Genomic DNA, 72,089 nt, shown 5'->3' with positions numbered 1-72,089 from the left:
AGATCTGTGATTCAACAGTCTTGCACAATTCACAGAGCTCACCATAGCACATACCCTCCCCAGTGTCTATCACCCAGCCACCCCATCCCTCCCACCCCCCACCACTCCAGCAACCCTCAGTTTTTTTCCTGAGATTAAGAATTCCTCATATCAGTGAGGTCATATGATACATGTCTTTCTCTGATTGACTTATTTCACTCAGCATAGCACTCTCCAGTTCCATCCACGTCGTTGCAAATGGCAAGATCTCATTCCTTTTGATGGCTGCATAATATTCCATTGTATATATACACCACATCTTCTTTATCCATTCATCTGTCGATGGACATCTTGGCTCTTTCCATAGTTTGGTTATTGTGGACATTGCTGCTATAAACATTGGGGTGCATGTACCCCTTCGTATCACTACATTTGTATCTTTGTCACCCAGTACTTCTCATCACCACTCCATCTAAACAGAAGACTGGGGAGGGAATAGGAAAAAGGGAACCATCAGGATCAAAGTTGTTACAGTTGGGAGAGACCTGTGGCTTTTCCTTCTCCTCCTCATGAATGAGGTGCCCTTCTCATTATGCCCATTGAAAGGGGCCTCTGCAAGCCCCTCTTGAGAGATTCGAGGTATGGAAAAGAAGTGGATACTAATGTCTCACTTCCTGGTCAAGCAGTGATCTATTGATATTCCCTAAGGTAGAAGTGTGACATTGGGGGCGCCTGAGTGGCTCAGTCATTAGGCGTCTGCCTTCGGCTCAGGTCATGATCCCAGGGTCCTGGGATCGAGCCCCTCATCAGGCTCCCTGCTCGGCCGGAAGCCTGCTTCTCCCTCTCCCGCTCCCCCTGCTTGTGTTCCTTCTCTCGCTGTGTCTCTCTCTGTCAAATAAATAAATAAAATCTTTAAAAAAAAAAAGATGTGTGGCATTGGATGGGAGCCGGCCTGCACACACACTGCTTGGAATGGCAGGGGTGTAGTGTCCCCAGAGGATGCCACAGACAGTAACCAGGCTTCACAAGGTGGGCGGATCCCAGTGGCAAGAGGTTGCTGCACCATCAGTGGGAGCTGAGTGGGAGGAGAGACGGCCAGAAGAGGCCAAGTCAGAGAACCTCTCCCACACAGCACAGTCTTCAGTGAAGAGCTCCCCACCCCCACAAACCTTGCTGAGGCCCCTAAAGCATTTGCATGGTGCTTCCCAAAAAAGCCAATATTCAAGTGTCTGTTATAGAGGCATCTGCAGTGGGTGAGTAGTAGCCAGAGAAAGAGATGATCAACAGCAGCAGGACAACTAAGAAACAGTTTGGCTCTCTCCTCCTTGCCCTGAGCCATTTGAGAAGCTGGAACTGGATGAGGTAAAATGGGAGGGTGGGGAGTTTAGATCATACTTCCCTCCCCATTACAGAGTTTCTGGACCATGAGATAAGCCTGTGCTGGAATGACAGGAAGAGGTTAAAAGGGAATTTTACATCGAACTGTACTATTAAATTACTAGAAGTGATGAAAATGAAACTGAGGGATTTTCCCAAAACATCCTTAAGTGACAGAAGGCAGATTTGACATAGACTTGATGTGAAAGAGGGAAAGATCATTCTTTGACATTAGCTCCCAACCAGCTGAGTTCAGAATATTTTTAAAAAATATGGTTATATGTGTTTATAAAACAGCTGCTATGAATCAAACACAATCCTAGATTTAGCACTCAGAAAGACAGACATCGTTCTTGCCTTCATGCACATGATATTCTAGTCTGAAAGACAGCCCTAAGGAAAATTAGTAATTTAATTTCAGTTAAGACAGTGCTACAGATACTAGATACGACAACTTCTAGACAGAAGAATAGTGAGGACTGAGCTAAATCAGGAAGATGGGATCTAGTTTTGAGGGTCAGAGAGAAATTTCTTTTGGAATCAGAGACTGAGAAAATGAGCAGGCGTTAGATTGGTCAGGGGAGTGTGTGTGGAGGAAGAGCCCTTGAGATGGAAGAAAGGAGCATGAGACAGGGATGCTCCGGAAGAAAAAAAAAACCTGGTTGCTGGAGAGATTTGAGTAAAAAAGTATCTAAAGAAAGCTGCGGGCATATTTCTAGATGGCAAATAGAGAGCCATCTTGGGTGGTGGTCCTTGAAAAATAAACCAGTTCTCAAAGAATTGGATGTTCCTTAGCATAATAATTCTGGGGCTTTAATTTCATAAGAGTCAGAGTCATATCAAAGAAAAATTTCATTTTCCTGATGGGACTGAGCCTGTTTATTTCCTAGGAAAACTAGTGAGAAAATTAGCTGCAAAATTTCACTGGCATGGAGACTTGATTAGAATGGAGAGGACCCATTTTCTTTCTCATCCTTTAGACTACAGTTTACCTTTCCCCACTCCAAAACCAACTTTGATTGAGCAAAGGAGAATTTCAATCGCATCAGGCCAAAGCCAGGGCATTTGTACTTGCAAAAGGCAAGGGAGGGTTGCAAAGGCAGGAACTGTGCCTTCTGTATCAGCTAGTTGTATGCAAGATACCCAAACAAAGGAGAATTTTACTGAAGGGTTTGGGAGTAACTAGAAGAATCAAGGGGAAAGCTAAACCCTGGTGTCTAGGTAGCAAGATTTAGTGGGCAAATTTTTAGGGTTCCCCATCAAGATGAATCAGTTCTAATTATTTTCCAGACTTGTGACACTGCTTTGTGTGCAAATTCCTGTAACTAACCACTGTTTCTTCTGAAGTTCCCTGGGCTTTTGAGGTCCACTGGGCAATTCAGTAAAGAACTTTATTTGCATCCATGGTAGAGTGGGTATTATTTTTCTGAGAAAAACAGGAAATATAAGAGTTATTCTGGAAAGGGCCAGTAATCACTTTCCAATCTCTTGTGAGGGGACTGGGAGAGGTAAGTTTGGAGGAGACTCGGCCACACCTTCTTGTGATTCTCCAAGTAGTCAACAAAGATAGTTATTGATAGCATCGAGCAGATCCATAAGCCAGGACCTACAGAGACACTGCCCTAATTCCCACTTCCTACCTCTCCTGCTTTGCACCAGCAGATACAAAACTGAATTCGGGAAACCCTAACTCAGGAAAAGGAGGGAAGCTTTGCCACTCCTGAGATACAGGCTGAGATCAGTGGGTCTGGGAAGGCTGGAGAAAGCATGGCAGGAGATGAGACTGCTGGGGCAGCAGGGCCCATTTCATACAGGGTCTTGGGAATTTTATCTTAAGAACATTGGCAGGTGAATAGTGGGCTTTCAGCAGGGAGATGCATGGCCAGATTTGTGTTTTGAAGATTGCTTTCATTGATGTATGGAATCTTTCCAAAATGTTACAGATTCTATTGATTCTGTAACTAATTCTAAGTGATTCTATATGAACTTTCTGTAGAATGAAGAGGCAAATTTTTTGAAATATTTCATTGAAAAATTCCAGATATCAGTTTGGTTTTATGTATTTATTTATAAGATTTATTTATTTATTTTCATGGGGAGGGGCAGAGAAAGAGGGAGAGAGAGAGAATATTAAGCAGGTTCCACGTTAAGTGTGGAGCCCGACATGGGGCTTGAGCTCACGACCCTGAGATCATGACCTGAGCCAAAACCAAGAGTCAGATGCTCAACCAATTGAGCCACTCAGATAGCCCTCAATTTGGTTTTAGTTTATGAAAATTTTTTCTACTAGATATGGGATGATTAATATAATGCAATACGGAAGCTTTAGAGGTAGATCCATGGGCCTCAGAAATGACTGTGGTAAATATATATACTTCTATAAATATTATCACATATTTACATATGATAATAAATAAATATAAATCTATTTACATATTAAATAATTGTATATTCCTACATAAAGGAGAGACAAAATAGGTTCAAAATGTTGTGGCTACATGGACAAAACTGGGGAAGGACTTGAAATAAAACCTTGAAAACAAGTATTTTCTCAGAGCCAGGTGCCCCAAGATGTCCCCCTCTTACATGGTCAAACCATTCTCTGGGTGGCAGAGACTCCCAATTGCTTACTAAATAAATATTTAGGGGCGCCTGGGTGGCTCAGTCAGTTAAGCGTCTGCCTTCAGCTCAGTTCATGATCCTGGAGTCCTGAGGGAGTCCTGGGATCTAGACGCATCTGGCTTCCTGCTTCGTGGGGAGCCTGCTTCTCTCTCTCCCTCTGCAGCTCCCCCTTGCTTGTGCTCTCTCACTCAAATAAATAAATAAAATCTTTAAAAAATATATTTGTCTTTTCTTTTTTCTCAAATCAACGAACCTGATATTTAGTTGCACACGTTGCCATTCCTGTAAAGTTTGCATTTCTCAATTCCTTTACATGTAGATAAATTTTAGCTATTGCTATATAAGCAGAAATTGTGTGGGATTTCTGGGAATGGATAGGAAGGTATTTTCCATTTCTTCTTTCATCCTGCTTTCTAGGACAAAAATGCATGGATGGAGTTTCAATAGTCATTTTGAACCATGAGGATAAAGGCCATGATAGAACCACCATATCCTAGAGATATCCCAGATATCCTAGAAATATACCAAAATCAGTATACCTAACTCAACTGCCTACCTCTTTTTTTTAGTGAGAATAATAAAGATGTATCTTGTTTAAGGCACTCTTTTTCATTTCTCTTTAACTCATCTAATCTTAATCCTAACTGATTTTCATGTGTAGCTTCGAATACATTTACCTACTCCCCAAAAGGAAACAACTAAAAGTTATAGCTAACTCTTTTTTTTTTATTTAAAAAAAATTATTTATTTGACAGAAGAAGACACAGCAAGAGAGGGAACACAAGCAGGGGGAGTGGGAGAGGGAGAAGCAGGCTTCCTGCCTAGCAGGGACCCCGATGTAGGGCTTGATCCCAGGACCCTGGGATCATGACCTGACCCGAAAGCAGACACTTAAAGACTGAGCCACCCAGGCACCCCAAATTATAGCTAACTCTTGTACCTAGAAGTCATGCCATGGATACAGTCTTCTCTGAGTTCAGTCAACTAAATGATGGCTATTTTCCCTTTAGTTCTCTTTATTACAGGCCAACCTTACTTGTGAATAGAAATTCTAAATAAAATATTACTAAATTGAATTCATCAACATAATAAGATATGCTATAGGACTTATCCCAGGAAAGCTAAGATATCTTAACTTTCAAAAAATCTGTTTATGTAATTAACTACATTGGCTAATTAAAGGGGGGAAAGCATAAATCACTTCAATAAATGAAGAAAAAAGGTAAAATTTTTATGACAATTTAAAAATCAACATAGTAGCTGAGAATTCTCTTAACCTGATAGAATTTCATACATGCACACATAGACACATGGCACACACACACAGTACGTTAGCAAAAATGGCAGAATAAGGGCCTCCAAAAGCTCTCTCATCAATAAAGTCAATGAGAATATAGGGAAAAAATAATCAAAATCATCTTTTTCAGAATTCTAGAAATGAACCAAAGGCTTACAGCAATTCAGAGAGCATTTATTCAAGAAGAATGGCTGAATCCCAGTAAGAATAGTGAGTTCTGTGGTATTTTAACTTGCCCTACACACATCCTACTCTGTCTAGCCTCTCTCTTGCCTTTAAAACCAACAGCCCACAATCGTGGTGAAAGCCAACAGTGTGACAGCCACTGGTGGGGCAGATAGGGGTTGGAACTCCTTTGAAACTTCACTCTCAGAGAATTGTCGTTATTTGATCTAACTGGTGGTTCCTTGAAAGACCCCACTTGCAAGGTTGTCTTTATTGGACCTGACTGGGAAATCACAGTGTGAAAGCCTTTATCCTGGGGGTGTTTGTCAAACACAATTAGAGGCAACTGATGAACTTTGCAGCTCTCTGAGGTGTTGGCTAACAGTTCTCTTATTCTTATTTTTCTGTTGAATCCAAAAGAAGAGAAGAAAGCTTCCATGAATAACATAGGTAGGGGTTATAGGTTGGTTGTAGTTCAGCAGGGCTCTGCCCCACAATGTCTTTCCATTTCAGTTCCCAGGCACAGGAGCAGCTTCTTTCTCTGTTAGGCTATTCTCTGGGAGAGGGTGTGAATACAGAGTAGAAGGGTCTTTTTTTTTTTTTTTTAAAGATTTTATTTATTTATTTGACACAGAGAGAGAGATCACAAGTAGGCAGAGAGGCAGGCAGAGAGAGAGGGGGAAGCAGGCTCCCTGCTGAGCAGAGAGCCCGATGCAAGGCTTGATCCCAGGACCCTGGGATCATGACCTGAGCCGAAGGCAGACGCTTAACTGACTGAGCCACCCAGGCGCCCCTAGAAGGGTTTTTTTAAATTTTTTATTTTATTTTATTTTTATTTTATTTTTATTTATTTATTTATTTTTTAAGATTTTATTTATTTTTTGACAGAGAGAGAGACAGCGAGAGAGGGAACACAAGCAGGGGGAGTGGGAGAGGGAGAAGCAGGCTTCCCGCAGACCAGGGAGCCCGATGCGGGGCTCGATCCCAGGACCCTGGGATCATGACCTGAGCCGAAGGCAGACGCTTAACGACTGAGCCACCCAGGTGCCCCGAAGGGTTTTTTTTTAAAACACAGGTTTGACTGTGACATTTCCATGCTTAAAATCTTCAAGGATAGGTGCTTTAGAGGGCCTGAAGGTGACTACTAATCCCTACATGACTTGGCTTCTGTGAATTTCTTCTGTCTAATTTCTAGCCTGGCCCCTCCCTAGCATCAATGCTGCAAGCTTCCTGAACTACTTGTAGTTCCCCAAATTCACCCAGCCTTTGCTCAAGCTTTTGTATTTCCTGGAATCTCCCCTCCCCCTCCCCTCCTTGCTTGCCCAAAAACTCCTACTCATTTTTCAAGATTCAAACCAACTGTTGCTTCTCCAAAGCCCCCAAAACACTTCTTAGGGATGAGACTCTCTCCTCCCCCATACATTACTTCTTTATATCCCCTGTGAGATGGAGAAGATTATTGCAGAGAAGACTCAGAAATCATCAGTAGGGAGGCCCAACGAATTTGTATTTCCCCATATTTTCTTCAATCTTGGAAGACCAAGAGAGGGAAGTGGCGTGCCCGAGGCCATGTAACAAGTTACCAGCAGAGTTGAAGCTGGAAGTCAAAGATGTTTTCACTTTCCTTTGGAGTTTGCTGATGCCCACTTGGGCACTCTTTGGGACTTGACCTATTTTCTCTCCTATGTTTATAAAGGTCTCCTGGATTCTCTCAAACCCCAGACCACTGAATTTTGCAAGGCTTGCTATGATGGCAACGTTGGTAGACTTGTTGGTACCTCAAGAAAGCCCTGGAATGAGTTCCACTTCTAGGCTTATACCTAACATCTAGAACCACAGTGGAAGCCTCTGGAAGGCTGCATGATGTAAGGGAAAGAGCATAAACTCTGGAGCCAGACATCTTAGGTTTGAATTCCAACACCCACCAATTACCAGTTTTAGAACCCCAGGAAAAGTAAACTTTCTAGTCTCAATTTCCTCATGTGAAAAATTGGATGCTCTTTTCATCAGGATTAAATGAGTTAACCTTAGTAGATCATTCAGCACAAGGTCTGGCATACAGTAAGTACTCAATAAGTATTAGTTGCCTTCTTTTGTCTCATACTGCTCCCTCCTCTTTCCCAGGCACAGGAGTTTAATTTGACTGAATCAAGACAAGATCTCTTGGCCTAACTTTTTCCAGGTGTAAAATAAGAAGGAATTGATTATGTGGTCTCTGTACCCCAAATAATACCTTCTTTCTATTCTTCTTCCTTTTAGCAATCTTCCCTTCAGGTCTGTGGACAGAGCACAAAACCTGCCCAAGGGTGTGACTCGCACAACAGAGTTTTTGCTCTCAGAGGAAGTAGAGGGGAGTTGGGAGGTACCTGGGGAAATGCAAATTTGTGGCTAAGTAGGACTTCCCTCGGTCTGATGATTTCCAAGATGCTGCTGAGATATAATTCCAGTGACGACGTGGAGAGGAGAGGCCAGTCCTACCTCAAAGAATGGTTGTAATTAGCATGTCTATTCCACAAATATTTTTAACACCTACTGTATGTCAGGTATTGTTAGATTGGGGAAATATGAATATAAATAGAGCAAAATGAAACTCAGTGAGGGGGTGAGTAGATTGACCTAAACTGAAGAGACCTGGTTTCTGGTCATTGCTTTATAAAAACTGGCCATGTTGCCTCTGGCAAGTCCCTCAGTAGTAAGTGTTAACCTCTAAATCTCTGCTTTCTGATAGTGAGATGAGGGACATGGGAGAATAGCTACTAAGGTTTTTGTGTGTGTGTGTGTGTGTCCCCAGATTTATATCTTCTCTGAAACTGAGTTCTGTGTATTCAAGTATTCTCTGGAAATTTCTATCTGGATGAACCATAAACACTTCAACTGAACATATCCCAAGTGAACAAACTAATCTTATACTCTTGCTCCCAATTTTGACCCAAAGTTATCTTTACCTCCTATACTTCCTATCTCAGACACTGGCATTGTTATACACTTGAAGACTACACCATAAATCTAAAGGCCATTGTATACAGGTTCTTCTCTGTCACACCCCACATCCAATCAGTCACCAAACTTTACCAAATCCACCTATGAAATGAGTCTCCAATGGACCTCCTTCTCTCCTACCTCATTGCCACTTCTTTAGTGGAGATTATTAGTTCTTCTAATCATCTCCCTGTCTGTAGTTTTACCTAAATCTCTTCCATACTGTGCCTCAAGTAACCTTTCTGAAGCAGAAATATGGTTACTCACCTGCTTAAAACTTTTGGTGGCTCCCATCAAGAGGATGAACAACTTTCTAAGAGCGTGTTTAATTATTTATGTGTGAAAAAGAGTTTTGATCAGGTGGAAGGAGGGACATTATCTCTTGTTGGAAGGCCTCAGTTCCCTTGGTAGAGTATCCTTAGGAATGAGTGAAAGACAAAACAATGAGGAAGAGAAGGGAACTAGCAAACATTGAGTGTCCATGCTATATCAAATACAGTACTTTATAGACACTATGTTGTTTTACCTCTTGGAAGATATATGAGATATTTAAGGTCAGGTTCCCCCCAAAGTAGACTCTGAGATGGAGATTTGTGAGCAGGAAATGTACCGAGGAGTGCTTGTGAAATCAACACCTGTGGGAAGTGAAAGACAAAGGACTGAGCAGAGGGAGAAGTGGAACTCCGGAAGCAGTTGGAACAAAGGCCTCAGCTGACCATCCGAGGACCTGGGGAGCTGGGATGCCCCCTAAGGGCTGCTCCAAATTGAGGCAAGGGGACTAGACTTGTATACCCTTTCAGTGACCAGCTGACCATTTGTTAGATGTAGGTGGTGCTCATGGAAGGAACTGCCTGAGGGTGGCTCCCAAGGAGAGACTTGACTGCAAGCTGTCAAGCACCAGTGCTTCTGGCAACTGGGGAATGGTTGCTTTGGTTCTCAGACCCGAGCAGCACATCATAGCACCCATTACATGAGTAAACTTGTAGTGCACTATTTTATAGATGAGAAAACTGAGTGTCACCAACAATGTGATTTATCCCAGGTCATACACGTAGTGAATGAAATCCCTGTAGTTACAATTCATATTTTTCGGACTCCATGCTCCTTTGACTACAAATACTTCTGCAATTAGAAAAACTTTCATTGGCGTCAGGTCAAACCTGAACCCTCAGGGACTTTGGGTGGCAGCATAAGCTATCACACATGTTAATCATTAGAGGAAGAATTAGAGCCAACCCATAGTGGGGCCAAGTATTTAAGGTCTTAGAGATTTCCAAGAACAGACAGTGTAAGTTTCAAGATCTGTGGGGCCTCCGGGTGAAAGCCAGGACAAGCAGAGCGGGACCATGCTTATGGCAGGCCCAACGTGGGTCTCTGTAGAGGACTGGTAGCTGGAAAAGCCAACAAGGCAATAATCACAGACCTGGCAGCCAGTGGCCAGAAGTGGCCAGCAAGTTAGAGAGCTCAAAGGGCTGATGGTAGAGGGACCAAAGGGAGGGGGAAAGAGAGGGCCTTAAGGTCAAACGGAGGCAGTTTCTTTTTTTATTTTTAAGATTTTGTTTATTTATTTGACAGAGAGAGACACAGTGAGAGAGGGAACGCAAGCGGGGGGAGTGGGAGAGGGAGAAGCAGGCTTCCCACGGAGCAGGGAGCCCGATGCGGGGCTCGATGCCAGGACCCTGGGATCATGACCTGAGCCGAAGGCAGACACTTAACTGACTGAGCAATCCAGGCGCCCCAAACGGAGGCAGTTTCTAAGAAGAGGACAGGAAATACCAAAGAAGTCAAGGGTCATAGGTACTTAATGATAAATACATTAGGATATGCTGTGCAGAACTCAGAAAGAATGATGAAGGCTTTGCTAAGCAGCATGTCTCCTAGGCCAGTGTGGCAGGAGGTAGTGGAGCTCATGTTCAAGTGCTGGCCCTGTTCCTTATTTACTATGTGACCTCAGACAAGTTATTAGCTCTCTAAGACTCCGTTTCCTCATCTGTGAAGTGGGGTAGTAATAGTAAGGTCTAGATCCGATGCAGGGGTCGTGGGAAAGAGAAGCTGTTTCTGTTGTGGGATTCTCATATTCTTCCATGCCCATGACCTAGCATACCTCTGTCAACATGCCAAATTTAGAACCCAGGATCTTAAAGCAAATTCTTGTATTTTGAAAAGTTCAGTAAGCAACATAGGAAGCACCCTGATTGCCCCTCTTGCTCCCAGCTTTCTATCTCAGTGTGGAATGGTGGACACTCTGGGATGTGGGTACACGTCTGCAGAAGGAAGCCCCCATGGGAGATGCTAGCTGGAAGGAAAGCTGAGAAGGACAACTAGGTCTTGGGGTGCCTTCTGAGCACACAGTTTAATATCCTGGCCACTTGGGGTCCAGACAAGACCAGGGTTTAGTATTTTAATGGCCTTTACCCTGGTTCTATCATCAGGGAGCCACCTTCTTGAAGACTGTACAACAGAAATAGAAGCCTGCTCTTAACTGACTTACTCACTCCTAGAAAAATATCTCAGGATGGAACCCAGGGCTTGTCGTTTTAACTCTGTTATCTTGCTTAACAAAGCAAACAGTTAAACTAAGGAAGGAAGCCTCTGTGTCCAGGTATGGTCTATACTTTCACCCCATGGAATGCCATCTGTAGTTTAACATTTTAAACAATTTCATGATCTTCTTTTGCTCTCTTTTCAAGGCAAGATAATTACTAATACAACATTCTTTAATAAATCCCTGTTCAGGGGCGCCGGGGTGGCTCAGTTGGTTAAGCGACTGCCTTCAGCTCAGGTCATGATCCTGGAGTCCCAGGATCAAGTCCCACATAGGGCTCCCTGCTCACCTGGGAGTCTGCTTCTCCCTCTGACCCTCCCCCCTCTCATGCTCTCTCTCTCTCAAATAAATTAATTAATTAATTAAAAAAAAAGAGAAATCCCTGCTCATTAAACTAGGCAGCAGCATATAATCATACATTTTAATGTATTATGTTAAATAAAAAAGAACACAAAAGTGTGTGCAGAGCCGTCATTTTAGTTACAAATGTGCTCATGGAAGGGGTGACCTACTGAGGCAAGAGGAAACTTCACTTAAGCTACTGCCCAGGAAGGAGTGTAGCTTCCATGCTGGGCTCCAGCATCTTGACTACAATTGTTATTTAGAACTAGCCCAACTCTCAGCTGTTTACTTGGGATGACACCCAGAGGCATTTTTTACTTGAAACTTCGTAATACAGCAAAAGAATAAATTGAGGTGACCAGACCCATCTTAGAGAGAACTCTGTAAGTATTTTTACAGTCACAGTTAAATTAAAAAATAACTCATTACTATGCTGTGTGATTTTGATCTTGACTTCAAATCCCTCTACATGTAGATTTTGCGAAACCGAATCAGGCTTGGCTAACGGCTCAGTTCACATTTTCATTCTGTTTCACATTTTCTGTTCTGATTTATATGTAATTGTATGGTTCCTGTTATGTTTTCTATGCTGATATTTTTATTTATGAAGTGTGATCTTCTCTACTGAGGTGTTCAATTCCTTTATAACAGAGCTTTTAAATACTTATTGCAGAAAATTCACCTGTCTTTTTTTTTTTTAAGATTATTTGTTTATTTATTTGACACAGAGAGAACGAGAGAGAGAGAGACAGAGAGCAAGCACAAGCAGGGGGAACGGCAGGCAGGGGAGAAGCAGGCTCCCCGCTGAGCAAGGAGCCCAATGTGGGGCTCGATCCCAGGACCCTGGGATCATGACCTGAGCAGATGCTTAACTGACTGAGCAACCCAGGCACCCCACTCACCTCTCTGTCTTAAATTGCTGAGAGTTCTTAATGGCCTTGAACGTGCTTCATCTCTAATTTGTGCTGCAAAGTTACTGTTGCCTCTCATGGGGAAGCCCAGGAATGACATTCATTGCCAGGGTTCCTATAGCATTCTGGTCCAGTCTCTGAGGATTGTCCCTGATCTTGACCACAAGGTAGTACTTCCTGTGCATCACCTGCTGCAGCTACATGTGGTTCACCATCTAATCACTCATGCCCACTTTCAGGAAACGATGAAACCAAGAGATACCAAGTACAAAATGGCTACCACATGCTGGGCTTTGCGCTGAGTGCCTTACTTGCATTGATGTCATTTAGTTTCCCGCAACCCTGTGAGATGTTTCCTTATCTTCATGTTACTGATGAGGAAAGAAAAGTTCAGAGAGATTATGGAACTTGCCCAAGATCACACGACTTATAAATAACAGACTGAGGACTTGAACCCAAGTCTCTCTGACACCAGAGCCAGAGTTCTGAGCCAGCCTAATCTAGGGCCTCCTAAACAAAGAGTTGGAGATCTGCAAACTTGAAAGCAGTTGTGACAAGGCTAGAAGACTATGGAAGATTTTCTTTTCTTTCTTTCTTCTTCTATTTCTTTAAAAAGATTTATTTATTGGGGTGCCTGGATGGCTCAGTTGGTTAAGTGGCTGCCTTCGGCTCAGGTCATGATCCCAGGGTCCTGGCATTGAGCCCCATGTCGGGCTCCCTGCTTGGTGGGAAGCCTGCTTCTCCCTCTCCCACCCCCCCTGCTTGTGTTCCCTTTCTTGCTGTCTCTCTCTCTGTCAAATAAATAAATAAAATCTTAAAAAAGAAAAAAAAGATTTATTTATTTATTCTAGAGAGAGAGAGTGGGGGGAGGGGCAGAAGGAGAGGGAGAGACAGAATCTCCCGCAGACTCCCCGATGAGCGCAGAGCCTGACCAAGGGCTCCATCCTAGGACCCTGAGATGATGACCTGTGTGGAAATCAAGAGTCAGACGCTTAACCGACTGAGCCACCCAGGTGCCCTTCTTTCTTCCTTTAAAATGTTCTTCAATACTGTATTACATTTGCAATTTTAAAAAGAGGAGACAGAACCCTAATATTTAAAAATCCCGCTTCTTACAATCCTTCTCTTAACTAGAAATGTTATTTGATAAAGTCATTCAAGTGGTTGATAATTAAATGTGTAAGTCCTTGTATGATTCCATCATTAAGGGATGTTGAAAGTCATTATATTTAAATCTGATAGAATGTTTTCCTCATGGTTAGCGTGGGGTCAGGCGAGTGCATGGAGAAGAGGAAGCTATTGGACTTCCTTGCTGTGCATCATCCGAGGGTATCCCCACACTCTATCCCTCTCTCTAGTGATCCCAGCTAGAGTTCTTCACTCGAGTCCCCCAGTCTATAGCTCCATTTTCCAAGCTGCTCAAGTGTCCTAGCTTTTCCTTCTTCCCTGGACTCACTTCAGGTCAGCCTACATCATTGGCATGTCATGCAGAAATCCCATTACATACCTGTGGCCTGTGAGCATCTCAGAAGGTCATTCAATGACCTCATGGAGCATGCAATCCCTCCTCCCCAGCTGTCTTCATCTCTCAGGAAAGTGATCACTGGTTAGGGACTGGGACTATTCAGAAAGGAATGAATTCTGTTCCTTGCCAGGCTTTGCAAGAAGAGTGCTCAGTGGACTTGCCAAAGAGGCTTCTAGAACTGCTAAAGAGGAGCCCTTAGTTTGAGCTTTGTGTGAAGGGAAGAAGAAGGCTGACCACGGTCATCCAGGGTTTGTAGCGTACTTTGCGAATTATTGTTATATTTATAACTCTATCTAAGAAGGTAGATCAGAGCTATGGGAGGCAAATTTTGGTGCGCAGAAAAAGTCTGAGGTTGGTGACTCAGCAGCACTGTTACTGGTTCCTAAACTCAGTTCCTTCCTAGAAGGAGTGGAATGGCGTGGGCATTTCCCTCTCTCTAGCAGCTTATGCCGGTAGAAAGCAGGCCAGCAAACTACATGGCTGCCACGTAGGGTAATTTGGGGGATACTAGGAAGCACCCCCAACCCTACCAAGAATACTTCTCAAAGAGCTGTGGAGACCGCAGGGACAAGAGAAATTTAGAGTCAGTCCAGGGAAGCCCCAGAAGGGAGACATCCCCACATATTGGCTCTGGGGTCTGGAAGGAGGGCAGGAGCATCAGTGGAAGTGACTAGAGTTTGGGGAGGTAACCCTCAGATTACGGATGCGCATGGATATCTCTCCTCAACCTCTAGATTCCAGTGTTCTGACCTGGATCTGAACATTGGAGGAGGCGCTGATGTGGGAAACCTGCGGAAGGCCTCGGAGCGAGTAATTTCAGCCTCCCAGGCTCGGTAAAGGCCAGAAGGCACTGCAGGTGGCATCTTCACGAGCCACTCTGGGCCATGTCTCAAGCTTCTCTTCCTGAGCCTGGGTCACTCAGCACATCCATTTGCTCAGGAGGATGGCTACTGGCATGAACACAGAGGATAAAGATATTGGGCAAAACCTGGGCCTTGGTCTGTGATAGAGCCACCTCAGAGCCTGGTTTCTGCCCCCCTCCACCCCCCCATGCCCCTCAGCCCCCACAGCCCCAACCCACTGGAGGGCTATCTGCTCCACTGGTCTGCTCAGTCTCTGTATCAGACACCTGTCCCGTGGGCTTCCTCATCTCACCCAACAGGGCTGAGCCAGGGTGTTTTTTCCAGTGATTTCCCCGGGGCTGATTTTAGACTTTGCAATCAGGTCTCCTAGGAGGTGTTTCAGAATTTGGGGGAATTTTGTATTTTCATTTTGTTTTTGTGGGGTTTTTTTTATTGTTGTTGTTTTAATTTTTTTTTTTTAATTTTTCTTATTCCAATGGATGTGCTTATCATGGGCTCCAAGCAGCCAGGTAGTCTGGTCTGCCCCTCCGTGATCCCTCCCTCTGGTGGTGGCTCATGTTATAGGGACCTCTCTGGTCAGAGGCCATGATGAGCACAGTCTTAAGCTGGGAAGCAAGGATGCTCAGGGGCAGGCCAGCTCCAGGCAAATTCAGGCAGGTCACTTTGCCACCCTAGCCATAAAGTGTCAGGAGAGAGAGTAGCAAATCTTAGGGGGATGTTATACCCTCCTGTTTAGGAGATAACCTCATTGTGCAGCCCACCTGAGATTTGGGAGAGCTCTTTTCCATAGACATATGGTCCCCCTCAATCTCAGAGTGGGGTTCCATATAGCCAAAGGGAAGGAAATGCTGCTTTGTCACAGGTGATGGAAGTAAGGGCAGGAAACGCTGCTCACTCAGGATTCTCCTGTTGCCCATACCTTCAGGTGATTGACCAACATGAGCCTTAGGATTGGTTAAAGTTCTTGCCAAGTGTAATGGAAGTGGTATGGTGAGGGGAGAAAACACAGACTCTGGAGTTAGGTAATGCAGGATTTGAATCCAATTCTTCCATTTTGGGCACTCTGAACCATTAGACAAGTTATTTAGCAGCTCTGTACCTCAAGCTGTAAAATAGTGATAATTATACCTGCTTTTTCCTATTACAGAAATTAATGAAATAACGTATGTGGAAGCCCCAGGCATCCAGGGAGTTCAATTAGTAGGATTTCCTTCATCCTTATCTTCTTGAGTATTCATGGGGATAATGAGTACACTCCAGGGAAAGAGAAAGAGGTTTTGACCTGGAGTCGGGGTTCCCAAGTTTGGTCCAGTTCCTGCCTTCCATCACCACCAGCTCTGCTTCCTTCATAGGGCTGTTGTAAAGATCAAATAAGGTAGTGAATATGAAGGCTTTTGAAAATGGACTTATAAATATGAGGCTTTATCACTTGTATATCTTTGGTTGTGGGTCTGTCCAAATCTGCTCTTTACAGCTGATGGAAACAGCTTGGTGTACTAGATAACAGTAACTACAAACCTCGTGGTGGTCACCTTGCCCCTCAGGTGCTATCTTGGTTTCCTGTGGCTGCCAGAACAAATACCACAAACTTGATGTGGCTTTACTGTAAGTCTTTGTAAATACTCTTTATCAGGTGGAGGAAGTCTTTCTCTATTTCTGGTTGGCCAAAAGCTCTTATTATCAATTTTGTTAATTTTTTTTCACACCTGTTAATATGATCTTGTGATTCTCCTTCTTTATCCTGTTGATAGGATAGATTGATTTTTGAATGTTGAACCAGCCTTGCATGCCTGGGACAAATTCCACTTGGTTGAAAACATCCCACTTTTTATACATTGTTGGATTTGATTGGGTAATATTTTGTTGAGGATTTGTGTACTTACGTTCATGAGAGATACTGGCCTGTGGCCTTTTTTTTCTTGTGATGTTTTTGTATGATTTTGATATTAGAATGAGTTAGAATATTGAATAGAATGAGTTAGGAAGACAGTATAGAATGAGTGAGTTAGTATGCTTTCTGATTTGGAAGGTTATTTAATTGTTGATTCAATTTGTTAATAGAAATAAACCTATTTAGATTGTCTATTTCAACTGTGAGTTCTGGCAAATTATGTCTTGCAAGGATTGGTCCATTTCATCGATGTTATCAAATTCGTAGGCATGAAGTTGTTCATAATATTCCTTTATTGTCCTTTTTATGTCCATGGATTTGGTAGTGATGTCCCCTCTTACATTTCTGATATTAGTAATCTGTGTCCTCTTTTTTTTTTTTTTTAATTTATTTAGCTTGGCTAGAGGTTTACCAGTTTTGTTGATCTTTGCAAAGAACCAGCTTTTGCTTTCATTGATTTTCTCTATTAATTTCCTGTTTTCAATTTCATTGCTTTCTACTCTAGTTTTTATTATTTCTTTTCTTCTGCTTACTCTGGACTTAATTTGCTCTTCTTTTTCTAGTTTCCTAAAGTGAATGCTTATGTTACTGATTTTAGGTCTTTTTTCTTTTCTATTATGTGCATTCATTGCTATCAATTTTCCTCTAAGCACCACTTTTTTTTTTTTGTGGCTGAATCCCACAAATTTTGATAAGTTGTGTTTTCATTTTCATTTTGTTCAAAATATTTAAAATTTTCTCTTGAGATTTCTTCTTTGATGTATTATTTAGAAGTGTATTATTTAATCTCCACATATTTTGGGATTTTCCAGTTGTTTTTTTGTTACAGATTTCTAGTTTAATCTCTCTGTGATCTGAGAGCAGACAATGTATGATTTCTATTCTTCTAAATTTGTTAAGATGTGTTTTATGGCCCAGAAGGTGGACTATTTTGGTGAATGTTCCATGTGAGCTTGAGAAAAATGTATATTCTGCTGTTATGAGGTGAAGTAGTCTATAGGTGTCAGCTGATTGGTGGTGGTGTTGAATTCAATGGTGTACTTACTGATTTTCTGCCTACTGGATCTGTCCATTTCTGATAGAGGGGTGTTGAAGTCTCCAGTGATGATAGCAGATTCATCTATTTCTCATTGCAGTTCTATCAGTCTTTGCCTTATGTATTTGAAGCTCTGTTGTTAGGCACATATACATTAAGGATTGTTATGTCTTCTTGGAGAATTGACCACTTTGTCATTATATAATACCCTTCTATTTCTGATAACAACATTCCTTTCTTTGAGGTCTATTCTGTCTGAAATTAATATAGCAACTTATGCTTTCTTTTGATTAGTGTTAGCATGTTTTCTCTTTCTCTACCCATTTACTTTCAATCTTTATATGTCTTTATACTTAAAGTGGGTTTTGTTTTTGTTTTGCTTTGTTTTTTTGAACCGTACTTCAATTTATTGGCATTGTCAGGCTGTGAACAAGACAGGTATTTTTTTTCCCATGAAGGGAGATCTTTTTCAATCTGCCCTAACATGTGCCCACACATCGTCACCTGGAAAATGCAGCATTTCAAGCTTCAGTCAGAGTAGATTATTCCTTTTTCACTTTCACAATTTTTTTGCTGCTGCCGGAAGTCTTCTTGGCATTTGTTTCGAATTCTATCGTCAGTGCATCTCTCACTGCTTTTGCACAGATCTGGGAGTATCAGATGTAGCTGAGTCCAATCTGTCACCAGTACACCACCATGATGTCTCAAGAGTGAGTGCCTCTGGCCAACTAGCAAGGACATGTCAATGCTGGCTTAGTGGGCAGCCTAGCTACAGGAAGATCAGGTCTGAGAAGCAGAACAGGCAGGACTCTGGACCTGCCAAACCTGCCACCTCTTGCCCTGATCCACCTCCCTAATGGTCCCTGTTGTCCACCAGGAGCCAATAGGGTCTCGTTTTTTTTTATCCATTCTGACAATCTCTGTCTTTTAATTGGTTCATTTAGATCACTGGCATTCAAAATGTTTCTTGATATCATTAGAATATTATTTACCATATTTGTTACTGTTTTCTATTTGTTGTCCTTGTTCTTTGTTGTTATTATTGCCTTGCACTCTTTTTCTGCCTTTTGTGGTTTAATTGAGCATTTTATTTTCTCTCTTTTCTTAGTATGTATGGTATACTATTTTTTTAAACTTTTTTTTTGTGGTTGCTCTAGATTTTGCAATATACATTTACAACTAATCCAAGCACATTTTCAAATAACACTATACTGCTTCATGTGTAGTGTGAGTACCTTATATAACAAAATAATCCTAATTCCTCTCTCCTATCCTTTGTATCATTGTCCTTCATTTCACTTATATATAAGCATTCAGAAGCATATATATACATAAGAAATATACATAAGCACACATAAGTGAATACATTGTTGTTATTATTATTTTGAACAATGTGTTATCTATTAAATCAATTAAGAGTAAAAAAATAAGTTTTTATTTTACCTTCACTTATTCCTTGTCTGATGCTCTTCCTTTCCTTATGTAGATCTGAGTTTCTGACCTATATTATTTTCTTTCTCCCTAAAGAACTTTTGTGAATATTTCTCGCAAGGCAGAACTACTGGCAACACATTCCCTCAACTTGTGTTTGTCCAAGAAAGTCTTTGTTTCTCCTTCACTTTTGAAGGATAATTTATCAGGATTCAGAATTTTAGGTTGGTGTATCAGATTCTCTCAACTCTTTAAATATCTCACTCTATTCTCTTCTTGCTTCCAGTCACTTTTTTTTTTTTAGGTTAAAGAAATGAGCAACATCAAAGATATATATTGCAACTTCATTTGCTGGTCAGTGACATTAGTGACCTTTTGCTGAATAAGATGGTAGTTATTAAATACTGGAATAGTACTTCCTCAAATTTGGCATGCTATTTACAACATCAAGGCTACAGTCATGATATACTTTTAAGTGTAATCTGAATCTTTACCTTTTCTTTATCACTTTCTTACATCTATAAAATCAACAAAATATTAAAACCAAAGCTCTGGTTCTGTCACTTGCCAATAGGCTCCCACCCCGGCTGATTTCAAGCTACCAACATGGTGTCATTGAAGGTAGTACAGCAGCCCATATGATATCTGGTATTTTATTTCCACCATAGAGATACAATAGTGTAAATGTCCTCAAGAGCGTAGATAATAGTAAAATGTTGTGAACTAATTAGGAAGTAATGAGTTTTGAGTTTTTATTCCCTTAGTTTTAATATAATTTATTTAATTGTAAATTCATACAATTTGAATTCTTAATAATGATAATATTTATCAATCACCCAGCTCGCAAGATTCCTGAAAATTTAACATTCGGCTCTCACTAGTTGGTACATGCTGGCTCCCACACACCACCAGGTAGTATTGTGGGGAGGATGCTTGGGTGTCACATGAGAGAGGGAGAAAAGCAGTGAAGATAAAGAGTAAGTTCACATATATCACCAGCTCTTGTTACCCTAATTTCCTCAGGAAGGCCCATTGGGGAGTGCCTCTGATCTGTTAAAATGTTGTTGTTGTTTTTTTTAATTTTTAATTTATTCATTTGAGAGAGGGAGAGACAGAGAGCCCATGCAGGGGGAGAGGGAGAGGGAGAAGCAGACTCCCTGCTGAGCCAGGAGCCTGACATGGGACTTGATCCCATGACCTGGGATCATGACCTGAGCTGAAGGCAGATGCTCAACCATCTGAGCCACCTAGGCGTCCCTAAAATGGACTTTAAAAATAAGAGTCTAGCCTCTCAAAGTAAAAGATGGTAAAAGCATCTTTCCAGTGTTTTCATTTTTATGGCTTAGCTCATGGAAAAGTATGTCTTTCTTCTGCCAGTTTTAGTCCCTTCTCCTCCACAAAAAGTGACACACAAGCTCTGAAATAAAGGTACACAACCAGAGCTCATTAAATTCTACCACACTGCACCTAGCTGGGAAACTGGGTTTCTGCCAACTGATCTGTCCTTGTCTTCCCCACGTCTCTGTGGCTTTGGCATCAGTACTGCATGTGGAGGTGTGGAACAAATCAGACGTGAGACGTAAGAACTCTTTAACGTTTAGTCATCCAAGTTCAGCCTTGAACTAACTGACCCAGATTTCGGGACCGTCTGACAAGACTCCATCTCTTCTTTGCACTCTAAGAAGAGTTACCAGACGGAACTACCAGGGAAGGAAGGGGTGGGGAGGAGGGGGGTAAATTTCTGCTCAAGCCTGGGTTTGCTGAACTACTTTCCCGTCTTTAGCAGTCTGAGCATTTGACACGGACTTCTTGGGAACAGCAAAGTGATTTAAAGCCTGAAAGGAGATGAGCAATCCTCGAGACTCAGGCAGAAAAAGTCCCAGTGATACAGGAAGCCATCTGGTTCCTGATGCATAACTAGGCGGCAGAGGCACCTCTGCCTGACACGGACCTCACTTACTCTGTCGTGGCGTCTGCAAGCAGCTGCTGGGTTCCTCAAGGGGCTCCCTTCCCTCTCTACACCGGCTGATGGATCCTAAGGGGCTCCTCTCCTTGAACTTCCTGCTGTTTCTTTCCCTGGCTTTTGAGCTGAGCTGTGGAACAGGTGAGTGTTCATCTGTTTGAGGATGTGAGTCCCGCCATTACCTGCCGGGAGTTAGCCAGCCCATGGATGGAGAGAAGTCTCAGGGACGGGGGCTGTGGTTTGTCTGCCTCTCTCTCAGGGTTTGGCTCTGAGTTCCTTCTGACTCTTTGAAAGAGGAAGGAATGTTGTGGGTTGGCTCAGCCCCACCAATCCTAGTTTCCAAGGAAAGCAGGAGCCCTCAGCCAAAGGCACTGGTCACATTCCAGACCAGGCTCTCAGGGTGGGAGGTTCTAGTCAAGGTTCTGGTTGAGTGGTTGTTTTCGCATCTGGCAAAGACCCAGACTAAGGGGCTGAGAAGGACGGATGGAGCTTGGGGACAAGATGACTCCTAAATCCCTGCCCTTGAAGGGGAATCCTCACACATGTGAGCAAACCAGAGCTATGGTCCAACAACAAGGAAGGGCTGTAGGGGGAAGAGAGGGTAGAAGTGAAGTGAAAACCTCAGGCATCAGCTGAGAACAGACAGTGGCCACAGTGTGGTCATCCTGGTGGCTACTTTCCTGGAAGAGAACCTCCCAAGGCAGTGAGACAGGGAGAGGCCAGGATTTCTGGAAATGTAAGTTGGGAACTCTCAAGGGTCAGGGCAGCTCCAACAGTAGGGCCAGACACACAACAAAGGGTTTGCGGCTGGGCTCTGCTCTTGTCTTTCTGGCTTGTGTTCCTCCCAGAGGCGAGATGGGGTTCTCTGTTAGTAGTATCAGGGCTATGAGAAACAGTATTTGAGAAAGAAAAAGCCATACAAGGAGTGGACTTTGGGCTCGGCGAGGAGTGTTGAAGTGCTTGGAGGCCGGTTACACTAGGGGAGGCAGCCTGGAGTGGAAGCAGCATTAGGGAAGGGGGGAAATCCTGAGGCTCTGGGTGTTTTGCACTTGGGGTTTTCAAGACCGCAAATCCATTAAGGACTTTTCCAGGAAAAGTCCAGAGATACGCTAGGGATGTCGGAGAGGCTGTGCATGGGATCTATCTTTTGCTAGACTCCCAGATAAAGAGGACATTTATTGACCCCCTGTTTCCCTCAGAATCAGGCAGACCCATAGCAATTGCTTTCTGAGGTCTAGGGAAGGGGTGATCGAGCTCAGGGTTCAGAAAGCCAAACTGAACCACTTTAAGCCACCAAAGAGAGAGCCAAGACTTCCCAGTGCACCTCATTTGTGACTCTACCATTTGGGGATATTTTTCAGTGACTATCAGGAGTGTTCACTATCAAGTGAACAGTGAGCTGGACTTTTTAAATCTCTGTGCTTGCTTGCCTGCTGGCCAGCCTGGCCCATGGTGTCCCCACGGCACCAGGTGCTGACAGCGCTCCACTGGAGGTTTGGAGGTCCCTTGTTAGTGAGAAGCAATACCGCCCCGTGGGGCGTGATTACCCAACCTGTAACGTCTGTCTTCCTTGCATTCCGTTTTCTCTGAAATATGCACATTTTTAGTGTTTTTATTTTTAAATACACACCCTTTTGTGAAACCCCAATTAAACACAGATGGAAAAGCTTTGCAAGTGGGACAGGTCAACCACGACAGTTACTCAACCAAGAAGTGCGATTCTTGTAAAATCAGGACCCACCCTCCTTCCCATCCCTACTCAGCTTGCCTCCCAATTCCCTGTCAGAATTGTAAAATCAAAAATCCACATGTCCCTTCCGCCAATAAAGCGAATTTTCCATTCCCTCAACGGTATATTTTGAAAATAGACTTTATTTTTGGAGAAATTTTGGGTTCACAGCAAAAGTGAGCAGAAGGTATCAAGATTTCCCCCTACTCCCACACATACATGGCCTCCCTATTATAAGCATCCCCCACCAGAGGGTTGCATCTCTTACAACTGATGAGTTGCCCCAGGGGGACTTTGTATTCCTCCATGTGGGTCTGCCCCATCTCCTTCACACACATGAAGGACAAGTGTGTGGGTTCCAGACTTGGCCCATCTTTGTTCACCGGGCCATTCTATCCCAAGATGTAGATCTAAGCACTTCTCAAAAGATTTAATACTGGGATACTTTTTTCTCAGGAGATTTAATACTGGGATACAATGCCATCACCTTCACATCTCCAGCACCAGACTGGAAATCAGAACATCAGGGCTGATTGGTTTTATCCATAGACTGACTTTGGACAATCCCACTGAGTAACTATCTGTTAAGGACACGCGATGTGGCAGGCATTGTGCGAGGCGTGCGGGAAGCAAAATGAACATCCACAGCCTTTGCCCAGCACCTGACATATCAGGGCATATCAGAGCCCTGCCACAAATGATTGTTGAATGAATAATAATAGTATGTACAGCCTGCTTGCAGTATACCAGGCACTGTCCTAAGTGCTATGTGTATTATTCACTTAATTCTCACACCAACTCTATGAGATATGTTATTATTGTTACAATTACAATTTTATAGAAGAAGGAATGAGAGGCACAGAGAAGTTTAGCCCTTTCTCCGTAGTCACACAGCTTGACTTCAGAGACCTCAATAAATGAACCTGGATAAACTTATGTTTGGTGGGAGTGGGAGGCATGTTAAAATTTGTATCCAGGTCCATGGTAAAAATTAGAATATGCTATCTATAATTGGAACATATAAGTTGATTTTAATTGAATTGAAATGAAGTGTAGGAATATTCAGAAGGTGAGAGAAGTTGATAAAATTATAGAAGGAAGTAGAGGGCATATGGAAGTGTTTGATCTGGCATTGGGAAAGTGGATAGGAGCTTCTTTCATCATGTAAGTTTTCATTTAATTTTTTTATTAGCTAGTTTGTTTATTGGAAGAGTATCATACATATGTCTATTTAAAACTCAAAAGTACAAAAGGGTATATACAATGGAGACAAATTCCCCTCCTATCCCCCCTGCTGGAGGCAACTGCTATCACCAGTTCCTTGTGTATCTTCCCAAATATATACGCTGGATTTTTGTAAAACTCGAAGAGCGTATTCCAGATGAAGGCACCAATGCAGAGGTGAGGTGTTGCGAGTGTTCAGGGGGATGGCAAGTGGTCTGCTGAGCTTGAGGCCTAGGGTCCATAGCCAAGGCTTTTCCATCTGCTCAGCTGGTAAGCAGGGAGAAGGGTTCCCATCATTTCCTCCCACACTGTACTTCTCAGGGATGTTTTACAGATGAAACAGAGTACATTCTGCTTTCAGAGAAGGGGGCAACTTAGACTCTGTTGCCATTTGCTCACTCATTCAGTTTTTCATTCTCTTGAGCAATAAGGATTTACTGAGTTTCCTCTATGTCCCCGGTGGGTGTTAGGACTATAAGTGGACAAAACAGACATAGTCACTACTCTCAGAAGCTTATTCCCGAGTAAGGATGACAGGCATAGAATCAGAGTTAAAAGCGTGATGAGTGATGTGAAGGGGACATCAAAAGGCACTGGAGGGAGGCCTGGATGAGGCTAGGGGTCAGAGGCAGAGACGGGAAGCACGGAAGGAGTTAGTCAGGAAAAAAGAGGGCAGTAACTGGTGTTCAGGCTGGGGCATGGAAATGCCAGTACTCTGAGTCAGAAAGACCCAGCAGCATCAAGGAACGGGGGGCGGGGGGCGGTGGTGGTGAAGAGGATGGCTCTTGGGACTGGAGGTTAAAGAGCAGCTTCTCTTCCGGGGCCTAGATTTGCTGTAAGAAGTGTGAGGCCTGGAGAGATCCCCGCCTCCTCTCCCTGAAAGCTGTGGCGAGAGGCTGGGAGCCCATGTGAACGTGTTATGACCCGGCAAAACAAAGCGAGTGGTTATCATTAGGTAGAATCCCATCTTGTGAAGGGTTGGCCAAATGGGGCTCATTTCAGGAAAATATCCACGGGTCCATGTGAATCACTCTACTTTCTAAGGAGAATTACCCTTGAAGAAAGTGAGTTGGTGTTAATGGCTACAAATGTTTCCTCCAGACTCTTGAGTAAACAGGGCTGACTGAATCACAGCCTGGCTGGAAAACACGCATCAGGCAGTAGGATGTTTCGGGAGCGGGGACTCCACTTGAAGTGTTCTGTGAACCACTTTAAAGTCCCCACTTGTTTTTCCACTTGTGCTTGGGTGGTGCTGGTTTCTGGTATCCCTTCCAGACCCAGCCACTCACACACACGCGGTTGTGAGATCGCCGTTCTTCATGTGGGCTGCAGGGTGTGAGGGTTTCTTCCTGACCGATTTTTGATCTCACTCCCCGTGCGTGAGTGTGCAGATGCTGCCCAGACTGCCCTCCCATCTGCTCCTTCTTTTCTTTTTCTCTTTCCCTTCCTATTTTCTTTCATTGATTTCTTTGGTGGTGGTGGTGGCTCCTCCCTATTCCATCTTATATCCTCCCTTCCCCTCACTTTTCCTTAATCGTTACTAGTCTCCACCAATCTCACCCTAATTTCAGCCCAGGTGGACTGCCTATTGTTCTCTCCCAATCTCTGGATCTCCAGCCTGATACTAGCTGGGCCCTTTATGGGCCCGTGTTGGGATTTCAGGGCATTTTGGTATCAAGAACATCTGGACCAGTTTGTCCAATTCTCCAACAGCCCATGTGAGCCACAAGTCAATGATGTCCTTCCTAGGTGGCTGCACTCCTTAAGCAGGCGGTTTTGTTTTACTTCTCTGGCTTCCTTATCAACTGAAGCAATCTCTCTCTGAGTCATGGGCTCATTCTTTTATGAGAATTAGCTTATGGTTAAGTTCAGTTATTAAGTTCAGTTACATAATGGACAAAGCTAAATAAAAGAGATTTTAGTCAGGTAACGTAGCTTTCAGCACTCATATTTTGAACAGGTATTTATTAAATGCCTACCATATACATGTTTTGTGGGTTAACTACTGTTGTAGGTCTTAGACACAAAACAATGAACAGAGAGGTGCCTGGGTGGCTCAGTCATTAAGTGTCTGCCTTCGGCTCAGGTCATGATCCCAGGGTCCTGGGATTGAGCCCCGCATCGGGCTCCCTGCTAGGCAGGAGGACTGCTTCTCCCTCTCCCACTCCCCCCTGCTTGTGTTCCCTCTCTCGCTGTGTCTCTCTCTGTCAAATAAATAAATAAAATCTTAAAAAAAAAAAAAGCCAATGAACAGAATGAAATTCTTCCTCTCGAAGAGTTTGCATCCTAACCAGGGACACAAAAATAAAATAAAATAATGTACGATATATCATCAGAAAGGGGTAAGTGTGCAGTCAGAAGGGGTGCTTATTTTATATAGGATGGTCAGAGCAGGTTTCTCAGAGGAGATAATTTTTTTATGTTATATTAATCACCATACATTACATCATTAGTTTTTGATGTAGTGTTCCGTGATTCATTGTTTGCGTATGACACCCAGTGCTCCATGCAGAACGTGCCCTCCTCAATACCCACCACCAGGCTAACCCATCCTCCCACCCCCCTCCCCTCTAGAACCCTCAGTTGGTTTTTCAGAGTCCATCGTCTCTCATGGTTCGTCTACCCCTCCGATTTCCCCCCTTTCATTCTTCCCCTAGAGGGGATAATTTTTTGAGCAGAAACCTAAAATAAAGTGAGGGAGTGAGCTATCCTGATATATAAAGAAAAAAGATATCTAGAAAACGGCAGAAGCAAAAGCTCTGAGGAGGGAATGTTCTTGATGAGGTGTTTGAGCCAGTATGACCATAGTGCAGTGAGTGGAGAGAGAGGGAAGGAGAGGGGTCAGGGACGGGGTTACCCAGAGTCTTCGAAGCCATAACAAAGCCTGTGGATATTTTTTCTATGGGTTTCAGAAATCCCTGGAAGTTTTAAAGCAGGGGAGAGACAAAATCTGGCACAGGTTTAAAAAGATGACTCTGTCTACCGCACGGATGCCAGGAGATTAGTTGGAAGCCAATGGCCATGTCAGGCTGTGACTCCGGTGGCAGAAATGAGGGAGGTTTGAGGTGCTTGGATTGCAGACATGTTCTGAAGTTAGAGCCAATAGGAGTTGCTGATAGACTCCATAAGGAGTATGAGAGAAGGAAATGAGTCAAGCATGATTCCGAATGTCTTGGTCTCAGAATCTGGGGGAGTTGTAATGTTGTCGGTGGGAGGGGCTTTGGAGCCAAGAGTTTGTTTGCTAAGTTTGCAATGCCCTTTCGACCTCCAAATACTGATCCATGTAGGCAGTTTGGGTGGGAGATCTATCTATGCAAGTGTTCCAGAAGTACGTCAACCCATGTGACTGGATGAGTGTGGCTGGGAGGGACGAGATCAGAGTACTAAGTCCTGGGATGATCCAATATTTAGAGGTCTTTAAGAGCAGCAGGTTCCAGGCAAGGAGACTGAGGAGAAGAAGCCAGTGAAATAGGAAGGAAACCGGGAGAGTGGGGTTCCAGGGGTTGAATGAAGGCAGTGTTTCAAAGAGGGACTGATGAACCATGTCAAGTGCTCCTGAGGAAGCAAGATGAGGATGGAGAATGGACTCAGCACCATGGCACATACAGTGACCTTGATAAGAGTGGTTCCAGTGAGTAGTAGGGAAGAGCACCTGCTAAGAGTAGGTACAGGAAAAATGAGTCAGGAAACAGAAACAGAAAATACAAACACACATTAAAGGACTTTGCAATAAAGGAAAAGAGAGAAATGAGGCAGCAGCCAGGGATGAACCTGGGGTCAGGGTAGGGGTTTGTAAGATGAGGGAAGTTACAGGTTGGAATGTAGTGTGTTGATGGAAATAACCCACAACATTCTACACCAGTAATAAAGCTGATGGTGCAAGGGGTGGGGGCTATTGCAAGAGCAAAGGCTTGAGGTGGGTGAGTGTTCATGATGGAAGAGGCTAACCTTAATGGGAGCATAGACCATCCATCTGGGTAGGTGGGTTTCTCGGTGGTAGTTTCAAATGGAAGTTCTCTTCTCATTTCTTCTACATTTTCAGTGCAATGAGAAGCAGAGTCATCAGCGGAGGCCATTGGTTTGAGGAGAGGGGAGGTGTTAAATAGTCAGCAGTAGGATCTCTTACAGTGACTTGAAAGGGTGTGGTTTTTTGTTGTTGTTTTTTTGGGGTTTTTTTTTTGGTGGTTGTTGTTGGCTCAGCTCTTTTGAAAAAGGGAAATAAAATAATTTCTTACCCTTGATATTAGAAGCTATCTTATGGTCTTTTTGAGAGCAAGAATTCCACAGTTTGAACACTGGGCTCACCACTCTCCTAGCTCCACATCCCTCAGACTTTTCTCTTTCTTCATTATCTGAAATGATGCTCTGTAGCCTTGGTCTCCTGGGCTCACGAGCTCAAAATCAGCTTCAGTTGCTCTCTGCCCTTCATACTATGTACCCAGTGGTGGTGAGAAGAAGGAATTAGCAGACCTGGCTTCTAGACCAGTTGCTGGTTGTGTGACTTTAGGGATGTCATTTAACTTCTCTGTGCCTTAACTATAAATCTGAGTTGACAGGGGCGCCTGGGTGGCTCAGTTGGTTAGGCGACTGCCTTCGGCTCAGGTCATGATCCTAGAGTCCCGGGATCGAGTCCCATATCGGGCTCCTTGCTCAGCAGGGGGTCTGCTTCTCCTTCTGACCCTCCCCCCTCTCATGTGCTCTCTCTCTCTCATTCTCTCTCTCAAAATAAATAAATAAAATCTTTAAAAATAAATAAATAAATAAATAAATCTGAGTTGACAGAATTATCTCCCAGATCAAAGAAACCCAGTGTCCTAGTTAGTCTGTACATCTCCTTTGTAAGTAATTTTAAGATTTACATTGGGATTTTTGAAATATTGAGAATATAGTGGGACTGTCATGACCATTTTTATAGGCTATTAAGGACCTGGCAACCCCAGGGATAGTGCAAGAGGAAGAGGGAGGACCTTCCATCTGTCATTCCTGATCCACAGACAGGATGTGATTCTCAAAAGCCCCTACAAAAAGGGACTTTCGTATTCTTCCTCACACAGGTGAGAGCTTGATGAATTGCCCAGAGATACCTGAGCAGTTGGGAAGCAGTTTACTGCTGTCCCTGGCATCTGAAGGGATAAGTAAGAGCATGAACAAGAGCATCCACATCCTCGTCACCAGAGCAGAATCACCGGGAAACAGTGTCAAGAAGAAAATAGTGTCTCTGGATCTTCCAGAAGGCGGTTCTCCACGCTATCTGGAAAATGGCTATACATTTCATCTAGAAAACCTGAGCCTGGGGATCCTGGAAAGCAGAAAGGAAAATGAAGGCTGGTACTTCATGACCCTGGAGGAGAACTTTTCAGTTCGACACTTTTGTCTGCAGCTGAAGCTCTATGGTAATAATGGGGCTTCCCCAGTCTGCACGGGTCAGGGTGGGGGGCACCCGAGATCATCCTTTACCTAAGGATTTAGGCGTCTCTCAGAAGCAAGAGTATCCGGGATTGGGAGCATCTTGAAAGGTCACCTAGTCTAGGGTGTTTAAAATGTGCTTTAGGAAGAGGTTTTAGAGATTCACAAATCTTTTTTTGTCCAAATTGCTCATTGATGGTAGTTGATTAGCACTAGTTAGCCCTACCCCCATTTCCCAAAGAAAAGGAACCCAGCTGCCTATGGACTACAGGACCGTGGCCCCAAGAGTCTCAATTAGCAAATAAGACTTGGTTTGAAAAAAAGGTTTTTCCCTCGATTTTTAAAATGTTTGAATACCATAGATCGAGCCCAACCTCTTTTCCGTCGATGAGGACATTGAAATCCAGGGAGAATTGGCTGGCTTGTGCTTATACAAGTCCTTGTGGGTGGTTCCCTGAATCAGCCCATGCACCACTCACATGCCCTGTGCTCTGGCACAGTACTGCATCTACCTGGTGGAAAAGCACTTTTTCTCATTGAAACAGAGGCTCTGGTTATAAAGCCGCTCAGCTGCAGAACTTGAACTAGAACACAGGTCCATCTGAATCCAAGGCCAGTGCTTTTTTGAGCCTCTTTAACTGCCAGCCCCTCTTGAATGCACCCGGAGTTTGTGTCTCTTTGGCCCAGAGGCTCTTTGAATTTCCAGAAATCCTGACAACAGCCATGCATGTTGTCCTGCTCTCTCATAGAGAGACTTCCTTATCTCTGAGACGGGACAGAGATCCCCACCTACCCAGCATCCCCCTTCCTCCACATAGTGTATGCAGGCTCCCCTCAGCCCTCTGCCAGGTATCGGAGAGCTCTGACTACTCCAATAGTGGCCTAGGGATGACACATCATGCATTTTCTAGAACAGTTCACTGCCTTTGTCACATCTTGTCACATAAATTCTTACCTTGGAAGATAACAGTCTCTGCAACCATGAAAGAAAGAGGCTGGGTTTCAGAGTCAGACAGCTTTAGGTTCTGATCTCAGCTTGAGTGATATTATGTGAGACACTCCACCTCTCTGGGACTCAGTTTCCTCATCTGTAAAATGGGAATACTTGTAACTAAGGTTATAATTGTTGAGAAAGTTGTCGAGAAGATTAAAGACTATGATAGATGTAAAATTCCAGAATCGTGCCCATCCTACAGTAGTTGCTAAATAAATACAACCTGCCCCCTTGCCTTGGCCATTTCACAGCATTAGAGTGAGATCCCCACCCCTGCCCCCCCCCACACACACACAGACACAGACACATAGACACACACTCACAGACCCCCACGCACACACTCCAGGTAAGACCCCACCACTATGTCATTCTTTCATGTCTAGAGGTAATACTTTAGCCAGTGACAATTAAACCATGCAGGATTAGTTGGCAGAAAACACCACAGGTAGAAAACAGAAGAACAACTCAGATTGGGAGCATCAGCAAGAGCAAGCAGATTCCTAACAGTAGTGGTAGGAGGGAACTAAAAGACAAATGATTTTTCCCTATTTTGTCCTGAGGTCGTACTGGAAAGGAGTATAGTGGAGAGAGAGGGATTTGGGGGAATCAGCAGATCCCCACTAGAAATAAATCACACTGCAGACCCACAGGGAGGGAAAACTACCATTAGGCTGCATTTTCTTCTAACAAGAAGGTCACTTTAGAATCCCAGGGGGTTCAGTGATGGCTTCCCTCCTCCCCCTCCTGACAGAGCAGGTCTCCACTCCGGAAATTAAGGTGTTGAACTGGACCCAGGAGAATGGGAACTGCAGCTTGACGCTGGCCTGCGAAGTGAAGAAAGGGGACTATGTGGTTTACAGCTGGAGTGAGGAAATGGCTACCGACCCACTGATCCCAGCCAACGGTTCTTACCTCCTGCACCTCAGCCTCGGCCCTCAGAATGTCAACAATGTCTACTTCTGCACCGCGAGCAACCCCATCAGCAGCCGCTCACAGATCTTCACCCCGCAGTCCAAGTGCAGGCCAGAATCTTCAGGTGAGTGCCCTGGTGGGGGCGGGCGTGGCACATTGATGATATGGGCTCAGTCCTCACCTGGACTAAATGCTCTGCTCTCATAGCCGTGGCCTCCACCTTGGTAATAACACTTTCCATTTTCTCTATAGTTGAGAAAAGCCTCCTCATGTGCATTCAGTGAATGCCCTCTGCTCATAATCACCAGGTTGGCATTATGCTCGGTTCATACTTGAGGACAACAATAAGAAATGATGGGGCCAGACCTAGCGTGCAGGCCTCCCAGTTGCGATTCTTCCTCTCCCCTCCTGTCTTGGCTCCGAGCTGCAAGGGCAGCTGGGTGAGAGAATGAAGGTGGCAGGTCCCGACTCCCCAGTCCATACTCCACTAATGGTGGGACAGGTCTGTACCATCAATAAGTACTATCGACCACCTATGCACAGCAAATTGGGCATGGATATGATACATGATCTCTTCACTCCAGCAACATGTTGTAAAGATTAGACATGTCTAGAGGTAATACTTTACCTCTAGTTCAATAATGAAAAGCAGGATATAATGAAGGGCCACATTTTATGGAATGGACTGTGAATCTCATAGCAAGTCAAAGGCCAGGGGAGTCAGCTCTCAGACTGAGACCTGGACTGTGAAGTTTGGGAATAATAATAAATCATGTAGTACTTTGTTATTGGCAGAGCACTTTCAATGGTATGATCTCTTTTGATCCTCACAATAACCTTACCAGATACGTGGTATCATCGTCTTCATTGTACAGATGAGGAACTTGAAGGTCGTAGCATTTAAGTGCCCTGCTCAAGTTTCTTCAAATTATAAACAGTAGAGTCAGCACCTGCACTCAGACCTTCTGACTGCTCAGTCTCCAGGAAGAAGAGCCTCGTTATTCTGCTGTCAGAGGAAGGGAGGGCTGATTAAGTAGTTGTTTGAGGTTGGAAGCAGGAAAGATAGACCACTGAGCCTTTTCAATAACAGATCCTGTGTCCATGCCTCAGGTGTGTACAGGGACAGAAGGACCTGGGTTTTGGCCTTCAAAGAATTACCTATGTCGTGACTTCTCCCTCTTTCATCCACCACAGGGAACAGGAGTCATTCCAAGGAGACTTCAGCCCACAATAGACTTGTTGTCTGTGCAGGAGGCTTTGTAGAGTATACAGAAGGTGGCCCCAGGGACCCTCGACCCAATGCTGTTCTGTTTACTTACAAGGATAAGGTCACTTCACCTGTCTAAGACTTAGATTCTTTATCTAAAATAATAACAACTGACAAATCTTAATTGTTTATTGTGTGCCACTTAGGTGGAATCTCATTTAATCCTCACAGCCACCAAATAATATTAGTATTCCCACTTTATAGATGAGGAAAGAAAGATATCAAAAGGTCACACACAGAGCAAGTAACAGCTGAGCTGTCTGATCCTGGAATCCTTATAGGTACTAGTGGAAGAGAGAGTGCACAAAAATCGCAGGGTTTTTTCTTGGGGGCACAAGCTTCTGTGGTTATAGCAACCCTCTTAGAGCAAAGACAGGACATCAAGTGCTTTACCCTGGCCCACCTCAAAAAAGGAAGAACTCTCTTCATGCTTCTCAGTGTGGCTTAAGAAGAATTTAATTAGTGCATCTCAAAGTCTTGATAGTTCATGAAGCTTAGCTAGGGGCACTTGGCTCAGGACATTCTAAAGAAACATGTGAAGATGCTCTTACTTACCTAGGTTACATTAAGGACCTAGTACGCACAATATGACCAGCTTTACTGAGTATGGAACAGGCTCTAGTGAGGGGTGAAGGAACATGAACAATAGAAACGTGGCGTCGTGAGAAAGCCCCGTGAGGATCTCAGCTCAGCCGTTAGGAGAACCACCTGACGTGAGGCAGTCTTTTCACTGTCTTGGGCCCCTGTTCCATCATCTGTAAAATGAAATGGGTGACCTAGTGAAGTTCTGTCCAGAGTCCATATTCTATGATTCAGTTTGCACGTACATTCATAAGAAGTGCTAACAAAAGATTACAACAAGTATTAGTCTGCTGGGGCTGCTGTAACAAAGTACCATGAATGGGGTGGCTGAAACAACCCAAACTTACTGTCTCACAGCTCTGGAGGCTAGAAGTCCAAAATCAAGGTGTTGGCAGGGCTGGTTCCTTCTGACGCTGTGACGGAGGGGTCTGTGGAGGTTCCTCTCTGTGGCTGGCAGGTGGCTGTCTTCTTCTGTCTGTTCACACTGTCTCCCCTTGAAACATCTCTCTGCTCAAATTCCCCCTTCTTATACGGACACCGATCATATTGGATTAAGGCCCCCCTGTAACTAGGACTGCCATAACAAAATACCACACACTGGGTGCTTGAATAACAGAAATTTATTTCCTCACAATTCTAGAGGTTAGAAGTCCAAGATCAAGTGTTGGCAGGGCTGGTTTTTCTTTCTGAGGCCTCTCTCCTTGGCTTGCAGGAGGCTGCCTTCTTGCTGTGTCCCTGTAGGGTCTCCTCTGTGAATGCACATCCTGGTGCCTCTTTTTGTGTCCAGATTTCCTCTTCTTATAGGGACACCAATAAGATTGATTAGGGCCTACTCTAATGGCTTGATTTTAACTTAATCACGTATTTTAAGATCCTATCTTCAAATATATTCACATTCTGAGGTACTAAGGGTTAGGGCTTCAACTTAAGAATTTGGGAGGGATACAATGCCGTTCATAGTGCCACCCTGATGACCTCATTTTAACTTGATTACCTCTATAAAGACCCTGTTTCCAAATAAGGTCATGTTCTAAGGACTTCAACATATGAATTTTGGGGGGAAACACAATTCAATCATAACACAAATAGAGATCCCTCCAGTGCCTAAGTGGCTCAGTCGGTTAAGCGACTGCCTTCAGCTCAGGTCACGATCCCGGAGTCCCGGGGTTCGGGTCCTGCATTGGGCTCCCTGCTCAGCGGGGAGTCTGCTTCTCCCTCTCATGTTCTCTCACTCTCTCAAATAAATAAATAAAATCTTTAAAAACAACAACAACAACAACAAAAAACAAATAGAGATCCCTCCTCCCTTCCTCTAAGGATGAGGGACAACAGCACATCAGAGATTACATAGCTGGTCTGTGGCGTGCCATTCTTAGTAAACCAGGTTACCTAAAGACAGAAAGCAGAGTTTTATTAGTTTATTGATTTGTGTTTGTGAATGAATATTATTAATTCTTAAAATACTGTGCTTAGTTTGACAAAACTTTCATTGAGCTTCTACTATGTTCCAACATTGTGCTCGGTGCTGAGTACACAAAGACGAAAGAAGATATGATTTTTGCCCTTAAGGAAGAAGATAGTTTCTGTAAATACTGATCCTAGATTGTGTGGTGTGATGGGCAGAATGGAGGTAAAAAGAGGAAGCAATGATGGACACCATCTGGAGGAATCAGAGAAAGCATCATAGAGGATGTGACATAAACTGGATTTTGAAGAATAAACAGAAATTATCCAAGCAGATAAAAACATTCCAGGCAGAGGGAAAAGCAGAGGCAGCTGGGTCTTGTCCTGTATTATCCTATAGGCAATGGGAAGTAATAAAGCGTTTTAGGTAGAGGAGTAACATGAGCACCTTTGCATTTCAGAGAGAAAATTCAGTGGTGTGGAGAAGAGGTGGGGGCAGGACAGAGGCAGCAGAAAGAGAAACTAGTTGTGGGGAAGAGCTACCATTGCAGTGATCCATCAAGAGACGACAAGGCCTGGACCAAAGCAGTGACCATTAGTTTAATGAACACTTCATACAAGGGACTTTCCAGTCTTGGGATGAAGTGGTGGGGTCTGAGAGTTTATTAAAGGTCTCTTCACCATGCCAGTTTTCTAATGACATTTGTCCAGCCTCTCAGTCATATATATTCATCTTTCTTCCAATTGCCACATCATTACTTTACAGGAAGAGACATCTTAATGTCTCTTGCTATGAAGCATCTTTATTGCAAAGTCCAAGTCTTAGTTTGCTACAGAGCACTCTCGGGGAGTCATGCAAAGCATGTTCATGTGGGTCAATCGTGTGTGACCTGCTGTTGTTCTTCATGACCATCTTCTGAAATAGTTGTATCTATGCTAGAATGAATAATACAAAACCTTAAGTAATTCAGCTAAAAGGGAATGCCCCTGGAAGCTCATCTTGAAAAGAGGACCCTTTTCAGTAGATTAGCAGAAAGTTGGCTCAGCAAGTCTGGGTTAGCTCAGAGGAAGAGACAAATGACACCTACCAGCGAGCCCCAGGGGCTCCCCCTTTCTGACAAGGACTTTCTAATAATGGGAGCACCCGCTGCTACAGAGTCATCTAGATGTTCCATGCGCAGAGGCAGGTCCCTCTTCATGGTACTCCCAGTCAAGTAAGCATGACAACAGCGGTAGAAGGTTGGAACCTGGTACCTCTCGTGGGCCTTGTTTCATGGCCACAGCTGCTGCAAGGGAAGCTGAGATGGATAGGCCTAAGCTGGACAGCCATGTGACTGGACAAGGTTTGTGCTGCCACGGGAGCGTGGGGGCAAACGGTGGGCACAGCTGCCAGCCTCTGACACACAATGCTGGGTGGGACAGGCAGGGGTAAGGGGTTTTTCTGGAAACTGTGAACTCTGTAAAAATGTGTACTTGGATGGTCCCAGATCTCAAATTAGTGCATGGTTTGTGTGAGCATCCTCCCCCCACCCTCAATTCTGAGTGGAAGCCACCATCAACAAGAAGGTGTGTTTTTGTTTTGTTTTGTTTTGTTTTGTTTTTTAAGATGGCTGGCTGGCTTCTTCAAGTAGTTGCGTGCCTTGCAGACTGCTTGCTGACAGAACCACATGAAAGGCAGGAAAGAGATCTAGCATTCTCAGACCGTTATGACAGCATCTCAGATCTCCTGGGGGCAAACTGTATTTGTTTCTCAGAGTCTTTTTTGTTTACTTCTTTATCTCCTTAAAGAATAAGTTTTGGGGACTTGAAGGGGGCGAGAAACTTTTGTGTTTCTGTGGCAGCAGACTTTTAAAGATAAAAAAGGTCCTCCAGCATTTTCCTTGGGGGCATGCCTACTTGCCAAGTTGTCACGGTTTAAACCACAGCCAGTAGAGTAGAAGAGTGGTGCTGGAGTTCTCAACCAGCCTCCTTGGCTGCTTCTAGGAGGCTCCAGGGGGGAAAGGGCCCCAACCTCCTGTACGGGAATATTCAGACTTGGTTTCTTTGCGAATGAACGAACAACATTGCTCTGACTGCCAAGCAGCACCGATCTGAGAGTCCGCACTGAGGAAGAAGATGGAGAGCTGGAGTCTTCCATCACAGGAAATGGTGGTTTGAAAATGGGAACACAGGTGCTGCTGAGGGCACAGGCACACCCTCTTTTTCTGGTTCCATTTCATTATTGTGAAGCATATGCTAAGTAGGTCATCTCTCATTCCCATCAATTCCTGCTTTGAGCCATTCAAAAGTAACCCTGCACTCCTTCTGACACCTTCTGATATTCAGCGCTGTGATCATTCTTAACCAAAGGACACAGGACAGTCCTCCCCCCAGCTTTGTTCTATGGCTTGGCTTCTGATTTAATTTACCTTCCTTTATCATGTGCTTATTAGGTGCCCCCCAACCCTATGTTGTATCAGGTGGGGGGCAGTGCAAGTAAAGCATAAGGAACAGGGTCTACCTTCAAGAATTTACAATCCAGGTGGGACCTTATTAGGTAGAAAAATATTATCATCTTAAGAAACCTCTCCTAGAATTCTTCTCGTAAAGAACAGGGTACCTTCATGTAAATGTTAGAGGGCAGAAGGTAAGACCCACCCCAAGGAATCCAGCTGTGGGTTAGATGATTCTGTGTGAGAAAGGGGACAGATATGGCTTGTGCAGATATGGGAAGAGAAAAAGAGGGTCTGAGCCTGTCAGATGGTGGAAAGCTGCCCAGTTTACAATGGACTCTGCTCCCTGTGACCTTTCAACTCTTCAGTAGAGGATTCACATCCACAAAATTCTTGGTGTAGGTTTTGGGCGTTTTTTGTGTGGAAACTGATGAAGGCACAGAGCCTTGCACGCAGGATAGCCCAGACTGCAGCAAGCAGAGTCACGCGAGCAAAGACTTGGAGGACCACCAGGAAGTAATTACCAGAAATTGCAGGAATCCTCTGTAGCCTGACCCCAACAAGCCATAAAAGTAGCATTTTGTCCATGTTTATCCAAATTGCTAAGGGCATAGAGTTTCTGACATTCAGTTTCCATATAAACATTCATATCACTAGATAATAGTACCAAGTAGATGAGCACCAAGTACAAGACCACTTGGACCTGCTAGATAGGGAAACCAAGTCATAAGCAAACAATAGGATGGGGCTGGAGTGTCTCTGAACACCAGTGAAGGGACTTCTCTGGATGTGAGATCAAACCTATCTTCTGTCTTTCCAATCAATCAATAGGACCTACTGTGTTTCAAGTCCTAAGACAGCGACAAAAGAGGTAAAGAGGTGGCCTCTGGCCTCTGAGAGGCTAGCAGCTAGGTGGGGGATTGAGGCTAGTGGAAGGAGCTGACATTTCTGCACCACATTTATGCTGCAGGCATTGCTCTGGGCCCTTCCCTTAATTATTTCCTTGGCTTGTTAGAAAGACTCTGTGAACTAAATATTGTTGTACTCATTTTGCAATCAAGGAGACTGAGGCCCCAGAGGTTATGAGCAATCTATCTGAGGTCGCAGAGCTATCAAGTGGTAGGTCCAGAATCTGAATCCACCTGTCTGGCTCCAAATGACCTCGCTGAAAATGGTCTGCACCACAATGGTAGCGTCACAACTCAGGTTCTAAGACACACGACGAAAACCAAGGTGCTGCAGAGTCCCAGGGAGAAGGAAGAATGGGAGCTGGAATGGTCAGGGAAGCCGACACAGAGAGGGTAGGATTGGCCTGGGGCCAGCACTGGGCAGGCCTGGTGGGCAGCTGAAGGTTGAGGAAGGGGAGGGGGCACAGCACAGCACAGGGGACAAGAATGGGCAGGTGTTGGAGGGAGGATGTTGACCGTATGGGCACCTCCCAGGGCTTTCCCGGGGGCGGGGGGGTGCCCATCGCCATAGGGGAAAACACAAAGTGTCGAGTCTACAGTTCTCATCCTGCCCAGCTCTGCCATCGGCTTCTCTGTGACTCTGGGGACACCTCTGAATCTCATGGTCCTCAACGTAAAATTAGTGAGTTGGGTAAGATAACGCAATAGCTCCTTTAACAATTAAAAGCCTCTTGGACCTATCACTTAAGTCCTTGAACAGATTCATATTACTTTGTATACAAAGACTAGGAGAAAAATTAGGGCTTACGAAATATCTCTCAGGACAAAGGCCTCTCAGATCTGGCGGGAGAGAGGCAGAAGCTGAACGTTTATGTTATAGGACAAGGAGAGCAGATGGCGTTCATCCTCCTGACTCCCTGGAAAAGCCAGAGAAGGCTGGGGCGCAGTCCTTTTTAGTTCATGTGAGAAGGTGAGCCACAGCGCGTCAGCAGCAGGTACCGGGCGACAAGAGAAAGGCTCGCTTGGCAGGTGTTCCCAGTGCAATTTTGTCATCTGCTACATTGTGGTTCAGAGGCACCTCCTTGTTGGTTGGTTTTACTTTATTTGTATCTCAAAAGAAATTTGAGGGAAATATTACCTTTTAAAAAGATTGAAATGGTTGGAGGCTTTGTTCTTAAATGAACTGTTGTTTTAGAAGGTCCCAACCTAGGTGAGGGAAGAAGGAAGAGGAAAGAGTCTCAAAATAGTCAGAGCAACTGTAACCATTTGCTGGGTCAGTTCCATGGGCTGATGGAACACGATGGGGCTTGGCTGCTGCCGTGCAAGGGTCAATTGTATTTAGACCCTTAATGCTATTACTTTACTTAGAATCCTGGTGCTTCAGGTTGACCCCAGCGTTCATTACCTTGGGGTAACACACCCCAAGCCCGTAAGTCTCTCTGACTCTCCAAGAAGTCTGTCTTCAGCATTCAGCCACGTTTCTACCCCTCGACGAAGCTCTAGTATATGAAGGTCTCCATGCCTGCTTCCTTATGCACAAAATGGGAGTAATGAGAGTAACTACCTCGTAGGATTGTTGTGAGGATTAAATCTATTAGTACACACAATGCACTAAAAATAAAGCCTGGCCCATTGACAATGCTCCATAGCTGTCTGTTATTATCTGAGTAAGCTGGATGTCTTGTTTGCTGGGGCATTAGTTCTCATTCACTGTTTTCCAAGGTACTGCTCCTGGCTTGGAAGGATTTGGCGAAGTGTGTACAGGAGAGAAAGAAAAAAAAGAAAAAAGAAAAAAGTAGCTCTAGGACCTCGAGCCTGGCTGACTGCTACTCTAGGACTTGTATTAAGCACTGGAATCCCTGAGAGGAAGACATACATGCTTTTCTTTCAGTTCAGGTTCAGTGGGTTCAATACAGTTATTTGCATGGGAGGACAATAATAGTACTATTATGTTTATTTTTAAAGAACAAAAGTCGGTCGTTCTTCCTCCCAGTGTCGCATGAGCATGGTGTGGGAGTGTGGGGGGACGGCAGGTGGAACCGGCATGTTCTTTTTACCAAAACGGATGCAGGACTCCTCAGAGATTTAAAACCAGGGAAATGGGCAAGCGATGTTGACTTGGGACAGACAAAGATGTGTCTGATTTTGGATACGTGGTCACGCAGGTGCAAATCAAGCATTTGAATAGAAAAACCCTTACAGGAGTTAGGACATTTCCATAGGAAATTAGGAAAGTCAAGTATGGTGAGGAGAGGAATTAGGATAAGAGAAGAGGTAGGAAATCGTTAGTGGTCTGCAGCTGCTGTCTGAAGCCATTAGAATGGATGTGTCCCCTGAGAAAGAATATAGACAGAGAGCACGGGGCTTGGTCTCCCCACTTCCGTGAAGGATGTTTTTAAACTTACAGTACTGTTGAGATTGCCCTTTGACTTTTTTTTTTTTTTTTTTCCAGAATCAACACAATGGGGACTGTATGCCGGGCTGTTCTTAGGGGGCATCGTTGGTGTCATCTTGATTCTCGAAGTGGTAATACTGCTGTTGAGAAGAAGAGGTAGGTGTCTGCCAATAAAGAGATTGATATCAGACCCTGTGGTAAGCAGGGAACCTCTCCGCACAGGCAGATCTGCTTGCACCACTCTGGCTTTCTGCCTGAAGCACCTTTGCAATAATACTAAATACACACATCCTGGGACCTTGCTCAATTCAGTCTAATTCAATATGTCTTGATCCCTAATTAGGCCACGGGGATGGAAAGAGGGATGAGCCACAGAAGGTTGAATGTGGGAGACATGACAGAGATCGTTCCTGTTCAATATGACTAGCACTGCAGGGGAGGAAGGTACCGGATGCTGAAGGGGTCCAGATAAGAGACTTGACAACGTTCACTAGACACAGAATCCAGGGGACTCTTGGATCTCATTCAAGAAAAGTTATAATTACGGACCAAAAAAAAAAGGGCATTATAATAAGATGTTTTCATCCAAGGGTTGAAACTTTTCTACAATCTCTTTTTATTCTTGCAATTTCCCTCCGAGAATTGTAAGTTAGTTGTCTCTACGTGACTTAGCAGTGGGGTAACAGAGGCACAGAGAAGCCGTGTGACTCATGCAAGTTCACCCAGCCAGCTAATGAGAGAACCAGGACTGCATGTCTCCCAACAACCAGGCCACGTGCCACTGGAAAGGCCCATGTGCCACTGGGAAGACCCACAGCAGAGGGAACACTTTTTGCTAAGACTTTTACACAAATTCTGGCTCATCTTGGGAAACATCTTCATTTTACAGTTATGGTAAGAGGCCATCAAGTGCCCCAGAAACAGAGGGGTGAGAAAGCTGAGTGAAGCAATGTACGACAAACGGGAGAGTACAAAAGAGTAATGAGCCCTGTCCTCGGAGAACTAGAATCTTATTAGGAGACTAGATATGCACATTAAACAATAGAGATTAAAATAATTGAATGGCATTCCAATTGCATGTAACACATACTGGGAATTTGTGAGGTTGCTTAAGGCCTGACTAAACAATATGGAAGATCACCCAGGGTAGCTACTAAGGCCCAGTTATTCCCTTGCAGTTTAAGCACCTAGGGGAAGGGTCTCCTGGCCTCCCCTCCAAAGGGTCCCCTGGTTCCACGTCACAGGGAAAGGTGCTCGGCCACACTTTCATCACCCACCCACACCAAAGTCAGAAGGTCCTGCCCCCAGATCAGGATAGGTCCCTGGGCTGGTTTTCCCACGGTGAGGACAGGACTTGATCCTCACACCACCAAGTCGATGGCTGATCTTATTCTCAAGTGGATCAGCGTTCTCACGTGTAACCTTCTCAAAAAAGCCCTTACCACAGCACTCTTGCTGGGTTTGCTTGTATAAGAAAGTCTAGATAGATCACAGCACATCCACCTACTTTTATCTCATTTCCTCCAACTAAGAGTTAGATGGGGAGGGGTGAGGTTAGGGTGATTCAGACAGAAACCGTGTTGAGAGCCTAAGGCGATGGGGCAGGGCACCCACATTTCGTTGGATAAGAAGGAAACATTGAGATACCAGGATTGAGAAAACGGAGATTAACGCAGCGATGCTAACCTAGCCGGAGTGGGTGCCAGGATCCTAACTCACATTCTTTCCTCTGCTCATCGCATGTTTGTGCTCTGAAGGGAAAAATGCCCCCCCACCTCCCCACAAGTCCCTGTCACTCTCCTCAGCATACATATCCATCCTTGTCTCCAGCCACCCTGTATTCCTTGTAAGCCAGGAACATGAAATCCTTGCCTCAAACCTACGGGAAAACCTACATTAATTGCTGTACCCTTTGCAAGACTTTGTTTTGATTCTGTTAGCACTTTCTAATGCTGTCACCTCCAAAATGGCCTGGCTCTGAAGGTGTTCAAATGGTTTCTCTGGCAATTTCATATCCAGAATACAGTGGTTAAAAACATAGGGTTTGGCATCAGACAAACTTACATTCAAATGCAGACTTTGCCACTGACAAGCTACGTGACTAAATAAATGAACTCTCTTCTGCAAAATGGGGATGATATTATGTACCCACGTGGTACTGTTGTGGGTATCCATGAGTCCAAACACAGAAAGTACCAAATACAGTGGCGTCCATGGTTAGACGATGGATCATGGACAGGTGCATGATGGCTGGCTGGCTGGATCGTACACACATAGACAAATCTTTTAATGGAGTTGAATTAACACATCAATGTTTAAGTCCTATGGCCAGCAGGGGGCGGCACAAGGAGCATCTGGGAAGAGTCCTTAGAGCCAATTTAAGTACATGAAGTCCTGCTAACAAAGGACAATTTTGTGCTTCAGGACACAGTAGGAAAGGACATTACACAGTCTACATCTTCATTTTACAGTTATAGTAAGAGGCCATCAAGTGCCCCAGAAACAGAGGGGTGAGAAAGCTGAGTGAAGCAATGTACGACAAACGGGAGAGTACAAAAGAGTAATGAGCCTTGTCCTCGGAGAACTTAGAATCTTATTAGGAGACTAGATATGCACATTAAACAATAGAGATTAAAATAATTGAATGGCATTCCAATTGCATGTAACACATACTGGGAATTTACTACGTGCCAGGCACTGTTCTAAACACTTTACAAATAATATCTCCTGTGATCATCACAACACCACTGTGGGTGCAGATACTTCAGTCCCATTGCACAGATAGAGAAATAGAATTAGAGAGATGGAGTAACTAACCTAAGGTCATGTGACACATGTGTTGGGACTTGGTGTTTGTGCCTTTGGGACTCCTGGGGCAGGTGGGGAGGTGGCGGGGGGTAAAGACCAGACAGGTCTGAGCAGAGTTTGTGGGCATGCCAGACAGAGATAACCACTGTGGTTTCTTTTCCCCAGGTAAAGCAAATCATTACCAGCCAACAATGGAAGCAAAAAGCCTTACTATTTATGCCCAAGTCCAGAAATCAGGTGTAAGTTCTCTATTTTCTTTGTCTGGAGTGGGCCTGTTTCCCCGTGGGATTCCTGGCCAGTCCATCTTGCAAAAGGCATTAAACTTCAGTGTCAGATGGGACTATTTGTCATTTGAAATAATGGAAAACACTGGGTACTCTTCTGGTCATCCATGTCTTCATAAGGGAAAAATGAGGAAGCAAGAAACACATGACACACGACTCCTCCAGCCCTGGGGTTCCGAGTGTCTGTGGTTCCCTGTTACCAAACTCTTCCCTCTCTAGGGACAAGGGCGCAGGCTTGAGGACAGAAGGAAGGTGCAGTAAGGCTGTTGTATGATGTGCTGGTCTGATCCAAGTGTAGGAGTTTGCAAAGCACCATGGAGACAGGGAAGGAGGATCTTGAGGATTTTGGCTGGGTAGATGGAAGGTGATATGTAGGCTGGAGATGAAAGACCTGATGGAAGGCGGTTGGACTGAGGGAGAGCCACGATGAAGTTGAGGAGCAGGTATGTTAGGCGTAAGAGGGAGGCTAAAGGAATATGGTTAGATGGGTATATACTCTAGTTCTTCAGACATGAAGGCAATTCTAGGTGATGTACAGACCAGAATGTGGCCATTCAGAGGACTCTAGGACAAAGCTCTTATTTCTGCCGCCCCCTAGTGGCTTGGAGGGTTTAATACATAGGCCATCACTATGTATTAACCAGGCTGAGAACCAGGCTCCATTTAAATATAGGAGAGTCCCAAGAGCAAACTCCGCCCTTGCATTTACACATTTGGCAACCAGTTTCAGCTTTAGCATGGTGCCTTCCCTATCTACTGTGTCTGATGCTGTTCTTTTTACTGTAAACCACGACATATATACCAGAAGTGCACAAAGTATAAATGTCAGCTCAATGAATTACCCTATCGTGTTATCTAGTAAAGCAAATCTTCCCACCTTGTTTTTCTCCAACAGTTTTCAACTGGTCTTGTCCCTCCGTACTTTTGTATATATTTCAGAATCAGCTTCTCAAGTATCAGAAAAGGGGAAAAAAATCCTATTAGGATTGCATTGAATCTACAGATCTATTTGAGGAGAAATTACATCTTTCAGTATTGAGTCCTCTAATACTATATAGCTACCAGCCTGATCAAGGAACAGAACATTGCCAGCAACCCCCACAAGACCTCCTGTACCCACCCCTTCATCTCTATTCTCTCTCTCCTCACCAAAGATATCACTGTCCTGACTTCTAAAAATATATTTTAGCGTGCTCGCTCTCTCTTTCTTTAACTTTATAAAAATGGGATTCTACAGTATTTTTCCTCTTGGGTCTGGTTTTTTCCCCTCAGTATTACTTTCATGAGATTCGTATGTCTTTGTGCTTGGATATAATGCATTTATTTTCATTGCTTTATAGACCATCACTGCATGAATATCCAAGAGTTCATTTATCTAGTTGGCATTGATGGACACTTGGGTTATTTCCAGTTTGAGACTATCATAAAAATTCCAACTATGAACATTCACATGTGTATCTCTTGGTAGATATGTGCACCTATTTTTGTTGGGTATGTACCTAGAAGTAGAATTGCTGAATCATACAGTATGCACATCCTCAACTTGGCTAGATAAGGCCAAACTGCTTTTCAAAGTGCATGCACCAATTTACTTTTAGGCCCGCTACACATTCTAATCAAAACTAGGTGTTATCAGCCTTTTAAATTTTAGTCATTCTGTTGGACATGTCTTTTTATAGTTTTATTTTGCATTCCCCTAATTATTAAGGAAATTGGACAATGCTTCTTATATTTATTGGTCATATTAATATCCTCTCTCTTAAAGTGCCTGTTAAATCTCTTGTCTGTTTTCCTTAGAATTTCAGGCTTTTTTTTAAATGATTAGCATAAGTTCTTTAAGTATTTTTAGCTTTTTGGCAGTTACATTTTATTTTATTTTTTAATTAAAAAAGGGGTTTTTTGGGCAGTTACATTTTAGCAAATACCTTCACCCATTCTGTGTTTCGCCTTTGCAATTTCTCAGTGACACCTGATAAAGAAAGGTTCTTAACTGCAGTATAGAGCAATTCAGTAATCTCTTCCTTTGGAGATAACGATTTTTGTGTCCTGTCTGAGAAATCTTTCTCTACTCCTGGGTAATTGAGATATTCTATCATTTTCTAAAAGCTGTGTGGTTTATCTTTCACATTTACATCTGTTATGTACCTGAAAATGGCTCTTGGAGTAGGGTGTGAGATGGGTCAGGTTTCATTTTTCTCCAAATGGACGTCCTATCAACCACATATTGAAAAGATGGACAAACCACGAGTCCGTCTATGTGAGGACCCATCACAAACCACGAGTCCGTCTACGTGAGGACCCATCACAAACCACGAGTCCGTCTACGTGAGGACCCATCGTTTTGGTTCTCTATCCTGCTCCCTTTCCTGCTTGTTTACGCTTGCATCAGTACCATACAATCTTGACAAATTCATTATAGATTACAGATTCATTACAAGTCTGGTATCTGGTAAAATGTCTTCTTATTTGTTTTTGTTCTTCTTCAAGAGTTCTTGGCCATTTTCTGTCATTTGTATTTTCATATATATTTTTAGATTCAGTTTGTCAAGTTCCACCTAAAAATCCTGCCGGAATTTTAATCAGAACTGCACTGATCACTTTGAGGAGACCATACGCACTTATAGTATTGAGTCTTTCCATTCACAAAATAATACATCCTTTCCTTCATGTAGGTCTTCTTTAATTTCTCTAAACAATGTTTTATAGTGTTTTGCATAAGAGACTTGTCCGCCATAATTTATTACTTGGCATTTGAGCATTTGAGATTTTGGAATACTATCATCAACATTATCTTTTAAAAAATTTTTAGTTTCTATATATTATAGATACATAGAAATACAATTAATTTTTGTATTTTAAACTTATATTTGCAACATTGCTAAACTCACTTATAAATTCTAGTCATTTTTCTATAGGTGACTTGGATATTCTCTGCACAAAATTGTATCATCTGTAAAAAAAATTACACTATATTTCTTCATTTTCAAACCACATAACTTCTCTTCCTGTTTTACTGGCTGAGATTTCTTATCCAGTGTTGAATGGAAGTGTTAAAAGAGGCGTCCTTGGATGCTTCCAAACTCAAAAGGGAAACTTTCAACATCTGGCCATTAAATATGGTTTTTGCTGAAGGTTTTTATAGCTGCCTTTTCATCTGATTGAGAACATTCTCTTCTGTTCCTGGTTTGCTAAGGAATCGGCGTTGAATTTTATCAACACTCTGTCTGCATCTATTGATATGGATTTTTTATATTATCTTTTTTATTTATCTGCTGAACCACACTGATCTGCAAAGACTACACTGCATTTGCATTCCTGGAATAGAGGCGATGTAGTCTGGTCCTTTTTAAATATCGCTGGGTTTTATTTTATTAATATTTTGTTCAGAGGATGCTGTTGCTGTCCTGTTTAGGCTTCCAAGTGGAATTGGCCTACAATTCTCCTCTCTTGTAATGCCCCGGTGAGGTTTTGATACCAAGATTTTTTTTTTTTTTAAGATTTTATTTATTTGACAGAGAGGCACAGCGAGAGAGAGGGAACACAAGCGGGGGAGTGGGAGAGGGAGAAGCAGGCTTCCCGCGGAGCAGGGAGCCCGATGTGGGGTTCGATCCCAGGACCCTGGGATCATGACCTGAGCCGAAGGCAGACGCTTAACGACTGAGCCACCCAGGCGCCCCTGATACCAAGATTATGCTAACCTCACAAAATGAGTAAGAGTGCATGTTCATTTCCTAGTGCTACTGTAACAAATGTTTGCAGACATGGAGACTTAAAGCTACGAAGTCATCCTCTAACAGCTGTGGAGGCCAGAAGTTCAAGATGGAGGTGTGGGCAGGGCCATGCTCCTTCTGAAAATGTTGCTTTACCTCTTCCAGCTTCTGGTGGCTCCGGGCACTCTTTGACATTAGTTGGCTTGTAGCTACAGAACTCCAATTTCTGCCTCCACCTCCGCATACATTTCTTCTCTCTCTGTCTCTGGGTCTTCTCCTTTCCTTTTAAGAGTAAAAGGACACTCATCACTGGATTTAATCCAGCTTGACCTGAGTTTGAAATCCTTACCTTAAGTACATCTGCAAAGATCCTCTTCCAAATAAGGTCACATTTAGAGATTCTGGATGGATCCATCTTTTGGGGGTCACAGTTCAACCCACTATAGGTTGTATTTCCTCTGGGCAAGATTGATGTTATTTTTCCGTTAAATATTTGGTAGGATTAATGGGTAAAGCTATCTGAGTCAGGGGTTCCTCTGAGGGAGGAATCTTTTAAATTATAATTTTTTTTGAAGCTGTTATATTTTTATTTATTTATTTATATTATGTTCTGTTAATCACCATACATTACATCCTTAGTTTTTGATAGAGTGTTCCGTGACTCATTGTTTGCGTATAACACCCAGTGCTCCATGCAGAACATGCCCTCTTTAATACCCATCACCAGGCTAACCCATCCTCCCACCCCCCTCCCCTCTAGAACCCTCAGTTTGTTTCTCAGAGCCCATAGTCTCTTATGGTTTGTCTCCCCCTCCAATTTCCCCCCCTTCATTCTTTCCTTCCTGCTATCTTCTTCTTCTTTTTAACATATAATGTATTATTTGTTTCAGAGGTACAGATCTGTGATTCATCAGTCTTACACAATTCACAGAGCTCACCATAGCACATACCCTCCCCACTGTCTATCATCCAGCCACCCCAACCCTCCCACCCCCCACCACTCCAGCAACCCTCAGTTTTTTTCCTGAGATTAAGAATTCCTCATATCAGTGAGGTCATATGATACATGTCTTTCTCTGATTGACTTATTTCACTCAGCATAATACCCTCCAGTTCCATCTACATCGTTCCAAATGGCAAGATTTCATTCCTTTTGATGGCTGCATAATATTCCATTGTACATATAAACCACATCTTATTTATCCATTCATCTGTCGATGGACATCTTGGCTCTTTCCATAGTTTGGTTATTGTGGACATTGCTACTATACACATTGGGGTGCACATACCTCTTTGGATCCCTACATTTGTATCTTTGTGGTAAATACCCAGTAGTGCAATTGCTGGATTGTATGGTAGCTCTATTTTCAAATTTTTGAGGAACCTCCATACTGTTTTCCAGAGTGGCTGCACCAGCTTGCATTCCCACCAACAGTGTAGGAGGGTTTTAAATTATAATTTATTATACCATTCTCCTCCCTTTTAATAATTAAGCAACTTTTTTCCTGTTTTTTAGTTGATAACCTCGAAATTATAAAATGCATCCTTGACTCACCAAAGTCTAACATTTATTCTCTTCCTGGACAAAACTTCATCTTCCCTTTAACTTCACCTTCTGATTTATGTGCCTTTTTTTGGCCATTATTTTAATTTCATGTATGTTTTAAACATAGGAGACATAATTGTTACTGTTTTATACATCAATATGCATTTACACTTACCTATGTTTTTACAATTTTCTTTGCTCATAGTTGCAATGCTATATGATATCATATAAAGACTAATAACGTAGACAATGATTAAATGTTAATATTTCCTTTGTTCTTATTCATAATGGTGATATGATACCATTATAAAGACTAGGGTAACAGGGAAAATTATGTAACACACATTTGCTGTCTGCTAGGGAACTCTCGTAGGTCTTCTCAGGACTGCTATGTTGTACAACTCTGGGAAACAGTGCTCATGAAAAATACGTGAGAATAACACCCCTGGAGTTTCTGTAAATCACGCTCCCTGGACTCATGCCCTAACTGAAGACACAGGGATACAAAAATGTACTAAGTTATTACAACTATGTTTAAGAGAATTTCCTAAATCCAGGTTAAAATCCTGAAGGGAAAAATAACAATGTGCTAACCATGTTGTGTTGAAGTAGTAAGTATAGGTGGTTTCCTTTATACTTTTTTCCTCCTTTCCAAAACTTCTTCACTAAACATGAAAAGCATTAAGTTACTAACTTCTCCCCTGTGCCTCTAAGTCAGGTCATACCAAAGTCCTCACAGACAGGAAGACAGGCAGGGGTGGATAAAGGTCTCTTAAATTGTTTCACATTCTCTTCATCTATCTCCTTATTGCAAATAATTCTTCCTTAAATTCATTTTTTCTCTGAAATCTAGTATCTATGAGTTGTATGGGATCTTGAAAGTCATCTATTTGAATCACCCAATTACTGCTTGAGTTATCTTCTCATTATTACTTCCAAAGTGTTGGCTAGCTCCTTTTTACTAAAATACAGTCTGTGAAGAGGCAGCATCAGCATCACCTGGGACATTTTTAGAAATGCAGAACCTCAGGGCTTACCCCAAGTCTTCTGAAATAGAACCAGCTTTCTAACAAGACACCCACATAATGCATATGCACATTCAAGTATGAGAAGCCCTGGTCTACCCCAGGCACTTCCAGTAATAGTGAATTCCCTGCCTCCCAAGGCAATCCATTCCACATTTGAGCATCTCTCAGTATTAGAAAGATCTTCACTATACTGAACCCCCAAATTCCAATCTTGGTTTAAACCCGAAGGACTCTACAGGACAAATCTAGTTCTTTTTCTACATGACAATCCATCAAATATATAAAGAGAAAGATCATGTCCCACCTTGAATCTTCTTTCCTCCAGTAAACGTTTTCAATTCCTTACCTTTTCCATCAGAGGACGAGATTCTGAGCTTTCTCATGTTAAAACCCATGTTTAGTTTCTAGTCTTGCTCTACATCCAGGAGAAGTGGGGAGTAGCAATATCCTACACTGGTGTCCCTGAAGTGTGTTGAAAGGATGACTTCCCTGCCATAAGTCTTGTTACCTCTATTTAATGGGGATGTGGTCTCAATTTACCCCTACATTGACTTCGTCTTGGTATTATGGATTGTAAGTCATTTAAAGTAACATCAACTGATTTTTTAAAAATGTGCCCAGTACTATTTTTGTGGGGAATGTGAAGAAATACAGGAATAATTAGTCTGTTTGAAAAAAACAACATGTAAATATATCAGAGTGCTTTAAATATCGCACAGTTAAGTGCCATCATGTATGAATTAGACTTTAAATATCTGGGGTACTTAGGTCATTATAAGTTGGGGTAAGCAAAGAAGAGTAGCATGCTGGGAAGAGCATGCACTTTAAGCTGAGAGGCCTCGTGAGACCCTTAGCTTTGATATATCATATAAAGACTAATAATGTGGACAATGATTAAATGCACATAGGAAAATATTAAGTCTTTCTGAGCCTTAGCTTCTCCATCTGTGAAATGTAACAACGGGATTTAACATGCAGAGTCGATGTGAGACAAATGGGCACTTGTGGAAAACATTGTATGTATGCTTATTATTATGCTTATTATATTATTAAGTTCAGTACTTGGGCAGGAAAGAGAAGTCACAGGAAACCCTGTCAGAGTCAGGAATAGGAGTGAGACAAATGTTATGAAGATCCCGTTCCCTTCAACTGCGCTGGTGACAGCCCCACCAGTCCTGGTTCACCATCAGGAAGACTTACAACATCTGGGAAGGGCTGATGGTGCAGTGGGCTGCCTCTCGAGGCTGTGAGCTCCACAATGCCACTGGGGGAGTCCAAGCAAAACCCTGAGAATTGAATTCTGGGGAATTTGCAGGAGCATTTCCGCCTGGGAAGGAGGCTGGACCAGTTGACTCTGAGGGGCTCTCTAGCTCAAAGCTTCTGGATCTTGTGCTTCTCCGTGGGGAGAATCAGATGGAAACAACTCTGCTCAGCTGATTTCCTCTTTCTTTGCTTCTCTTGTAGTCTGCTCAGAAGAAACCTGATCCCCTGCCAGCTCAGGACCCCTGCACCACCATTTACGTTGCTGCCACAGAACCTGTCCCAGAGCCTGTCCAGGTGAGGCATCTCTCTGAGCTTCTTCTCTGCAGGGAGGGAAGAGGTGGTGGAGCGGATGATGGGACCTGGGTAGAGCCGAAATAAAACAGTCCTGAAGTGGAGAAGGCAAGCCCTAGAAAGTGGGTCTCAAGGATCCTCCATGGTCTTGGCTGCAGGACTTCCGGGAGACCCCTCCTGGCTGCTCACATGGGAATACAGCTCTTTCTCTGTTCACTAGTGTTTCTCTGAGAGCTGTCCAAAGACCACATCAGAATCCGCTGGCATATTTGCTAAAAATAAAGATTCCTGGAGCTTTCTCTTAGGATTCTGTTCAATCAGAATGTCTATGGTGAGCAACCAGACATTTATCCATTAAAAAAACAGCCTCCCCAAGTGGTCCCAGAGCATGTTTACATTTGGGATTTGCATCTTGAGTCCAAGAGCTCCTGAGTCCAGCTGCATAATAGAATCGCAGGACAACTTTGTAAAAAGGCTCATGCGGGGGCTCCGTCCAGCCCAGTTTCATCAGAATGTCTAGGACTGGAGCTGTGCCTCCATGAGCCCAGAAGAGAATATGGTGTGCAGCCCAGACTAAGCCTTTCTATCTACCCCCACTGCAAGATCAGCATGGATCAAGTTTACTTGATAGGAATTATTTCTTTTCCTAAATGGACAGAAATAAATTCTGGGCTGAAATCTTGGCTTCAGTGGGGTTCTATTAAATAAAGCATTTTATGAGATAATTGAGGATCAAAAGGCCACAGAAATGCCTACATTGGCTCCTCTGCCTCAAAGCTCTTACTGGACTCACACCCGGAGATGCCTGGGACGATGCCCTGCCTGCATCTGGAGGTCTATTCTCAGAACACTGTCCTACTCAATGGGGAAGTAAATACATGAATCTGATTTTAAAAAGCTTTGAGAAATAATGTAGATTTTTAGTGACGTTTTCTTCATCAGAAACAGTCTGTTGTATTTCACATTTTACAGCAAAACTTCCTGAGTTCCTCCATTGCTGTCTTTCTCTGACTCTTGAATCTACTCTACCTAGCAGACGTCTTTGCCTGCAGTCCTGCCCTTCCTCCCTCATCTCTGCTCCAATTCTTCCTTCTCTCTTTGGGTCTCACTACCCCTTCCTAAAGCTCCGTCAATTAGAATTCTCTTGGCTTCCCCAACTCTGCCCCATGCCCAACAGCAAAGCAAATGGTTTTCCTTCTAAGGCAAGGTCAGGGCAGAGAGCGAAGAGAGACATCTCCTGGGTCTCCCCAGTGTGATGGGGTGCACACACCTGGAAGGGAGCTGGAGCCCTGAGGTGCCACTCCCAGCAAGTCACTGCGCCACCTGATATCTGAGACTCTTTCCTTTTACTAAGCAGCGCGCTTTCCATTTGTAGCCTGTGAAGCTGGTGCCTCTACTCACAGACTTCTGTTTTTGTTTTTGTTTTTAAAGATTTTATTTATTTGACAGAGAGAGATACACAGCGAGAGAGGGAACACAAGCAGGGGGAGTGGGAGGGGGAGAAGCAGGCTGCCCGCAGACCAGGGAGCCCGATGCGGGGCTCGATCCCAGGACTCTGGGATCATGACCTGAGCCGAAGGCAGACGCTTAACGACTGAGCCACCCAGGCGCCACCTCACAGACTTCTGTTTTGTCCCCAGGAACCAAATTCCATCACAGTCTACGCCAGTGTGACACTTCCAGAGAGCTGACACCACAGACTCAGTGAAGGGACTTTCTGAGGGAATATAGAGGGGCTACAGTAAACACTGAACTTGGCTCCATGTCCCAAGCTCCCGTGACACTCTGCACATCTGTACTCTGCTCAGATCAACTCCTCGGTGATGCTTCTTCCACAGCCACCTGTGGGATGGACAAGGGACTGAGGCTTTCCGAGCACTCAGCCTCCTCCTCAGAGCCCAGGCCTGGAAGAGAGAACTATAGGTACAGCTTTCCAGCTTTGTGGTATAGCAGACGGAATGAGTCATGTGGGTCCAGTGAGCCCAGACCTCCAGCTGTCTTGCTCCATGCTGGGACTGGACAAGAAGAGCTGAAGGCAGGAAGCTGCGACACCTAGTACCTCTCTCAGACAGCTGACGTCTGCAACGTCTTACGTCTTGGCTGCCTGTGCTTGGTCCTGGGAGCTGACCCTGCTCCACACAGACCTGATCGAGGCTCTGCGCCTCACTTTCTCTCTCTGGACGGGCAGTGAAGGGTGAACTCCTTATTATATGTAGAACACTCTGAGATTATTCTCTGAAAGAAGCTAATAGAGTCAGTATTTTATTTGCAAAACCCAGAAGCTGAAGGGTCAATAAACTGACAACATAACTGTGAAGTCTCTGAGCTTTGACTAATGGAAGGAAAATCACCTGAGATTCTCAAAAAATTATAGAATATTTAAGTTCAATATTATATATCACATATATACTTACATATGTAATGTTTAAGTATAAGAATACTTAAAAGTATTCCATGCAGATGGCATTAGGTTTAAAGAAACATGGCAAGCGTTTGGTGGCGCCATTACAGAGGAAGTCGGCATAATCAGAACTTGTCCCAGGCTGATCTTTCACTTCTCAAAAAGATCTTTAAATCCCTACTTCTCTGTTTACTCCATTGAGCAACGCCTGTGGATCCTCAGCTAAGATGCTCTCGCTGTGTCCTGAACCCGTTTACATCCATGGCCTCACGACATCTGGGTCTTTACCAGGCACCTGCACTCCCCTTCTCACACTAAATGTATCCTGACGTAGAAAATTAACAATATTGTAACCCAACAGCTTCAAATAATTGCATGCTGAATAACTTAAATTGCAGGCTGCAGACAGAAAGAGCCTCTTCTAGCAAAGTCCTATTTTCTTCCTATTCTCTGCTCTCAGGCAGGCCTGCTTCAATTTAAGCTCTTAGTTCAGTTGGTTAAATAGGTTCTTGGAAGACCTTGGTGAACACTGGTTCAGAAATCACCAGGCATCTCCCAACCGTATAACGAGGGTACCGACTTTCCAGTGCAAGGATGCTGGGCACCTGCTGCACTGCTCTTGTCCTCCTGGAACTAGACCCCGACTCTTCCTCCCCCTCCCTGCCTCCGCTGGACTTGGAAACTCAACGTCGCTGGCCTGCTGTCTGCACCAAAGGGATCTCTCCAGCGTCCCTTCACCTCTTCCGTTCTAGTTTCTAATTTAGAGTCTGGGACTGAGGGGCCAGTGTTAGGTCATGCAACCATGTTCCGCCTCCAAGGGGGGCTGGGAATTGAATATCTGACATGTTCCACTTTCACAGTGGTTGGTGAGTTCTGCCTCTTACAAGTTAGGGAATTCCGCAAACACAAGCAAGTGAGATTCAATGCTGAGCAGGCAAAAAAGGAAAAAAAAAACCCAAAAAACCAAAGTCCTCTACACCGCCCTCGTATAAACGTAGGCTCATTAGCTGTCTGTTCTCAAAAACTGAGGAAGCTTCTATCAAGGATTTGTAAACCCTGGGGTTATGAGCACTCAGTCCCTTACTACAACTCAGAGTGTTCTAGCAGGTCAGTTCTCAACACTTGGGTTTTTTCTGTGGCCGAATTCTACCCGATGGAAGGAAGGAAAGAAAGGGGGAAAGAAGAAGCTCTCTCCTCAAAATTCCCTGACTGAGGCTCAAGGCCTCACTGAGGAGGATGGCTGTGTCTTGTGGACTTTCAGGCTGTCCTTCAAATGACATTTAGATGTCAGGTTCTGCACCATCAGGCTCCAGGTTCAAGTGGGAAAGCGCACACGCCTCAGCTCACACCCTTCCCCCGGGGCACTGCTGGTGGGGCTGGAGCTTTCCTTTTTCTCAGCAGTGGTAGGTTGAATTCATCTGTAATTAACCTAACCCTTCAATCAAACTGCTACTTTAGAGTCTAATTTCCCTGTGTTTCTTTTCTAATGTTTTCTTTTGACTGAGCATATCTGAATTCTAGAGAACTCAAGAGGAACAAACCGTTCTCGGTTTTAAGGGTCTGGGCTCCGAAATGCAACTGGGTGTAGTCCCAAGCCTCTTGAGGACACTTAACTCTGCTCCTACAAACCGATGCGATTGGTGAACGGTGCACAGGCAGGCTGAAGAACCACTGATGACCGTAAGTTACGTCTCTTCCTGGGTTTTTGTTTCTACCTCCTGGAAATGAATAAAATTCCGACAGTCCATCCAGGAATTTGCCCTTTTGTCTTGTGCTACCTGGAAGACTCATAACATAGCAATACAGCAAGACACGTTCCACAGCCTCGTGTTTCTGCAGCTATGAAACGCTGAGGTTGGGGCGCCTGGGTGGCTCAGTCGTTAAGCGTCTGCCTTCGGCTCAGGTCATGATCCCAGGGTCCTGGGATCGAGTCCCGCATCGGGCTCCCTGCTCGGCGGGAAGCCTGCTTCTCCCTCTCCCACTCCCCTTGCTTGTGTTCCCTCTCTCGCTGTCTCTCTCGCTGTCAAATAAATAAATAAAATCTTAAAAAAAAAAAGAAAAGAAACACTGAGGGTGGCTGATTGGGTTTGATGAGCTGTGAAGCTGTCCCTTTCCTGGGATGCGGGCAAGGGTTAGCTCTGTGCCCCCCCGTCACCAGAGTCAGGAGCCACCGTGCCCCAGAGAAGACAGCTATATGGGCCCACGCCTGCCAATATTCCCAAGGTGATATCAACAGTAGAGTTGCCTGGGTAACTTTAAAAAAACACTGATGCCCAAACCCTGTCTCAAACCCAGACGAAATCTGGGTGGACGTCTTCGGAGCCACCACCTAAAGGCTGCCTTGAAAGCCGGAAGGGATTTGTGACGCGTTGCATGCAGCGGCCACAGGAGGGAGACGTCGCAGCACCGTCCCCTCCACACCAGCACCGCCAAAACCCTTCGGGCTCTGAGGGAGGAGGACTTAGTAGTGGCGGGCTCACTGAAGCGGTGGCTGGATTCCCATCAGTTCACAGCACTGACAGGCTGGCGGGGAGAGCTGACCCCTCCCCTGGAGACAAGGAAGCCCCGGGGTGGACTGATGGCCGACTCTAGTCAGGTTTGCTGCAGTATGTGTCTGTCACAGAAGACTCCTACTCAGCGCTTCACCCATTCAACAAAGTTATTAAGTTCCTACTAAGTGTCAGAGCTCGTCGTCTAGTGGGAGATGCAAAGAGCACAGACGATGATCGCAGCCGTATGCTAGGTAGACAACCATGTGATCTACTGGGACTCACGTGAAAAGAAGGAGATGCTGTTAGTAATGACAGTGAGGCGGTGGCTGGGCAAACCAGAATGGGGAGTCTCCTTAGCAGAGGAAGAAGGGGATGCTCAGTTAGCACAGAGGACGTGCACCAAACTCAGACTTCAGGAGTGAGGAGAGTAGGCTTATTTTACCTAAGAAGTTTGAAGTAACAATGGAAAAGAAGTAGAACCTTTCCAGCCGAAGATAAGACACAGCAGCTCAGAATTTAAAAACAAAACAAACCAAAATGAACCAAGATTTCAGATGTACTTTTACGGCAGTCACACTTCCGACCTGAGAATAGGAAGAGGAGGAAAAAAAAAAAGCATAATTTATGCAAATATCTATGCAGATATTTTACTCTCTAAATGTATGCGATTGTTCTGCAAAATTTATACTCCTGCTGACAGTACGTTAGAGCTCCTCCTGTCCCCGTTCCTCAGTAGCACTTGATATTAGCTGATTTTCTTGGCCAATCAAGTATGTGATCTAGTAGTTATTTTAATTTTCATTAAAATTATGTCTAATTTTTAGACATAAGTTTATGTCTATTTGTAGACATAGTTTTTTGAAAATATTTTTATGAAACTACTTTTCCAGTTCACCATTATAATAAAAATCAATTTGTCATCCAATATATTAATATTTCAGAAATCAAATAGTATTAATTAGCTAAGTGCCCTTTTAAATCTCAAACATCCTTTTGTTCGGATGACAAATTATGTGATTATTCTAGAAAGGAGAGAACAAGGAATTGACCCATGGAGTTCACAATGTGGACATCATTCCAGCTTACTGAGAGAAATAAATGCTAAGTCATTTTGTTAGGAGGTAGGGATATCAATACTAATTAATTCTTATTACTGATAGAAAAATATAGATTTGTGTATGTTTCTTAAAATGTAATAGGTAATCACTAATAGAACCGATTGGTTTCCAGATGTAGGACAGTCTATTAAGGCATTATGACATATTGGCGAGAGAAAGAACGAGGCAGTAGAAAATGTGGCTTCTGGCTGACCTGTTTGTGGATGTAATGCTCCACCAAGAAGAAATTAGGAGGACACACTACAGCGAGCTGGCCCAGGGGCACCATCATGAAAATGTCAAGTGGCCAGGTCAATTTGAATAAAAAGAAACATGGCCATCCTTCTGACAAATTCTAATTGTATTTCAAGCAATTTTTGTTTCATGAATGTAAATGCTATGCTGTTAGGTGCCTGAAAGTTTTACGGTCACTACATCCTTTAAGCAGACTGCGTCTACCTTTTATCATCATGCATGCTCTCACTCAAACCACATACTACAATGTGCTTATTGCACAGAGCTCACATAAAAAGGAAATTTAGGAATTATGTTGGAGGCTTGATGACATCAGGTGTATCGACTACTTGATAGAAGTTCAAGGACTAGGAATCACTAGAGAATACACCATCCACCATTTTCCAAGGAAAGGTGACACCAAATATGTAAAATGTCTAACAGTAATACTGAGAGTCTGACATTTGGGGATATTCAGTCAATCTGCATACTTGCAACAAAAATTGAACACAGTGTAAATTGAGTTTCAGGTTCCCAAAGTGCTCTCTACTCAAGAAAACATGTGTAGGAGACTCCAAAATATGCTTAAAATATATGTATATATATATATATATTTTTTTTTTACATATGTATACACTGCAAAACAATTACTATACGTAGAATAATGAGCACTCCAAAAGTTATTTTGTACCTTTTGTGATCGTAGCTACCCACCCGTCCCACCCATCCCCCAACCAGGTAACTATTGATGTGCTTTCTTTCTTTTTTTTTTTGGTCCCTATAGATAAGTTCGCATTTTCTAAAATTTTTCTGTAGCTGGAACTTAGAGTATACTTTGTATCTGGCTTCTTTCACTTGGCATGATTATATTTCACTTAGCGATTCACCCATGTTGGCATGTGCATTAATGTTTTACTGCTGAGTAGTATTCTCTTGTATCAATATAACACAGTTTGTTTAGCCATTCACCTGTTGATTGGCATTTGGGATGTTTCCAGTTTTTGGCTATTACAGATAAAGTTGCAACAAACATTCGTGTACAAGTCTTTGTATGGACACATCCTGTCATTTCTTTTTAGTAAACGCCTAGAGGTAGAAGAGCTGAATTATGTGGTAGGTGAAGTTAAACTTGTTAAGAAATTGCCACTGGTTTCTAAAGTGCTTGTAATATTGTCTTAGTCCATTCAGGCTGCTATGACAAAAGACTGTAAACCAGCTGGCTTATGAACAACAGAAATTTATCTCTCATGGTTCTGGAGGTTAGAAGGTGCAAGGTCATCATGCCAGCAGATTCGGTGCCAGGAGGTCCCAGTTCCTGGTTTGTAGATGGCTGTCTTTGTGCCGTGTCTTCACGTGGTGGAAGGAGGAGGATGCTCTCTGCACCCTTTTTTATAAGGGCATTAATCCCACTCAGGAATGCTCCATTCTCATGATCAAATCACTTTCCAAAGCCTCCACCACCTGATACCATCACATGGAGGGTTAGGTTTCAAAGTATGAATTTTAGGGGGACACAGACATTCAATCTACAGCAACCATTTTAGGTACATATATACCAGCAATGCGTAAGAGTTCCGGTTCCTCCGCATCCTTACCAGCATTTGGTACGGGGAGTCAGGTTTCTCCGGAGAAACAGAACCAATTGGATATCTACATGGGTAGCTAGAATGAGGTTTCTTATAAGGAACTGGCTCATGATGATGACGGAGGCTGTAAAGTCCTACAGTGTGCTGTCTGCAAGCTGGAGAACCCAGAGGGCTAGTGGTGTGACTTCCAGTCAGAGTCCGAAGGTCTGAGAACCAGGAGCATGGATGGTGCGAGCCCCAGGCAAAGGGCAAAGATTGATGTCTCAGCCCGCGCAGTCAGGCACAGAGAGCCAATTCAACCTTCCTCTGCTTTACTCAGTGCACCAATTCAAATGCTAACCTCTTCTAGAAACACCCTCACAACACACTCAGAAATAATGTTTTACCAACTATCTGGGTATCCGATAGCTCGGTCAAGTTGACACATAAAATTAACCAACCCAGTGAGTCTTTTTAATTTTACCCATTTTAAAGTATGTGTAGAAGTACCTCATTGTGGTTCTAATTTGATTTCCCTAAAGGCTAATGATGTTGAGCATCTTTTCATGTACCTGTTGGCCATCTGTATGTCTTCTTTAGAAAAATATCCATTCAGGGCGCCTGGGTGGCTCAGATGGTTAAGCGTCTGCCTTCGGCTCAGGTCATGATCCCAGGGTCCTGGGATCGAGTCCCGCATCGGGCTCCCTGCTCCTTGGGAGCCTGCTTCTCCCTCTGCCTCTCTCTCTCTCTCTGTCTCTCATGAATAAATAAATAAAATCTTTAAAAAAAAAAAAAAAGAAAAATATCCATTCAGATCTTCTGTCCATTTTTTAATGGATTTTTTTTTTTTTTGCAATGGAGTTGTATGAGTTCTTTTATATTTTGGATATTAGCACCTTATCAGATATATAATCTGCAAATATTTTCTCCATTCAGTAGTTGCTTTTACATTTTTCTGATGGTTTCCTTTGTTGCACGGAAGCTTTTTAGTTTAATGTAGTCCCATTTGTTTTTGCTTTTGTTGCTTTTGATTTTGGTGCCAGAATAAAAAAATCATCACCAAGACTTATGTCAAGAAGCTCACTGCCTATGTTTTCTTCTGAGGGTCTTGTGGTATTCAAGTCTTTAATCTATTTTGAATTAGTCTGTCTATGGTGTAAGATAGTGGTCTGTTTCACTTTTTGCATGTGAATATTCAGTTTTCCCAACACCATTTAGTGAAGAGACTGTCCTTTCCCCATTGTAGATTCTTGGCTCCTTTGTTATAAATTATGTGACCATATATGTGTAGGTTTATTTCTGATTTTATTTATTTGACCCCTCTCTCTTTTTTATTGGTGAGAGTCTTTTCAGTTCTGTTTATCTTTTCGAAGACCAGCTCTTCTTTTCATTGATCTTCCCCCCTATTTTCTTTTTCACCCCTATTTCATTTATTTCTGCTCTAGCCTTTATTACTTCCTTCCTTCCACTAACTTTGGGCGTCACTTACTTCCTTCCTTCCACTAACTTTGGGCATCACTTGTGCTTCCTTTTCTAGTTCTTTGAGGTGGAAAGTTATTTATTTGCTTTTTTTTTTTTTTGGAGGTAGGTATTTACTGCTATGAACTTCCCTCTTAGAACTGCTTTTGCTGCATCCCACAAATTTTGGTATGTCATATTTCCATTTTAATTTATTGCAAGGTATCTTAAAATTTTTGATTGCTTCTTTGATCCATTAATTATTCAGTAGCATGTTGTTTAATCTCCACATATTTGAGAATTTTCCAGTTTTCTTTGCATAATTTCTAGTTTCATACCTTTGTGGTCAGAAAAGATATTGATATGAATTCAATTCTCTTTAATTCATTAAGACTTGCTTTGTGGCCTAACCTATGACCTATTCTGGAAAATGTTCCATGTGTACCTAGGAAGAATGTATGTTCTCTTGTTTTTGGATGGAATGTTCTGTGTATATATCTGTTAAGTCCATTTGATCTAGTGGGTCATTTAAGGCTGATGTCTCCTTATCATTTTCTGTCTGGATGATCTATGTGTTGATGTAAATGGGGTATTAGAGATCCCTACTATTATTGCCTTGCTGTCAGTTTCTCCCTTTAGGTCTATTCATATTTGCTTATATGCATAGGTGCATATATGCACCTATGTTAGGTGCATAAATACTTACAAATGTTATATCCTCTTGTCAGGTTGACCCCTTTATCATTATGTAATTGGATGTACATAACTTTAGATGTAAGGACATACACAGACTGAAGGGGAAGGGATGGAAAAAGATATTCCATACAAATGGAAACCAAAAGAAAGCTGAAGTAGCTATACTTATATGAGACAAAATAGAATTTGAAACAAAGGATAATATGTATTCAAGTATAATATATTTTATTCTGCTTTGCTTTATTTATTTTCTTGGGAATGTAACCCCTTCCCTCTGCATGGCTGTTTGAGGGAGAAGCTGATCATTAATATTTCCCTTAGAATGAAATTGAGCTGGAATAGGTCAACAGTGTTAGGTTGAATTCATCTGTAATTAACCTAACTCTTCACCTCCTTCACCACCAGTGCCTTTTAGAGCTTGCTAATATTTGAGGTGGGACAGGGTTGGGCTGTAGTTTCAGTATTTTTGTGTCTACTTTTATATCAAAACTCTAGAATCCAACTATTATGAAATATAGGGTATCTTACAGTGTGTCTCTGATTTCCAGTCCCTCCTCAGTGCCACTTTCTCAGCAAAATTCTGGAGGGGATGGGAATTGTTGGGCAAAACTATTTGGTTTTGCATTGGAGGCTTCTAAATTCCATCCTGTCTTGCCAGTTTCATCTAAACTTGTCCTTCTTCTCAAAGTCTGTGTCTTCTGGTCTGAACCCCAGACCAGCTTCCTGCCCCAAGTCTTGAGCTATTTAGCTCTCTGCTCAACTACAAAGGGCATATGTTTCACCGGAATTCAGTCCATCAAGGGTTTTTTGCAAACACCATTCAATGCATGTCCCATAGAAGAGTATGATTCTTATTTTGTTTTTGTTGTTGTTATTATGGAATGGGAGGACTTTTGTATCTTTCTGCATCATATCAAGAGAAGAAGTCTCAAAAGTTAGTATCTTCTTGATAAAAATATACTAGTTATCTGGTGATCTAAGGCTGAAAGACAGAGAAAAGACACTGGCCCAGGTTCAACAGGAGATACGTCCTTGAGTAAGATACCAATCTAGAATTCCTAAAGACATAGACATGAGACCAAGCAACAGTTGTAAATGGCCAGAGAGGATTGAACATTCTTATAGAGAAGGAAAAAGGAAGAAAGAGAACACAAAGTTGGGTTTTCAGCAGCTCTTGGCAACTTCATATTCTTTCTTCTTTCTTCCTTCTCTGTGCGATGAATAGATGATAGATGTGTGGTTTTGCACCTGTAGCAATTACATATTTCAGGAAGTAATATGGTTCAACCTTATGAAATGAATAAATTAATTTGGGAAACTTCATTTTTATTTTCAATGTTTTTTTGGTCCCAAACACCTGCCTGGTTCACCACATACTACCTTTACGTAGATAAAGGTATTCAACTACTCAATTTTGAGCAAGTATATAAGGAGAATGATGAGCAGGGTAGTTCCGTGAATGATTTTGGAGGCCCAGGAGTTGGCCAAGGACACTTCTCAGTGGGAAAACCTTTACACAATCTTACTGCCCTTAGGTCTCAGAGGCCATGTTCTCAGCTTCCCCCAACACTCCCTGAAACAGCTGGGTTCAAATTTAAACCGCTTGGCTCCTGGGCCCAAATATTTATTCCCATCACCTCTCCCTGACACCCCACACATATACAAGGCCCCTATTATTCTTTTAACAGGGAGTGGAGGCCTCGACTAGAGAACAGTCCTGTATTACATGTAGTTCAATCATAATATAATTATACTCATTACGTTATATAGTCTGCAATACACATAATAATTTATATAATCAATATAATTATATAATACAATTATATATAGTAGAATTATATGTAATATAATTATATAACTGTAATTCTATAATGTGCGTTGCTACCATTTATCAGGCACATTCTTCCTATTCCCTATCCCCTACCACATTTCACCTAATAATGCTAACTTGCTCTTCAGGTCTGCCTCAGCCAGGCTGTCAGTTCCTTTAGAAAGCCTTTCTCACACTCTCCTTGCCTGGGTTAGAGTCCCCTGCTGCTCTCCCAGTTCCCTGTATTTCCTCTCTTGCAACACTTATCATACGATATAGGAATTGCCTATTTAATTGTTGATCTCCCCAACAAGAACATGAGCTCCATGAAAAGAGAGGGATCCGTTGCTTTGTTGTTCTGTATAGTGCCAGTTTGCAGAAGAGTGCCTGGCACGCAGTAAGCATTCAATAAATATTTGCTGAATAAATAATTAATTAATGCTAGGCATTTTGTATTATATAATAGGAAAATATTATCATCATAATACATAGACCAACGTTTCTCCAATCCGCTCGCTCATACTTCCTTTCTTAGCGGTGGCTATAAACTGAGCAGGGAAACTTACTTGCAACTGGCTTTTTGTTGGAGGAACGCCTTCTTGTTCACACAAGATTACAGCCTAGAAGGACATGGCTCAGCGCTACCTGTGGATCTGGCTCCTTTGCCTGCAAACCTGTGAGTTCTGACTCTTGTTGATGCCTTCCTAGTTTTCTATTAAGTTTTAGAAATTGCCCGTAAAGAAGACATTGAAATGCCTTCCCCATCTATTTTAACAAGTACACCCTGGGTTTCAGAAAGTATCCAACTGTCTGGGGAGAGACTTAAGATCCAAACCTAACTGTTTTTCAGCTTTTGAGGTTATGTTTCTGAATTTTATTTGTACCCACTCTGCAAACCCTTCTGCTCAGGAGAGTCAGCACTTGGTAGGCCCACTGAGAAAGCACAGCAAAAGAATATATCATCTAAAACCTTGAATAACTTAAAAGCATTTCTTTTTGGCTTTAGATTCTGGTGTATAGTTTTTGAGAGAGATAGGCCTTTCCAAATTATATTTCATTACTGTATCAGGTTAGAGTAATGCATACCTATAATTATCATTGTAAGATCTTCATCTCTATAAGCCCCCTTTATTTTCAAAGCACATTCAGAATTATTATTCTGCTTCTATCCTTCAAAAACGCTCCAAAGTAAATGAGGAAGAGATTGTTATCTCCATTTTACAATAAGTTAGGTCTCAAAAAAGAAATGGAGAACTTGAAACTACTTTTCTTACTTACAGCTGAACAGTAAACTATAAGGACACATGGATACTGGTTGTTGTTAGTACAAAGAAAACTATGTAACATCAACACAGCTCTGGGGTGTTTTGTCTTCACAGTCTCTCATTAAATCCAAACAATTACCTTCTGTATATAAAAATTGACTGTGCTTGGCATTTCTTTTTTTTAAAGATTTTATTTATTTACTTGTTTTTTTTTAAGCTTTTATTTATTCATTTGACAGAGAGAGAGAGCACAAGCAGGGGGAGCAGGAGGGAGAGGGAGAGGGAGAAGCAGACTCCCCACTGAGCAGGGAGCCCGATGTGGGGCTCGATCCCAGGGCCCCAAGATCATGACCTGAGCCAAAAGCAGACACTTAACTGACTGAGCCACCAGGCACCCCTATGCTTGGCATTTCTAAATCTACTTATAGTCTCTCCTACCCACTCTGAAAAACTCACTAGCAAATTCCTGCTATGTGTTAGAACACAGAGAATCTAGTGGGTTGAGATTTCCTAAAAAGGTAGAATCAATACACCTTGGTCTCTCTGGTTCCCTTGACCACTTAAAGATGTGGCTCCTTTAATTTGAACTTCATGGAGATTGCAACGACTAGGCAGGACAACTTTTGGGATCCTGTGCTAACCCCCCTGACATGGTAGACAGAAAATGCAAGTAGATGGGGAAGAGAGTTGGATAGAAGCTAAGTGAAAATCTAAGGATGTCCCCAATCTTCCAGAGAAGGGCTGGAGGGTGACATTTGATGTCACTTAATTTGCAAAGCATTCTGCAATTTTTATGCCTATATTCTTATGGGATTCACACTAAAGCCATTGAAGTAAGCAAAAATAGATACTATTAATCCCATCACACACAGAAAAAGTATAAACTAAGACTCAAGTTAAACAATTCACCTGAAATTTCACAACCTGATATTTGTAAGGTTGCAAAGCGATGCTGGTTCCTCTAATCCCAAGGATGGAGCTCTTTCTGCTCTACTCTTCTTGGCTTCCTCTCATTGGGTTTTCAGTTTCTTGAGGCTCTTTAAAGTGTTAGTGCATGCAGATTTAATGTGATCCTTATTAAAATACCAACAGCATTTTTTCACAGAACTAAAACAAACAACCCTAAAATTTGTATGGAACCACAAAAGACCCCGAATAGCCAAAGCAATCCTGAAAAAAATAAAATAAAATAGAACTGGAGGCATCACAATCCCAGATGTCAAGATATACTACAAAGCTGTAGTCATCAAAACAGTATGACGCTGGCACAAAAATACACATATAGATCAATGGAACAGAATAGAGAGCCCAGAAATAAACCCATGATTATATGGTCAATTAATCTTCAACAAAGGAGGCAAGAATATGCAATGGGAAAAAGACAGTCTCTTCAACAAATGATGTTGGGAAAACTGGACAGCTACATGCAAAACAATGAAACAGAACCATTTTCTTACACCATACACAAAAATAAACTCAAAATGGATTAAAGACCTAAATATGAGACTTGTAACCATAAAAATCCTGGAAGAGAGCACAGCCAGTTAATTTCTCTATAACACTGGTCCTAGCAACCTTTTTCTAGATATGTCTCCTGAGGCACAGGCAACAAAAACAAAAATAAACTATTGGGACTACATCAAAATAAAAGGCTTCTGCACAGTGAAGGAAACAATCATAAAATTAAATGACAACCTACTGAATGGGAGAAGTTGGTGATAAGAAAGTTGGGGCGCCTGGGGGGCTGAGTCGGTTAAATGGCCAAATGACATGTCCAATAGAATGCCTTTGAAATCACTGAAATAAGAGAAGTCTGAGTACACAAACTCATGACTCGTCCAAGTTGGAAAAGTTTTCTCAAAGAACCAAGACTCACAGTCATATGCTCCAAATTCCGCTTTCTCATCCTAACTTGTGACTATGATTCTGACTACCTCTGCAAGGGTCTAGCCACGCACCCTCTAGGGTGGAAGACAGAAGAATCCACCACTTTTGCTTCATGCCCATTGTCTTCTATATGTTCTTTCTCACACTCTTTTAATTCTTCCTTTTCTGTACACTTTTCTTGCTTCAGTTTCTTCAACCATTCACCTGGCTCCCATTTCCTATCCCCCAGCAATAATAGTAATAACTAACCATTTATGGAGCAATCATGACATGTTTGGCATTTCTCTAAGTAGTAATATTTATTATTCACTTTAATCCTCACAATATTGTATGAGATGAGCACTATCAATACCCCAGTTTTACAGATGAAACAGGAAACTAGAGGTCATTTAGCCGAAAAGTGGAGGAAATAGGATTTGAACTCCAGTGTTGTTAAACTTAACCACTGAAAAAGGCTGCCTTTGCCTTTGATGCCCTTGATGTTGAAATGGAATCATTCAGGCAGAGAATGGGGCTGGTGGGCAGGTCTTTGCCAACCATAGAAGTTTAAGCAGGACACTGAAGCAGAATATCCAAGGAAATGAGCATATCCAGACATGGTTCAAGTATCAGTCATATCAATATGATGTGAGTGGATTTGAATTAGTTTTTTTTCAAAATAAACAAAAGTCCAATATCAACAAGGTCTTGATGTCCTGTTGAATGTATAGCACAGTAGAAAGATTCCAGAAGTCAATACTGAGAAGTCCAAGAGGTGAGTGGGCCCACCTGGATATCTGTCCACAGATAAGTAGGTCCTGACCATCGTCCTGGGGGTTAGACACAGGATTTCATGGCTGCAGGGGTCCTGGTGAGATCCAATTTGCTACCAGTCCAAAGTCCTTGTAGAGAGGGGCCTTTGAGATAAAGATAAAGCCTCTGTTCTAGAAAGAGGTTTGAGCAGACTATTACTGCAGACATTCAGAAAGGTCTAAAAAGCAGAAGCCCACTTATAGAAATGGAAAAATATGTTATGTATGGGGGAAACTGGATATCAAGACATCAGCTCAAAAATCCTGTTTCCAAATAGAGGCTGGGAAAGAGCATCAGTGTGCTAACACAAGACTTGCAGGAGGCAGTAGAGACCCACCTCGGCAGCCTGATGCGCTGAAGCAGGCCTGGAGATCAGCATGGTGACTGACCAAGCAGCCAGCATGCCTTCACAAGAGCTCCAAGTCTCAGTGGTAGACATAGGCTAGTCAAGTGTTTCCTGAATCAAATCTTTCTTGTCTTGAACCTTAGAGAGGAATGAACCTGCAAGTTTGGGATTACTAGGCTCACCTGTGTGGAATCTGGAAAAGAAAGAGGTATGAGCAATCAGTTGGGAGACTGATGTTGGTGGTGCTATGTACCCATATTTTCTTTGTTATACTCAATTTTTGATTATACACCAATAGAGGGAAGTAGAGGCTGGCCAGGATCCCATCTCGGTTTTGAGAATTTGTGTGTGCATTTGTTTTTGTTTTGAAGAAACGGATTCAAGTCAACCCAGATCTCAAAAAAGGTGGTAAGAAAGTTGGGGCTTCTGGGTGGTTGAGTCTGTTAAATGACCAACTGTTGATTTCAGCTCAGGTCATGATCTCAGGGTCCTGGGATCGAGCCCCACATTGTGCTCTGCACTCGTCGGGGAATCTGCTTCAGGATTCTCTCTCTCCCTCTGCCCCTCCCCCCCAATAAATAAATAAATCTTTAGGGAAAAAAAGAAAGTAAAAAAATCTAGTAGACATTAGTATACTATTGTGTGGGGGTGGTAGGTTCCTTTACTTAAACCCTTGTGACCAAGGACTTTCCACCCTCATGGAGAATGACACAAAACTGGCTACTCAACCCTTTGCTTCCTCTTTGTGCTTTACTTGCCTTCACTCAGTGTAACGCACTGTAACCCATTCTCTCCTGACGGGTGCAGGGTGTAGTCATCTCCAGCCGCCCTTCTGTGCCTGCTGTATTTAGGGAGGTCATTCCCCCCACTTATTGATCTAGGAGACAGTGGGTGGAAGGAGAGGAGGGGATGGTTAGCTAGTGCCCTCAAAGCACAAGAAACGCTTACTTGAAGGATCCTAAAGAAGCTGGGAGAGGGGGATGGTTCAGGTGGCTGTTAGCAGCAACATGCTCTTCCTCATCTCTGCTCTCGGTTTCGGCTCCCTGCTCAGGACTCCAGTGCTCCTACTTTCCTTTTTCCCTTCAGAGCTCACTGGGGTATTATTTTCATCTCTCTAACCACGGGTCTTTGTTTTATATAGCACACACATACAAGTGCCTAGTATATGCCAGACACCGTTCTAAGAAATTTACAAATATTAACTCCTTTAACTCTCATAACACGTCTATGAGGTAAGCGCCACTATTAGCTTCATTTTAAAACTGATAAAACGGAGCACAGAGAGGTTGCTAACTTTCCCAAGGTCTCAAGCTCACGCAGTCAGGTTCTTCTTCACTAAGTGAACACCCAAGTCCACACCCTAGGGTTCCAGCCTTTTCTTGCCTTTGCTTCTCCTCTAGTGTTGTCTTTCTCATCCCTCCCTTCTGTGGTCTGGTATATGGAAGTCAGGAAATCACAGTCACTGAGAGATGTTGTAAGAGTGGGTCACCTCGGGGCACCTGGGTGGCTCAGTCGTTAAGCATCTGCCTTCAGCTCAGGTCATGATCCCAGGGTCCTGGGATCGAGCCCCGCATCGGGCTCCCTGCTCAGTGGGAAGCCTGCTTCTCCCTCTCCCACTCCCCCTGCTTGGGTTCCCTCTCTTGCTGTGTCTCTCTCTGTCAAATAAATAAATAAAATCTTTAAAAAAAAAAAAAAGAGTGGGTCACCTCTTCCTCACTGGCCTCCCAAGGTTGCTCAGCAACCCTTTCATCCCCTTAATCAATGTCTTGTTGGCCTCTAGAATGTTCCTTATAGTAGCATTTCCTCAAAATTTTTATATTTATCAAAATAATAACAGCAACTACCATTTATATGTGCCAGGCATTGCACTAACTGCACAGCCTCATAATTGTATTTAATAATTATCCACATTTGAGAGGTGAAGAACCTGAGGATCAGAGAATTTCAGTAATTTTCTCAAAATAGCATAGCTAGGTTCAAATATACCTGGATCCAACACCTGTGCTCCTCATCTTTACACTTCCTACCTAGACCCACCCTCACCTCTTCACTCTTAGCAGAGAGCCTCACCTTCTACATTACTAAAGAGATGCAGGTCATCAAGCATGACTATCTTCTATTTAATCCTCTCTACTCCAAAAGGTCCACTGTGTATTAAGAACCTCTAGGTGCCCTCAAACAATTCTATGGGATGGGTATTATTACATCCCATCTTGTAGTAAAGTAAGATAAGGACCTCAGTAAATATCAGGGGTTGAACTTGAGCACAGGCCACCTGACTCAAACCTGTGTTCCCTCACCTCACCAAGCAGGCTTTCTTCTATCCCCATCCCCAACAATACCTCAAAATACTCTGTCCTTTCACTCATCATCTCCTTTTCCCCTTCCACTTCAGACGAGGTATGACCCTCTTCTGATTGAAAATCTCTGCCTTCCACTTCCTGCCTCCATCCTTTGTTCCATGACAAACATCAGTGGTCTGTGTCCCTGTACTGTCCTGGGTCTGGGGATTCTAAGTTACGGTCCCTGGACTCAAGTCATTCACAGTGCTCAGAAACAGACACACGGGTTCATGACTATCACATAACATAGCAAGTACCATGAAGGAAAAACAGAGCTCCAGAGAGCCCATGAGTAGGAGCACCTAACCTAGAGCAGGGCTGATCAGGGAAATTTCTACATGGTCTTCTTACCTACCACCTACCCCAACTAACCTCTTCTCTCTCTCAGGTAAAATTGGTATATAACAGTAAGTAAGTTTCAGGTGTACAACACTATAATTTGACATCTGTATACTCTACAAAATGATCACCACCAAAAGTCTAGTTACTGTCAATCACCATATGGTTGACCTTCACCCATTTTGCCCACCCACCCTCCAACCCGTCCTGGTAACCATCAATCTGTTCTCTGTACCTGTGAGTTTGTTTCTGTAGTATTTTTTTTTTTTTTTTGGATTCTGCATTTGAGTGAAATCATATGGTATTTGTCTTTCTCTGACTTATTTCGCTCAGCATAATACCCTCAAGGCCCATCTGTTGCAAATGGCAAGATTTAATTCTTTTTTTTTTTAAAGATTTTATTTATTTATTCATGAGAGACAGGGAGAGAGAGAGGCAGAGGCAGAGGGAGAAGCAGGCTCCCTGCTGAGCAGGGAGCCCGATGTGGGACTTGATCCCAGGACCCTGGGATCATGGCCTGAGCCGAAAGCAGTTGCTTAACCACCTGAACCACCCAGGCGCCCAAGATTTAATTCTTCTTTATGGAGGAGTAGTATTCCATTATATATATATATATATATATATATATATATATATATTCCATTATATGTAATATATTATATATATTATTTATATATATTCCATGGTGTGTGTATGTGTGTGTGTGTGTATACCACATCCGCCTTATCCATTCATCTATTGATGAACAATTAGATTATTTTCCTATCTTGGCTATTGTAAATAATGCTGCAATGAACATAGGGGTGTATATATCTTTTTGAATTAGTGTTTTCATATTCTTCAGCTAAGTACCCACAAGTGGAATAGCTGGATCATAGGGTAGTTCTATTCTTAATTTTTTGAGGAATCTCCATACTGTTTTCCATAGTGACTGCACCAATTTACATTCCCACCAGCAGTGTATGAGGGTTCCCTTTTCTCCATTTCTTCTTCAACACATGTTATTTTTTGTCTTTTTGATAATAGTCGTTCTAACAGGTATAAGATGATATCTTATTGTGGTTTTGATGTGCTCTCCCCTGATGATTAGTGATGTTGAACATCTTTTCATGTGCTTGTGGCCATCTATATGTCTTCTTTGGAAAAGTGTCTATTCAGATCCTCTGACCATTTTTTAGTCAGGTCATTAGTTTTTTCATTGTTGAGTTGTATGAGTTCTTTGTATATACTGGATATTAACTCCTTATTGGTTATATGATTTGTAAATATCTTCTCCTGTTCAGTGGGTTCCCTTTTTGTTTTGATGACGGTTTCCTTCACTGTGCAGAAGCTTTTTAATTTGATGTTGTCCCAGTTGTTTATTTTTCCTTTTGTTTCCTTTGTTTTTAGTGCTAGATCTACAAATGCATCACTCAGATTGATGGAACTTGCCGCCTACGATTTCTTCTAGGAGTTTTATGGTTTTAGGTCTTACATTCAAGTCTTCATCCAATTTTGAGTTTATCTTTGTTTACAGTATAAAATAGCAGTCTAGTTTTATTCTTTTGCATGTGGCTGTCCAGTTTTCCCAGCACCATTTATTGAAGATACTGTCCTTTCCCCCTTAGATGTCCTTGGTCTCTCTCGTAAATATGCAGGAAATCTCTTCTGTTTTAAGACAAAATCAAGTAAATTAGTTTTACTGGCCTCTCTAGCTACCATTCTATTTCATCCCCTTTCTTTCACTTTGGCCTCCATTCAAATCATCTTACTTGCACCACATTCTCAAGGGCCATCAATAACCTCCTAATGGACAAACCTAGAGTCCATTTTCGGTCTTTATTCCACTTGAACACTCTGAATCACTAAACATCCATGACAACCCCCTTCTTGAGACCCTTTCTTCTCTTGGATTCCATGATATTGTCCACTACTGGTGCCTCTCTTGCCACTTGTTCCATTTAGTTTCTTTTGATAGTGCCTCCCTGTGACTGTTCACAAAGCAGGCTTGGACTTTAGCCTTGCTCTTCCTGAATAACTCACCTCTCCCTCCATCACCTCCTCTCTGCGGATGATTCCTAACCTACTTAGATTTCAGTTCAATGGCAAGTGACAGTTTTCAAAAATAAGAGTGGCCTAAAGAAGAAAGAAGTTTATTTCTTGCTCATGTGAAAAAGTCTGGAGTCAGCAGTTCCATTGGTTGAATAGTTGACAAGGTAGTGAGGGATACATACTTTTTCAGTCTTCCTGCTCCCCCATTTTCAGTACTTGGCTTCC

At 43.0% G+C, this 72,089-nt stretch overlaps 2 protein-coding genes across 2 annotated transcripts; one reads left to right on the top strand and one right to left on the bottom strand.

The window, feature by feature from the left end:
- Window positions 1-18,074: 18,074 nt before the first annotated feature.
- LOC110573405 (ATP synthase subunit epsilon, mitochondrial-like) lies at window positions 18,075-18,230 on the bottom strand. Its single transcript, XM_021681904.1, is given in 1 exon segment — window positions 18,075-18,230. A coding segment is annotated over 1 exon segment (156 nt).
- Window positions 18,231-20,991: 2,761 nt separating this feature from the next.
- SLAMF1 (signaling lymphocytic activation molecule family member 1) lies at window positions 20,992-52,965 on the top strand. The gene is made up of 7 exons (XM_044916285.1): window positions 20,992-21,067; window positions 28,934-29,272; window positions 31,031-31,315; window positions 40,237-40,335; window positions 43,153-43,226; window positions 51,020-51,112; window positions 52,750-52,965. Exons 1-7 carry the CDS (start codon window positions 20,992-20,994, stop codon window positions 52,798-52,800), a joined length of 1,017 nt encoding a protein of 338 aa, XP_044772220.1. The 3' UTR covers window positions 52,801-52,965.
- Window positions 52,966-72,089: the final 19,124 nt, after the last annotated feature.

This window comes from Neomonachus schauinslandi, chromosome 6, assembly GCF_002201575.2.
Source record: "Neomonachus schauinslandi chromosome 6, ASM220157v2, whole genome shotgun sequence".
NCBI classification, from domain to species: domain Eukaryota; kingdom Metazoa; phylum Chordata; class Mammalia; order Carnivora; family Phocidae; genus Neomonachus; species Neomonachus schauinslandi.
The sequence above is the reverse complement of the archived record's forward strand: the minus strand, read 5'-3'. Positions and strand labels throughout refer to the sequence as shown.

Coding starts and splice junctions, on each gene's coding strand:
- SLAMF1 (XM_044916285.1), top strand. CDS start 20,992: ATGGATCCTAAGGGGCTCCTCTCCTTGAACTTCCTGCTGTTTCTTTCC. Junction 31,316..40,236: donor GTGCAGGCCAGAATCTTCAG/GTGAGTGCCCTG, acceptor TTTTTTTTCCAG/AATCAACACAATGGGGACTG. Junction 40,336..43,152: donor ACTGCTGTTGAGAAGAAGAG/GTAGGTGTCTGC, acceptor TCTTTTCCCCAG/GTAAAGCAAATCATTACCAG.